Source organism: Acanthopagrus latus, chromosome 4 (assembly GCF_904848185.1).
Source record: "Acanthopagrus latus isolate v.2019 chromosome 4, fAcaLat1.1, whole genome shotgun sequence".
NCBI lineage: Eukaryota > Metazoa > Chordata > Actinopteri > Spariformes > Sparidae > Acanthopagrus > Acanthopagrus latus.
The window spans coordinates 3,549,764-3,621,852 of record NC_051042.1 but is presented as its reverse complement, the minus strand read 5'-3'; the positions used below and the strand labels follow the sequence as shown (position 1 = coordinate 3,621,852).

The 72,089-nt window shown below is 40.8% G+C and overlaps 4 protein-coding genes across 8 annotated transcripts in view; 1 reads left to right on the top strand and 3 right to left on the bottom strand.

Annotated features, from left to right (window-relative positions):
- LOC119018687 (very long-chain acyl-CoA synthetase-like) overlaps positions 1–261 on the bottom strand; it is a 7,272-nt gene extending 7,011 nt beyond the window's left edge. For all 3 annotated transcript variants that reach the window (XM_037096543.1, XM_037096544.1, XM_037096546.1), the window contains exon 1: positions 67–261. The gene's annotated coding sequence lies outside the window, so the exon portion shown is untranslated. The remainder of the gene's footprint in view (positions 1–66) is intronic.
- Positions 262–1,546: 1,285 nt separating this feature from the next.
- zgc:158482 (uncharacterized protein LOC100009650 homolog) lies at positions 1,547–14,449 on the bottom strand. Of its 2 annotated transcripts, none has more exons than XM_037096541.1 (10): positions 13,154–14,449; positions 10,660–10,869; positions 10,414–10,572; positions 8,129–8,253; positions 4,838–5,032; positions 4,157–4,247; positions 3,820–4,018; positions 3,028–3,125; positions 2,752–2,882; positions 1,547–2,632 (listed from the first exon to the last, which is right to left on the bottom strand). In XM_037096541.1, exons 1-10 carry the CDS (start codon positions 13,635–13,637, stop codon positions 2,456–2,458), a joined length of 1,869 nt encoding a protein of 622 aa, XP_036952436.1. In that variant the 5' UTR covers positions 13,638–14,449; the 3' UTR covers positions 1,547–2,455. The 2 variants fall into 2 exon arrangements, with proteins under 2 accessions (XP_036952436.1, XP_036952437.1); XM_037096542.1 differs by lacking the exon at positions 13,154–14,449 and adding an exon at positions 12,968–13,147.
- A 2,980-nt stretch (positions 14,450–17,429) lies between these two features.
- On the top strand, positions 17,430–23,662 carry gatm (glycine amidinotransferase (L-arginine:glycine amidinotransferase)). The gene is made up of 9 exons (XM_037096547.1): positions 17,430–17,588; positions 18,423–18,641; positions 18,791–18,986; positions 19,865–20,055; positions 20,217–20,354; positions 20,544–20,708; positions 20,803–20,866; positions 20,958–21,074; positions 22,537–23,662. The coding sequence occupies exons 1-9, from the start codon at positions 17,520–17,522 to the stop codon at positions 22,647–22,649; spliced, it is 1,272 nt and encodes a 423-aa protein (XP_036952442.1). The 5' UTR covers positions 17,430–17,519; the 3' UTR covers positions 22,650–23,662.
- A 4,151-nt stretch (positions 23,663–27,813) lies between these two features.
- Positions 27,814–64,545, bottom strand: LOC119017519 (collagen and calcium-binding EGF domain-containing protein 1-like). 2 transcript variants are annotated; one of them, XM_037094224.1, is made up of 11 exons: positions 64,433–64,545; positions 61,866–61,946; positions 35,488–35,540; positions 33,511–33,645; positions 32,911–33,048; positions 32,395–32,534; positions 32,008–32,122; positions 31,687–31,826; positions 30,805–30,840; positions 30,513–30,548; positions 27,814–29,822 (listed from the first exon to the last, which is right to left on the bottom strand). In XM_037094224.1, exons 1-11 carry the CDS (start codon positions 64,543–64,545, stop codon positions 29,634–29,636), a joined length of 1,176 nt encoding a protein of 391 aa, XP_036950119.1. In that variant the 3' UTR covers positions 27,814–29,633. The 2 variants fall into 2 exon arrangements, with proteins under 2 accessions (XP_036950119.1, XP_036950120.1); XM_037094225.1 differs by lacking the exons at positions 35,488–35,540; positions 61,866–61,946; positions 64,433–64,545 and adding an exon at positions 33,794–34,038.
- Between the last annotated feature and the right edge of the window lie 7,544 nt (positions 64,546–72,089).

The window sequence follows — 72,089 nt, the reverse complement described above, 5'->3', positions numbered from 1 at the left end:
GACCTGAATAGCACTTTATGCTGCACTGCTGCTTTCTTGTGGACAAATAAACTGCACTGATCTTACCTCTGTTTGTCGTACTGGGCTGTGTGGTACTGACGTAAATGGTCAGTTGTGTTACCTCTCACTGTGGCAACAGATGCAAGGTACTGTCGACACAGAACACGTGTTTGGTCAATATCATCCTTCTTGTAGCCGAAATAATTCCAGATAATTGACGTCGCACCAAGTCTGTTTTCTTTTTTCTCTTCTTGTTGCTAATTTTTCAGTGTTGTTACCAGGGACTCACTCCATGTGCAGGGGCGTGGTCTGTTCGGCACACTGAATGAGAACTACTGTGATTGGTGGATCGCTGTGCATGCAGCGTGTGTGAGTCAGGTACACTTGATTTACACTCACATGTGTATACCATATATATCCTATACTGAATGCTATGGGTCATCTGATCACCTGCCTGGCCGATTATCAGATCTGAACTTCAGCTTTTTTTGTCAGTATTTGATTGCCTGATAAATCTTAAAATGTGCTGTTTTGTCTGCAAGTAACTAGTAGTAACTAAAAATATCAAATAAATGTGGTGGAGTAAACATACAAAATCCTTTTCAGAAATGTATTCACTAACAAGACCACGCCACGGTTTAAGGTTAGGGCAGTTCATTTAAACTGGCAGAAGATTTTGGAAAGGATAGGTGGGGTCAGGTTGGTGGATGAGGGAAAGGGGGTTTGAGTAGGGCTGCAGATTGGCTGGACCATCTGGGAACCAGGGAGGTTGAGACTCAGATGGGGATTAGGTCTTGATGGCACGCGTCTCGGTCGGCATGGCTTCATCATCCCCCCGGTGGTTCCTGTGCTGGAGTGGCCTGGGTCCCTGTTCTGGAAGATCTTCTTGCCATGAGGTGGCGAAGTTGAAGGCTGAGCTGCTGGGGATGGTGTGAGAGAGGAGAGTGGAGAAGGGGAGGGTCGGGGGTTATAGGAACTTTAGACGATCAGGAGAGAAATGGTTAGGCTTGCCTTTTAAGATTTCACAGGTGATTGAATCACTGGACATAGGTGGTGGAGTTAATGAGCCGCAGGATGTTAGGTAGATGAGATGAGGCCTGGGTGGCAGAACAGCCAGGAGGAGTGGCATGACCCAGTTCCTAAACCTTGATTAATCTTTTTTTCATCTTTAACTTACTGCTTCTTTCCTGATATAGATTTGACTCATGGGAGTTTTGCCTCACACAGCGCACTGCTGCACTTCTGCCATGGAGGTTATGATTGAACCTGTGTCAGCTTGTTGGTTGGTTGGTTGGTTGGTTTGCGAACAGAATTACACATAATCCACTGAACAGATTTCCATTAACAGACCCTGTTAGCTTTTGTTTCAGGTTCAGATAAAGAGACATTGCAAGAAAGTTCAAGAGAATTCAATGTTTCTGAGGGAGTGAAGCCTGGAGTCTTAATGAAGGCTATGTTTGTCATTCTAGCATTGTCATGATACTATAATTTCTAGTTTCAGTACGAAAAAAAACAGATATTCAATAGGGAAAAAACTGAACTTAAATTGACAGCATAATATTTTTTTATTAAAAGGTAAATATAACAAGGCTTGTATACTGTGTGTTCAGCAGAACAGCATTTAAGGTTACTCATGGTCATGACCATAGTCAGAGGAGGAGGCAGAGGAAGAGGAGGCAGGTCCATGTTGACACCACAGCCATGTGTTGACTCAGCTGGCCAAAATATCTGATACACCTCTCAATATAATACAGTCCAGTTTAACAGCATTCCAAACTACAACCATAACAACAAAATAAAGGCAGAATGTAAGGCAGAGCTGTTGTATCAGACCACGTCCGATCTGGAAGTAAATCTACTGAAGTGGCCGGTGAGTGTTCCCAGCTCGATGAGGACTCTGGTAACTCTGGTAACATGTGCATTTGTCTCCATCTTGTGGTCTGTCACACTTGAAATTAGTCTTAAAATCTGACATACACATAAAAACTCACTTCAGAATCAGTTCAATTTTTAGAATAGCATTTTATATTTACAGATACTGCCTCATATACCCATATAAAATTGATGTTATGCGCGGCTCTACATATTTTTTTACTTTTCACATGCTACTCATCTTTTCTACAGGCAAAGTATTCTGTAAGATGTTTTCAATGCCAAAATAAGACTGAATAAAGTGAAAGCAGCAGTTCTCTTACTGGAATGATGTCAGTAAATATACTATTTAAATAAAATTACTTGCCATTAAAAGTATCATCTATATGATAAACTCCCCATTCCCTGGCCCCTGATATGAATCCTTAACTTCTGATTCCCATATTTGAAGAAATGCATTTATGTCTGCATATTACTTTACAAAACACAAATGTTATCAGTGTAAGTAAAACATATTTGTTAATTCACTGAGTCACTGGAGGTCCATTATTAAAAGTACCAATGCAGCGTGCACAGAGCCTCCTCAGAGTTTGATGTTTCCTGATGAGATGCCGCTGTAGACCTGAGCTGTCAGTGGGATGTAACTCCTCTCCTTATCATCGAGGATGTAAAGAGGGTCCTGGATACATCCTGGATCAAAACTCTCCTCTACTAACTTCACCTTCATTTGCTTGAAAGTGCCCGTCACCTCCACAGCATTCTGGAAGGAGGAAAAGTAAAGCAAACTATTGATGGACGGGCAGAAACATTGATCCCAATCATTGTCATTTACATGTTTCAGGACAGAACAATGCAGTTAAGTGCGTGAAATAAAATGACCTGTATCCTGATAAAGCGAGGTCGGGCGTATGAGGGCAGGTAGCTGACCACATGCTCATATATTTTACTTCCATCAAACTGGGCACCTTCCATCACAGTGACAGCTGCCATCCCAATCCGGCCCTCATGACCTACAAACAAAACAGACAAAGCACCTGTCTTTATTAACAAATTCATTACCAGATTATTATCTCTTATATGTTCTGGCACTTGACAGTCATGGTATTCTTATTGGTTACACTCTCAGGTCGAATACACAGTGAAAATGACCATCACCTGGCACCTGGACTCCGTAAACATTGGCTTCTTTCAGACAGTCGCTGATCGTCAGGATGTCAGACACCTCAGTTGTGGCCACATTCTCACCTTTCCACCTGAAACAAGTTTGAAGCTTTATAACAGTTTATATATATTTGTTTCCTTGTTATTTTTGTTGTTGTTTTTAGACAAAAGCATAAGTGTCGGTCTGTGCATGTGAGGGAACAAAAACAGAGCCTCTCTTTGCACAGTAAGAGCTCAAGTCTCAACCACAAATGCAATACAATAGTTTCTCTAAAGGACTCTGTTGAACAATGACCTGTTTCAACTGAATTTAATATTTATATTAGATTTTTGAAAAGACAACATTTTACAGTTAACATATTATTAAGTCAAAAGCAACCAATTAAGGCTACTTCTTTGACGCCTGTGGAGAAAGTCACCAGACTCCCTTGACAAAATGTTCAATTTTGTAAATAGTAGAGTTAGGAGAAACTTAAAATACATTCTGAAGCACTGTCTTCAACAAATTCTTAACTATGTGGGCCATCTTGTTAATTCGGCGTATGTTATATTTGAAGATATTTCTTTATGTGTGTAAAAACATTGTATCCGTTTGTTTCACTGAGGTCTATGTTTAACTGCCTATAGGGCAGAAGTGATTGGATTACTCAGGTTTTATGGATCTATCCTTGATCTGTCATAAATTCCCTTGCAACATTTAATTTTCTATTTGTTCAAGTCTTTCATTTGGTATGGCAGTAAAGCTATAAACAATTATTTACTGTTAAATAAAATAAAATAAAATACCTGAATGTGTCACCTACACGATCCTGGAAGTAAATGAAATTGTCTTTATCGATCTTCATCAGGTCCCCGCTGTTGAAGTAAAGATCTCCTTTCTTGAGAACATTGCGAAGTCTTTTCCTCTCGGTTTGTTCTTCATTCTGGGCGTAGCCGACAAAAGGAGCGATGTCTGTGATCTTCGACACCAGCAGTCCTGTCTCACCTTCAAGAAAAAGCCAAGATACATGCCTTTACTGTTATCTAGTATCTATCTATTAAGTCCTTGTATCATGACCGACATGTCCTGATATCAAAGGAGCAGACGCAAGATTTATATTAAGATTTGCAGAAGTGTCTTCACCTGTGGGCGACTCCACACAGAGGCCGCTGGCATCTCGAACAGGTTCATCGCGCTCTGTGTCATACTGAATGAGCGTGTAGGGAAACAGCTTCTGTAGCAGGAAGTGAAGATGTCAGATTATGTGCTAATACATCCTTACATTTCCTACATAATTAACATATTATTTATTTGTGGTAGAATGTAATCAACTACATTTAATCAAGTACTATACTTAAGTAAAATTTGCACCACTTATTAAGTATTTCCATTTTAAACAAATTTTATACTTCACCACATACGCAAATACTGACCTTTTTAACTTGTTACTTTTCACTTTTGTTCATTAATTTTATCCACAGTACAAAAAACAAAAAACAAAACACTGATTCCAATAATCAGAAAAATGTTGAATATCAGATCTGATAATTGAAGTAATATTTCAGTAACTGTATGCATATTTGAATAAAGATTTTAAAGCACTCTTTCCACCACTTACTTGCTTTCAACTACATTTCCCCTTCCAACCTTGCTACCTGGAGATGCGGTTGAAAGCTCTCAAAGTTCCAGTAAGTGAGCCGCACTTAGGCCAGCCGCACTTTTTTTTTATCAACTGGCTTATTGTGTCTCAACAACTCAATAAAGATATTTGCAAAAAAAAAAACAAAAACAGAAACAAAAGTGTTGTTTCGATCAAACTCTCACCCGATGTAAGAAGTTGACTCGTCCGACAGCTCCAATTTTTCCTGCATAGTTGACAAATCCCACATTTCCCTCAGTGGAGGCGTAAAACTCTTTGATCTGAATGTTCCCAAAGCGACTGACGAACTCTCTCCAGATCTCAGCCCTCACACCGTTCCCGATGGCCAGTCGGACTTTATGCTCCTTGTCATTTTCTCTCTGCATTTGCACATAAACATAAAAGCAAACTGATTCAGAATTTTGCAAGAAATAAATGATGCGATACCTCATTGATTTCATTCATTCAGTCATTCAACCCTCAGAGTACATTCAGGGGGAGACCTCCTTAACAATATGACATATAGAGTATAAAACAGGCGAAACATCCTGGACAGCAAGAAACACAAATAGGAAGCTTAGATGAAAGTGAAAAATTATTAAAAGAATAAAGCTAAATCAGTAAACTAAGAATACTGTAGGAAAACATAAAGATGATAAATCAACTGAAACAAGAACAGCTGGCAGAGAAAAAAATCTAATCAACTCACATAAAAAACTGTACAAACTGTAAAAAAATAATGTATTAATAAAGTATGAGACTCAACATTGTTACCACACTTAAGTAGATTTTTCAGGTATCTGTACTTAAGTATTATTTTTCTGACCAATTCTGACTGTTCCTCCCTCCATTTGAACACAGATATCTGTACGTTCTCCTCCTTATATCCTCAAAACAGACCTGTTACTTTAGTTTGATGCATTTGAGGGGAAATATTTTATTTTTACATCATTGCACGCCACCTTCCCAACATCACATGAATGATTTTAACCTATCAGTGCACATCACGCAGAGCAGACCTAGCAAGATGGAATCAGACAGAGAAGAAATGTGGAGAAAAAGCGTGTTAGTGTCTCGTATCTGCAGAGACCCTGCAGCCCTCTGCCTGGATTTTCTTATTTTCTCTCTTTGTTGCTGCTCCGGACGCTTTAACATCCCAACATGTGTCTATTTGAAGTCCTGGGAATGAGACTCAACAATCAATTATCTTTGTGGTGCATTCAGGAACAGTTTGGACAAATCCTAATGATTCTACCTTCAACTTTAATAGTCTCTGAATTATTTTAATGTGATGTGAGCTTCAGTTAGCTTTGACCAGAGATGGCCAGTAGAAATGTCCTTCAGAGGGAAACTTGTTACTGTGAAGTAGCTAAAATATTTCTATGTGACTTAAAAATATAAATCTCTCTAAACCAATACAAATACTGTAAAGGAAATACCATTCACTGACAAATGCAACCCTCAAGTGACATATTATAGTCCCGGGAGATTTGGCTGCCAAGTTACTTGATATGGTCTCCCTCAGTAAAGGCCAGCATCTATTCCTAGAAGTGACCAGATACAGTCAAACCACCTCCTCTTCCCACTGCAGGGGTCACGCAGTAAATCGACACTGCACTTCATGTGATGCAATTAGATACTCTGAATGGCCAAACATGTAAGCAGAATCTTTACTCCTAATAACAGGAGATACATCTTTAGGTGATCTCATAAGTATGCAATCATTCTCGACTTTAAAATGGCTATTGAGTCTATCAGTGATTCAGGTTTGCACGTATCCATAGTGTCTCCTGCTTTTCAAACCCCTACAGATAATGACGCACAGAAACACGATAGTTGAGATTTAATGATTTCTATTTTGGTAAACCAGCTGTGCTCCGCAGTGGGAATGTACAGATTTGGAAAGTTCATATCTGACTAGACTCTGAAGGCAGCTTGCTGCAGCCGGTTCACAGTGCTCCGTGTCTGCAGATGCCTCCAGTGAACTTGAGTTTTACAGAGGTTAAGATGGTCAACAGGAGGCACGGTGCCCACAGCGCTGCCAAAGATACTGTGTGAGCTTGTTCGAGCTGCAGTCCCTCTAGTGACAGAAAATCTCACATTCAGTGAACAGATAAAGGTTAATATATGCGTGGAGCAATATTTCAGCTTATTAGACAGATATTTTTGAATATGAGGCTTCAAATGTGCAAAATACAAATTTAGGTGTTATTTTTGCTCAGATTTCTGTGATGGAAACTTGTGCTATTTAGTTGGTATTTAATAAGAGAGCCTCATTTGCACCTTTCAACATCAGAAAAATCATCTCAACCCAAGTAATCAACTGGTTATTGAATTTTACAATTCATTTTTAACAGCTGTTCTCTCATAATGAGTTTTCTCTCAGACTCTTATGCTGAAATCTCCACTTTAGCAGCACTTACATACTCGTTCATAGCATGATTTATATTACAGCCCCACTGATTTATTGGCTGGCCTATCAGAGATAGATCTGCTATTAAGGAGATCTTCCTTTTTTCCCCCCCTTATTTTATCCTGCACTGGTAAAACAAAAAAGTGTAGCACAGTATTTTCCACATGAGCTCATGCTGCTTTATGCTACAGGACATATGAATATCAGATCTTTGAGTGATCAAATAGCCACTGAATAGTTCCTGGCGATTATCTTGGAATGCTGTCCCTATTGGCCTATATGTTGTCAGATATGCACTAATATCAAAACTGTTATTTTAGAGATTATAATGCAGAAAAAGATGCCTTAGGTAATTTATGATTTATCACATTTCCTGTGAAGTTCACTATTTTATAGCACTGATGACATTTAGAAAATAAAGATTCCTGCCTCTGTTACATATCTTTGTCACCATCTATCTAATCTGTATGGCTGTTGACAGCATTTTCTGATTCACGGAAACTTCCCTCTGTGAAAGCCTTGAATAAAAAAAAAAAGACTTGAATATGTCAACGCAGTAAACCATGAAATTTGATCCTGGATTTATCCAGTGGTCATATTTCTGTCTGGAAATGTATGCAAAGGCTTTTGTCTTGATGTAAGTGGGAGTTTTCAGGGTGATATCTATTATTATCAGTTATAAAATATATATTTTACCCTGAATGTCTCCCCCATCTGTTAATGTTCCTCTGCCCCTGAGTTAAAGGCAGAATCACTTTAACGTCATACAGACCCTTTAAGACTGCCATCGGTTTAAGGTTTCACTCGAGAGTTTCAGCTGTCACATGGTCAAGCGGCTGCTGCAGAGGCTTTTCCACACAAAGAAAACCAAATGAGCTAAACCGGAATAAAGAATACTTAACTCAAGGGCAGAATCAGCAACTTCAAATGGTTGGACTTCAAAATACTTTATCTGCAAAACTCCTACTTAGACAACACTGGAATATTCCAGTACTGCTTAGTTTTAAGTTTTGCAGTAACAACAACTCTGAGTATAGACGTGGAAACAGCTAAATAATTGTACCTTCGGTGTACTACAGAGGTAACGCATCACTTCTCCTATGTACTGGATGACAGTCACACTGTTTTTCCTGCAGTCATCCCAAAACTGAGAGGCAGAGAACTTCCTCTTCAGGATGATAGTTGACCCTTCAAAATAAGATGGCAAAAAGATCATTTGGTTAGAGCTAATCATTAGAAAAACAGATGATGCAAACATTTAGATATTCAGTTATGAAAGAGGGGAAACAGCTGATTTCCATTAAAGCAAAGATATCATCTTTATTCGTGATAAATACTTACCAATAACTTTCTGGTGTTATGTTTTTAATTGATCTGCAAATAGCACTACTCCATTAACAATAGTTTACTCAGATATACCAAGACTACACTTATTGTGACATTTCCAAAACACAAGCCAACAGCACTGTGAGGCTGTATTCCATCTCTAATAATATGAATCTAACTAACAGCTTCCTACCAAGACTACACGTGGTGTGAACTTTGGCCTGTTTAGAAAAAAGCTGTTCAAAAGAGGAGGTAATCTGGTTTGGGTAGACCCGGCTCTGTTCAGATTACTGCCGGTGACAAAAGACTCTTTTATTCAGTTTCACAGCAGCAGGAATACCAGAGGGAGGGCGGGATCACTTTTCAATTCACAGTGGTGCAGCAGTCGCCTCATGTCTCTGTCAAGTGTGAGAAACTTATAAAAGCCTTGTAACAGGGAGCCACTTTTATGAGTCAGCATAATCTTTAAAGACACCTGGTGCAGGAGTAGATTAAAATCATACCTCCAGCATCAAATAATCATCAGTGGGAAACCAGTAAGGCATTGCACACCTGTCACTGCATGTGGCAAGGTCAGTAATTATTTCAAATGATTCAGAGCTGATTTGGATCCAGCCTGACGAATCGCTGCATGTTAAATATCGCCGCTGTATGAAGCATTCATTTGAAAAAAAGTTATTTTATATATTGTTAGTTTATATAATATAAAAGGTTTGTGCTTTTTCAGGCAATGAACTGGTCTTTTCAATTGTTTATTCATCTTAAAGATTAATTCCACCAATTTTACACATTAAAGTGTATTTCCAGGTCACTCTAATGTGGCAAACTGGTGGAGTTACCCTTTAAGTAGCAGGAGGATTTTCTTAAACCATTAAAAAAAAAAACACTTCAGTCCATCAGTTTATGTAAAGATTTAAAGTCAGCAAGCTACGATGTTAAAACTGAACCTGGATCAGCTGCTGTCAGCACTCACAACTTCTTATCAACTCTTTTGTGACTATCTGGCACAAGTCTTTCACTTTAACGCATTATTATGAAGTAAATATTGAATGAATAATGTGATGAATATAGACTAATGAAACCATCTGCGTGTAGACTGGCTCCATAAAACACACTCGCTTTCACTGTGCTGCCACATCTCCCAGAGGACTGACTATCAACCCATTCAGGCTGATAGCCCAGCACCATTTCTCTCTACTTTTGAAAATCTGTGATAAACTAAATGAATGAATAAACTCAGGTTTTGTCCTGCACTCTGAGGAAAACAGTAACCATCCAGTTGTCTTGCAACAGTTGTGCAAAATGTGGCATATCATGTTCCCATTATATGCTTAGTGGTCACTTTTCACATCAGGAGGTGGGAGGATGATGGTGGTGTTATTACAAGAGACAAGGCTGCCAGATGGTTTAGTCTCAGGGTATTTTTTAAGGACCTGTTTGTAAGAAAAGTTGTTTTTAGACCTCATTCCCAACTCGTCAAATACTGACAGCTACCATCATAAAGTGTCAGTATTTAAAGAGTTGAGAATGAGCCTCATAAAACAACTTTTCTTCCAAACTGGTCCTTTAAGGAGACCTCTGGACATGTCGAGACCTGTCTGTGGCAGCTAAAACCAGCTTTTTTTTTGGAGCAGGTCGAACCATCTCTATCTCTGATTGTTGGCGACCAAAACAGGTATTTGAAAACAAACCAACCCTAACCAAGTGATTTTTGTGACAAACGAGGAATAGAAAATTGAACGTAAACAAATGTAAATCTGCAACATAAAGAAACTTGTCTGTGGATCTGCAGAAACGTATTTAGCTAACATTTATTCTGGCAAGTCGGTTTCTTTAGTTTGACATGGTCACCATGAGGTTTTGTTTATGGAGCTCAATGTTACATGTGACCTGTTTGCTTACACACTAGGTTGGACACTCGCTGATGAATGTGTGGCAAACTGTGGCACCACCAGTGACGCAGATTTTACAGCTCACTGCACTGCACTGAGTTTGAAGGTACAGCAGTTTGTGTAGGCCCACCTGTCTCGATGGCGCCAATAAATCCTATAAGAAATCCAGCTGTGTGGTACAGAGGCAGGTTGACGTAGATGACATCACTGGACGTGACGCCGTTCGATGATAAAATAGCCAGTGCTGTTAGGAGGCGGTTCTGATTGACCACAGCTGCCTTTGGGAGACCTGAAAGACAACAAGACACAAACTGCTTGAAAGATGGAGAACACTTATATGACCAATATGTTGCCATGGGAACAGCCACTTTCATACCTGTGGTCCCAGAGGTGTAAATATAAACCGCAGGACTTTTGAATGTGACGTGTGATCTGAGGGATCGAGGGGGCGGGGAGTCTGATGCCTCGTCCACTTTATCAGAGAAGCTCTCCATTCCAGGTGTGTTACAGTGTTTGGTCATCAGGAGGACGGTGACGCCCTGCTCCAGCAGTGAAGGCAGCACGTCCTCCACTGCTTCCTTTAGCTCTGGAAGGGAACATACAGTACAATCATAACATACTAGTTTTACATAAAAATGCAGACCAACCTAAACTCTGGCAGTGACATACAATATGCAGCTCCACAGGTGACCAACACCTCATGAACTCAGCTCTGACACTGAGGTTTTAAAGGTGGAGGAAGAGAGAAACATAGCTGATGGTTGAGTCTCATTCTCAGGGTCGCTTTGGGTTGGTAGTAAACAACCTGAGAATGAAACTCAACAATCAACTATGTGTCTCCAGCTTCCTCCATCTTTAGGTGTGGACAGCACTAAATCTGAGCGCAGATGCCAGAAGATTAACAGTGAACTATGGAGATTAAGAAGGGTGAGGGTTACAAGATGCAGGGTGCAAAAGACTGTTTTTGAATACCTGAGTTGGTTACAAGGTGTTTCATAACATCAAAGAATATTTTGAGACCTCTGAAAATACCTAATTTATGTTCCAAACAAAAAGGAGAAAGGTTCTCATCAGAGTAACCACTGTCTGTAGCTCATTCAGCTTGGTTAGCTGTGCATGTATCGGTCCAGACTGGGAGCTCAGAGCACCAGAGGAGTTTTGGTACATACACTGCTAACACAGGAGCTTTTGACACAACAGGTCAGGGCTTATAAGATGAAAAATGTTGTTTCTGTACTTTTCCCTGTAGCAGAAACTAAACAGTAAACGTGACTCCAAAACAGCTGAAAGTGAACACAATGAAACAGTCAAACACAGCAGATGTCTGAAAGTACAATTGAAACTAAAGAAGCTACAAAATTACTGAGTTCTGAACACACTGACTTCTAAAAAATTCTTTCTCTCTGGTTTCCTGCACAGACATGCATTGAGTATCTATTTTAGGAGGAGGCTGGTGCTTGTTATGGGTTGGCTGCAGTTGTGAGTTGTCACCGCAGGCCGGGCAGACTCGGCTTGGACCTGCTTGCTGGCAAAGTGTGGCTCGGCTCAACTCAGCAGAGCAGAAAGTGATGGTGGAAAAACAGCATCGGTTTTTACACCGATGGCACTGGATCTTTGGACCGGACAGGCTGCAGCTCACTGGTTAGCATGCTAACTTCAGTAACACAGTGTGTAGACATCATGATGCCAACACTGCTATTTTTTCACATTCTGTTGAACATTTACATTTTTTTTTAATGGTTTTCAACTAAAAATCTCACATATTGCGCCTTTAAAAATACAGACTGAAATACCTGAGCACATTTTGAAACAGAAACATTTTCATCTAACGAAAGAAACCAACCTGTATATTTTTCACCAAGTGTATATTATTCAAGTTCAATCGGTTATATAATTATTTCAAATCAATATTTAAAAGAACCTGTGTGTAGGCTTTAGTGGCATCTAGTGGTAAGAGTGCAGATGGCAACACACAAAATACAATAACTCACATCTTGTTATTGTGGTAGCAAACAATGTAAAAACCTGAAATTCCCTCGGAAGACTCAGTGTTTGGTTTGTCCATGCTGGGCTACTGTAGAAACATGGCGGTTTGTGACCACATGTAGATACTGTGTACTCTGAGTCGACAGATTTTTGACCTGGCTGAATACGGTAAAGTAAAAAGTATAAATATTAGGAAAAGGAAATACTTAAGTAAAGCACAAGTACCTTGTAATTACACTGCAGTATACTTAATACTTGAGTAGATTTACTTATGCACTTATCACTTATGCATCATCAGTGATGTAAACATATCTATAAATTAATATTTTATTCTATTTCTGCCAGTAGATTCTCTTAAATCTTCCAAAAGTCTGCACACTGGACTTTTAATTCAACTGAGGTATTTTGCACTTACTGACTGTTTTTTGCAATTGTCCACCTCAGTATGTATGAATGCACAAGCATGTTTACTTATTCATTCTTTTCTGAATCTTTAGTATATCTAAAATGGTTAGAACCTGGTAGAATCATAGTGGAACCAGAATATTAATCTATATATTAATTCTGCTTATGACAAAACCTTTGAATCCTTGAAATATTGAATACTTCAGTCCAAGTATCATCCTACTGTGATGGAAATACTTCCCTAAACTAAACTACACCATCTAAATCTTGTATTTGTTTATTTATTTGCAAACTTGTAATCAGATGAGATTTTGGAGAGAGACTTCCTCTGGAGGCAGCCTGAGCTACACACAGTTTCACAGCTGTTCCCACATCCAGCCTGAGTGTCTGGCTGAAGTCAGCAGCTCCTTGAACAGCTGAAATATCTTCTTTTAAGAACCTCAGCCAACTTTCAGTGGATGTTCTCATTACGCACGAACCTGACGCAGCTATCAACACTTTGGCCTTGCAGCAGTTGAAGCAGTGCAGCAGAGACTTGGAGCGGATGTTGTGATTGAGGAGAGCCACAGGCGAGCCCAACTTAGCCAAGGCCAGCCAGGTGAACATGAAGGCGGGTTCATTCCCCATGAAAAGCGCCACGGTGTCCCCAGCTTGGTACCCAGACTGAGCCTGGAGCGCGTTGGCTGTTTTATCGCTCCGTTTGTCAGTGTAAGAATAAGAGTAAGCTTCATGTTCAAACACAATGAACAGCTTGTCCGGATGCGCTGCGCTCTGCTCCAAGAAACGATCCAAAACAAAGAAGAGGGGTCTCCTTCTTCGCCTCGACACGAACCTCACTAAAATCCGCAGTAGATCCCTGAAATACAGAATATCCATCCAGACATACGGGTAGAAAGTTTTGAGGGTGAATGGTATAACGAGGATAGTCGCTAAAATGACTGAAAGTAAATACACCTCCATCATGTTTTCTTGTTCAAAAGCCTCAGCTCCTGGAGAGAAGAAGGTGCAGCCCCCGCTGCAAAATGGGGAATGTTGCAAAAAAAAGAGAAAAAAAAAGAAGGATTTTGTTGAGTGGGGCGGAGCATTTTCTTAAGAAGCGAGTTAAGTTCATGGAACATGTAAAATATGTGAATCATTTGGAAACACCGCTGAAGCTCAGCTCCATTGTTTTATGGAGAAACACACAGAAAGCAGGACGAGTGGGAAGTAGTCTTCAAACTTTCTCTGACAGAACTAAGTGAGACTTATTTAGAGAACAACAAGCTCAAAGAATGTCGCACACATACGTCTCTGTTAAGGTCAGAGTCAGGGTCAGCTGGGAAAGGTTGTTGAGGTTGGACGATGTAATCACAGCTCTGTGCAACCTGTCAGAGGTCAGTTCATGCAAGAGGTGGCGCTGCAAGTGCCAGACAAGGCAAAGGTTCCCACTGAGCGAAACCACATCAAGAAGAGTCCAGTTTTTATGGTCTTCTCGGTGTCCACTATTAATGTCCAAGTGACCATGTTCAAAATGAGAACGCTTTTGCAATGTAATTTTAGAATTCTCTTCGACTTTAGTCACAGATTCTCTAAAAACTTCTTGTGGTTCAAAGTTTAAGTTTTTATGACGGCCAAGTTTGACTCCATACAGCAAAGCCACAGGGTGGATTCAAACCCCTGGCACCTGGCATCAGGTGAGCGACGCATCCGCTTTGTTACAAACCATGTTTTGGTCATCTATCATTGGAGCTTTAGCCTGCCTGAGGACGGCTGGAAGACCAAAACGAGGCTGTAACAAAGCTGATGAGAAGCTCTCCTGCTACAGGACATGCCTCATGTTGGCTGCTGTGATTGATGCTCAGGGTTTTAATCCACACTGCAGTTTTTCCTGCCTTTAGTAAAATTAGGCTTAAAACATTTTGAACCCTGTAAGGATGTCACATCGACATCAATAATGAATATTCACAAATTTCCCAGTTTGCGGGACTAATAAAGGCATTCTGAAAATACTGTCATTCTGGCTCTCCATACGATGTCTTTTTGGATATGTTAACATCATTTAATGTTTCTCTTCTTCTTATTTATCACATAGTGAAATAGGCCTTTATTAGGCTACTTTAGTTTTGTAGTTAAGTCCCTCCAAGTTTATTGGACTTTTCTTGATAATGTAGCCTTTAGCCTAAAACTTTTATTTAAAGGAGACATAGTTTTCTCATTTTCCTGTTCATAATTTTATTTTGGGTGATCAGTTGTCTCATGCTGTCCAGTATTACAGCTCTGTATTCATCCTCTGTCTGAAACACTGTTTAAGCGCCTGTGTCTTTAAGACCCCCCTCCCAAATACCTAGTCTGCTCTGATTGGTCAGTTCACACATGCCTGCGTCAGCACTACTCTCCATATCTGTGGTCGGCTCTGTTGTGCTTTCAGCCTCCTTTTAGCTTCAAACTTAAAATAATATAGTCATGAATTATACAAAACGTGTGACATGGTAAAATTGTGTGATGACAAAGTCACAAGATTAAAGTCGGGACTATTGAAGAGGCGTTTCAGGAGCAGTGTTTTCTGTGGGAAAGTGTCTATGTAGGCCGGCTTAAGCTGATTGTATGAAAGATTGAAGATTTTTTAAGTTAATTTTCGGGTCATCAAAATACGGACAACCTCCGACCCCCTTAAGAATGGGACATATAATAGACACAGTAACAGAAACTATGTCCATATATCCATTGTCTTACACTTATCTGAGGCTGGGTATCCAGACAACCTTCTCTCCAGCAAGGTTTTCCATCTTCTCAGGCGATTCCGAGGCATTCCTAGGCCAGATTAGATATGCAACCCTTCCAGCAAGTTCTTACTCGACCCCGCAGTCTCCTCTGGAAGAGCTTTGTAGGAAGGCATCCAGAAGGCATCAGAATCAGATGCCCCAGCCAACTCAGTTGGCATCTTTCAGAATCAGAATGCAAAGATGCAGCGGCTCGACTCTGAGCTTCCTGCAGATGTCCAAGCTCCTCAACATTCCTCTAAGACCAGCCACCCTATGGAGGAAAACTATTTCTGCCTCTTGTATCTCTCTTTCTTTCTGTCACTTCCCAGAGCTCATGACCATGGGTGAGGGATGGGATTTTCATCTTGAACTCCATTCTGACCAAAACCTGTGAACAAGATCCCAACATACTTAAACTCTGGCATTAACTGTCTCCCATGCAGGTGGTAGCAACATGTCTGAAGCTTCATGGCCTCAGACATGGTGTTGCTGACTCTCATCCTGGCTGCAAACTGCCGCGGTGCATGCCAGAATCTGAGGTTCCCAAACTGTGCACGCTCCTCACCCTGCTCTTTGAAATTTTCCCCATGAATATCACAAACATGATCAGAGACCTGGTGCAACTTTGGCAGAGACCACCCACTGAAAACTTTGTGCAGAGAATACATTTACAGTTCTCACTTTGGTTACATAGAGACTGTAAGGCGTGTAGTAACAGCCACGGTAAGCCATATTCATGCAGAACCCCCCACAGGACTCCATGAAGCACAACTAGGTTGGATGGTTGACCTCAGCAAGGTTAAAGAGCGGCCAGGCTGGAATCCACATGGCTCCTCCTGAATCTGTGTTTGGCAGCTGGTCAGAGTTTCCTTTCCAGCACCCTGGACATTTTTTTCCTGCTCTAGGCTCCGCAGTATGATACCTGAATAATTAGAGCATGCCCTTTTTTTTCTAGTTTTAGAAGAACTGAGAAACCTGCTCCCCCCAGTTTAGTTTAAATCTATGCATATCTCTGCATTTTGACAGGACCAATAATCACTTAGGAATTACCAGTGTCAGCACACAGATGAAAACTGGACTCAAATTCCGACATTAGACTTATATTTATCAAACTAATTTAAATGTATTTATATGCTAAAAAGAACTAAAATAGACGGCCCTGGTCCTACGTGCATATCCTTTGAAGCCTTGGGTATCAGCCAGAGCCATTTAGAGGTACTATCAGTCACTGAGGTCTTTTGGTTGTGAAACTCTTGTGAGCACAGCCCAGTGAAGCATGTGGCCACAGGCAGCACAAGGCTATCTCTTTGATTAGGTGAACTCCTTTTTAACCCTTTTCACTTTGCTGTGCGGCGTGTGTTCGGCAATGTTCCGGCCAGGTGAAACTGTAAATGTTTTGTGGTTGCACTGGATTCAAAACTAGGAAATAAGCAGGGCAGACTGAGAGAAGACACTCTGTACAGTTGTGTCCAGACACTTATTCAGAAGATTTATCACATTAGCTTCTTTATATACACAATTTAAAAGTTGCTTTTTTTGTCATCAACACATGAATACTAACAAGAGAAGATTGCAAAGATATTTGTTTGAGATTTGTAGACTTCATCTTGATTTTAAATACATTAAATAACATTTTTAAAAAATCTGTTTCCAGTCTTTTTGTGCAGAAGCAAACATAACATGTCCCTGTAATTTAGTTTAATCTGCAATACCAACATGTCTTTTTATGATTATGTCGTTTTATACAGTTCCTCCGTTAATTTGTGTCCAAAAATGTCAGTTCCCACGTCGCTGCCTTGAAAGAGGGCAAACATATTCCGCACAATGAAAACAATTCTTGAGACATTTCCAGAGTCTGTCTCCTTGAGAAGCATTTTAACGCTAGTAGCCCAGTCGATAAGAATTTGCTGGCGTCAGGGGATTGTGTTTCAGAAATGCTTTTTCCTCAAGTCACGTTGCCCCACGACACGAAGGCGACCAATGGTGTCCGAGACACGTCGAGCCGCTCCTATAAAGCTGAGGCGTCTTCATTCATGAGGCAAACTGCGAGGTGGATCCTGCGCTGCCGCTTGCGCTTCACTGACACTCACTATTACTTTGGACAATGCTGCGAGTCAGGTGTCTGAGAGGAGGTAGCAGAGGGGCCGAGGCTGCCCATCTGATCGGAGCCATGGTTGGTATAACGGTGGTTTTTATGTTGTTTCCAGAAATTTTAGAAAAAAGTATCCTTTTGTTTTGTTTTTTGTTTTTTGTTTTAAAAAAGCACATGTCAGTCAAACGAATAAAGCAAATATGTTGGACATTTTCTTCACTGTGCTACATGTGAGCTGCTTCTTTCACTTCGGATCATTTAATTGATTTATCGTTTGTGTGATTAAATTTTGTATTTGTCGGAAATACAAAAAAGAAAAAAGAAAAGAAAAAAAAAGAAAGAAAAGAAAGAAAGTAAGAAAGAAAAAGAAAAGAAAAGGAATCTAGAGAGTCAAATCCAGTCTACTCGACTGTCTGGACAAAAACACAGATTTCATCATCAGGATGGATTTGTCTCTAAATGCTGAGAGAGGTTTTTTTTTTCTCTCGCCTCTGGTGTCGGAGTGACAGTGAACAGCTGTTTGGCGCAGATGCGCTCCCAAACTCAGTGACTCTGCTCCTGAGCCAGCAGAGGCCTCACTATCTGCGGAGATAAGGCTTCTTAATAGCACGTGTACTTTGGCAGCAAACCAACAGGCGGCATTTCTCGCTGATACCTGCGGGCGCTGCGTTTCTCCTGCACTACTCTACTTTACTGTAATTAGCCCTCGTGTACGTGCGCCGCCAGCCAACTCATTCATTGGTCTAATTTCACTTAATGACTGGTGTGGAAAATATGCAAACATGCACACAGCTGATTCGGTTTTGTACACATAGGTTGAATTTGCATATATCTACAAAGTCATTGCCTGCACAAATATGAAATCCGGTTTTCAGCCGCAGAATATTAAAGATACTGTGTTATTTCCGTCCTCAGCTCGGCCGGGCGGTGACTGGATGGGCGCAGAGGGCCTTCCAGAGCACTTCGAGCGCAGCAGCTGCACAGTCCCAGCGTGCATTGGACGAAGAACATGTTACTGAGCCCCTGCAGCAGGAGTGTCCTGTGTGCAGTTACAATGAATGGGACCCTCTGGAGGAGGTGATCGTGGGACGTGCTGAGAACGCCCACGTGCCTCCCTTCACTGTGGAAGTGAAAGTAAGCCACACTGTCCAGATGACATCTGTGACAAACACACGGAGCACCGTCCACACTGCTGTCTGTGCATGTTTCCACCACTGTAACACGATGCCTTACTTTAACTGTGAGACTGACTCCATGTTGTTACACTGTGAACCTCTCAACAGGCTAACACATATGAGAAGCACTGGCCCTTCTACCAGCAGTATGGGGGCCAGTCTTTTCCTGAGGACCACTTGACAAAAGCTGTTGCCGAGATTGAAGAAATGTGCAATATTCTGCGTCACGAGGGCGTCACTGTGAGAAGGCCAGAACCATTGGACTGGTCCATGGAGTACACAACTCCAGACTTCACCTCATCAGGTAAAGATGATACATAAAGCAGAGGTATAAGTCACCTATAACCCCACAACCTCAGTACCTACTCCACTTTATTTATTTATTCTGGTTTATTGCAGAATCATCATTTTCCACATTAAATGTACAATAAGTATATTAAATATGACACATTTTTATAGGTTGTAGTGGATTAACTTGTGGATAACTGTTAAAATGAAGCGCTTACAACTGTTCACCAATAACTGTTCAACAACAAGTGTTGTACTCAGCAGTGGAGTCAAAGCAAAAGTCACCCACACAGTACAACTTTAGAAGAAGTATCTGATATTAAACGTACTTCTGAAGAATTTTCTTGCAACAGATGTACTGCTATAAAAATGTAGTGAAATAAAAAGTGCTTTATGTTGTACAGTGTAATTTCTTTATTTGATTGCTGATAACAAATTAATTTAAAACATTGCTATTCTGGCTCTGATGCAGCATGTAATCTGCAAAGTAACTAGTAACTAAACTTATCACGTGAGTAGAAGTGGAGTAAAAATACAATATTTGCCTCCAAAATGTAGTGGAGTGGAAGTATAAAGTAGCAGAAAATGGAATACTCAAGTAGAGAACAAGTACTCTAAACTGGGTTTAAGTGCAGTAATTGAGAAAATGTATTTAGTCACATTCTATAACTGCATATAATTATGTAATGATAATATCAAGGTCTATTCTGTATAAACATTTACTTTTGATATTTTAGGTTCATTTTGTTGTGTATAAGACTTGTAATAGAGGACTTCAATGGTGTAAGACTTCTGTTTCTTAAGTAAATAATCTGACATTTATCTGTGTATGAAACAGTTGCATATTTGAAATATTCTCTCTAAGCTGACTGTGTGTTGCTGAATCTGTTGCAGGTATGTACGCTGCCATGCCCAGAGACATCCTCATGGTGGTGGGGAATGAAATCATCGAGGCTCCTATGGCCTGGAGGGCTCGCTTCTTTGAGTACCGAGCTTACAGACCTTTGATCAAGGAGTACTTCAGAAAAGGTGCTAAATGGACCACAGCTCCCAAACCCACGATGGCCAACGATCTGTACGATCAGGTGAGGCTTTATCTTGTGAGATTAAAGTAATACGTGCATTCAGACACCTTGTTAGTTCTGTTCTTATCACCCCTGACCTCTTTGACTCATGCTATCTATTGCACTGGCAAGAGGCAAGAGTGCTTAACTGCTGGAGTGTAAATCATTACTGTGTCACTCAGGACTACCCCATACGCACAGTGGAGGACAGACACATTCTGGCCGCCCAGGGGAAGTTCGTGACCACAGAGCACGAGCCCTGCTTTGATGCAGCAGATTTCATCAGAGCTGGGAGGGATCTTTTCGTCCAGAGGAGTCAGGTACAAACACTGTCTGCTACATGATGGGGAGAAACTCCTCATTCTTATCCAACGATCGAGACACATTCTGCTACTGCTTGAACAGTAGATGACATTCAGAAGTCTCAGTGTGCAAGTGGATACTCAAAAACATGCTGTGCTTTCATCTGAGGATATAACCCTCAAACCTCATTTTTTTTTCTTCTGCAGGTTACAAATTTCATGGGAATTGAGTGGATGCGTCGTCATCTGGCCCCAGACTACAAGGTCCACATTATCTCCTTCAAGGATCCGAACCCCATGCACATCGATGCCACGTTTAACATCATCGGGCCGGGACTGGTGCTGTCAAACCCTGATCGCCCTTGCAACCAGGTACTGTCAGACAGGAGAGTCTGCTTATCTTTTATTACTGAGCACTCTGCTGAGTTCTCTGAGTTCACCTCTGCTCTTTGTCCCTTCACCTCAGGTTGACATGTTCAAGAAGGCCGGCTGGACTATTGTGAAACCACCAACACCTTTGATTCCTGATAGTGGGTTTCAATCTAAGACTTATCTTCTCCTGCATCAGCAAAATGCTTTGATTTCCTCACTGTACAAAAAACACTCTCTTTTTCCGTGCAGACCACCCGCTGTGGATGTCCTCCAAGTGGCTGTCCATGAACGTCCTGATGTTGGATGAGAAGCGTGTTATGGTTGATGCCAATGAGAGTACCATTCACAAAATGTTTGAGGGTCTCGGTGAGTTCATACTCAAGTTATTACACACACATACATACATACAGCCCTGTGATAGACTGGCGACCTGTCCAGGGTGTCCCCTGCCTTCGCCCTAAGTCAGCTGGGATAGGCTCCAGCCCCCCCGCGACCCTGCAGAGGATTAAGCAGCGTACATATAATGTGTACAGATAATGGATGGATGGCATACATACATACATACATACATACATACATACATACATACATACATACATACATACATACATACATACATACATACATACATACATTCAGGGCTGCAACTACTGATAATTTTCATTAGTAATTCATCTATCATCGATCATCTTCAATCATTTGGTCTCCAAGATGACTCATGTGTGGGGTTGGAATGAAATTATCTTTGTCATCATTAGTTGAAAAAATTACTATAAAAACAAGTCAGTTAGCAAAATAGTTGCAGATCAGTTTCTGAACTAATCGTTTTATCAATGAAACATTTCATGTCCTCTTGTTCCTGACACCTCCTGTAGCTGACATCTCTCAAAGTCTTTATTACAGGGCTGCAACTAACAGTTGTTTTCACTACTAATTAACCTATCAGTTGTTTTCTCAGTGAATCGTCAGATTGTCGTAGAGGACGACATTTTGGACATTTCTTATTCCTATTTCCTCTTCCTATTACTTTAAATGTAGACTAACTGATTAATCAACCAATTGTTGCAGCTCTAATCATTTTACACTCTTAAGATTGATTTTAACAGAAACTTTGAATTATTCTATGCTCTGACAGATAAAACAAAAGCAGGAAACTCAGAGAGACAATTTATAAGTCACAAGTAAAAACAAGAAGGCAAGTTTATTTATGTAGCACCATTCAGAAACAAGGCAATTCAAAGTGCTTTACAGCAACTTAGAAATGGAATAAAACCAGGAAATAAAGGCATTAAATACTGTCAAACTCAGAAAACAATGGTGGGCAGTATGTCACCAGAGGAGTGAGTTTTAAGAAGTGAAGGAAGTTACTTATTTTGTGAGCCTTATCTCATCAGGTCAATCATTCCAAAGTCAATAAGTCCTGATTGCAAAAGTGCGGTAACCTTTACATTTCAGACCTGACTTTGACACGGCTAGAAGGGCCACACCTGAGGTTCAAAGGCTGTGAACGGACTGTCTGTCTGCTACCAACAAGCTTTGAGTGATCGGTCAAATCTTAAAATCAATTCTGAATCAGACAGAGAGCCGATAGAGAGCAGCCACGAGTGGTGATGGCGACAGAGAGACTGTTGGTGTATGTCAGACAGGAGGGGAAAATGAGTGCAGGAGTTACTTTTCCAGAGTGTGACGGCATTGGTAGGATTGTGGAGACGGTTCTTACTGGTCAATCTTATGAATGAAATACTCTATAATTCAAGGTTCATACTCAGAAAACAAAGCCCTCTAATTTGTGCAGCGCTTCTGACTGTAAATGTGTTTTTTGTGGCAGGTATCAAGACCATAAAGGTGAACATTCGTCATGCCAATTCCCTGGGTGGTGGCTTCCACTGCTGGACAACCGATGTCCGCCGCCGTGGTACCCTGCAGTCCTACTTCCACTAGCCTTGCCAGAAATAGGCAGTTTTTATTGAGCTTTGAAGATTTTAGCCTAAATCCCAAATCTTAATAGCACTCTAATGATCAAATCTTTATTGTCCGTGAATCAAGTTTACGCGTGTGTGTTTGGGTTTCACCTGCTGCAAAGTCAACAAGTCTAACATGAACTAACGATGAGGTGATCTCAGGATGCCCGCTGGCATCTGGATTTGGTCTTTATGAACACGTTTGAATTGTTTTGATTTGACACTGCTGCCTTTTTTGCAAACAGCTTTGTTCAGATATACGCTCAATTAGCAACAAATGAACATCACTTTACGTAAATCAGTAATCTCAATATCAACTGCATTTCTGGCCTGGCTATTGTGAAGCTGCATAGTTTATGACTTATACACCTGAAAGTCAAAACTTCGAGGACAAGGTACAATTTGGTATGTGATATTCATCAGATAAGGGCACAGGAGGAAAGATGCTACCTCCTCTTTAAAAGTCAGTAACCATAATTTTGTCTTTTACCAAAGTATTTTTTTATTTAAAAGAATGTATAAAAGTCGTTACGTAGGTCATTAATCAATACTGATTTCTTTTCACTAGTATATTATTAAAGTATTATTCATATTTTTCATACTCTTTATTGGATTTCCCGTCAAATAGATGTTTTTATATATTTACTTAAAAAGTATGCGGTCCATATCAGATGTTGTATACCTTCTGCCTCTGCTGTTTTCTTCTACTGTAAACTGGGCCAGTTATATGCTGCTAGTCATTCTCAGTACTTGGCTGCTTGTGTGTGTGTGTGCAACGCAAAAATGCCTTAAAACTGTTTTGTTGTGAAGATTTGTGTTTTATAATTCCTTTGCTGCATATACAGTTGGATTCAATGATGGTGACATCTTCAAGGCTGCCTTGATTTTTCTTTTGAAACGAATTCTTGGGAAGTTACAGCTTAACAGAGGAATGCACGCGATGTTTTGTAATATGCAACATTATTAAATGTAATTAAAGAGTGTTGTGTGTGATTTTGTAGTTGTGTATTTCTTTCTGAATGTAGTATTTGTTATTAAATGTGCCTCTTCCCACAGCCTTTTTGATACATACATGAGAAATGCATCAAAACATTAAGAATCATTGGGACAAGTGTGGAATGACTTGTGGCCACCAAACAGTTTTTCACCACAATTGGAAAAAAATGCAAAAAGTTGAATTAAGCTCAAACCTGACCCACTTTGAGGTCTTGTTATCTCGCCATACTTTAATATAGAAAACAGATTCAGACTTTAAATGAGTCACCAGAGTTGGGACTTGAATGGTGTATGCAAACAATGTGCTTGTATTCATGTGTAGAGACCCTGGTGATACTACGAGCAAAGTTTCATGTTGTGTCGAGCCTTCTTAGTGTTTTAAAAACAGCGTGTAGCACTCCCATTGAAAATGATTTTGACCTGAAAACGAAAATACAATAAATCTTAAAAGTGCCTCTTTGTTGTAATTATGCATAATGAAAGTTGGACTCATATGCATTCACAAAAAAAGCCTAGGTTGCATTTTGGCAAGTTTCACTTTGTCACATTGTCACAGGATTGGATTTAATCATGCAGGGAGTCAGAGTGCCAGCACAGCAACTTAAGTCATGGTGCAACTAATGTTTCCAAAACATTAACCAACTATTGTATTGAATGAGCCTTATTGTTCTTAACACAGTGTGTAGATAGAAGAATACATTTATAGCCTGCATGTTTGTTATTGGTTTTACTGCTGCAGCATGAAGGTCTAACCTGTAATGCAGTATCCCTTCAGTATGTACTGTGTGTGTTTTTAAACGGATAAAATGATACACATAATTGAATAGGCCCAGTGGACAACCTGCCTGTAGGCTGGATAGGGATACAGTATCTTGTTTATGTCGTCAAATGGTGTGATATTGATAGTGGTTATGTAAATATCTGAGGGGAATGCTTAGGGCCTGATAGGCCTTCAGAGAAGGCCCAAACACATCAGCTTTTCCAGTGTTGTAGTTCATTTTTTAAATTTTATAATTGGGTTAGGGTTAATTATTAATGGGCCTCGTTTTCTGTTAAACTTGCTTCAGAAATGAAAGAGTCGCTGTCCCTAAAGTAACTTCCAATAGTGCAGCACAGTATAGAGCTTTGTTGCTGGGCAGAAACTTTACTGGAGATAAATGTACATGTGACTGTGTGTTTGATAACCATTCTTGACTGAAACATAAAATAAGGATTAGAAGACACTCAAAATGATTCACTGTAATACAGTTCTCAGTATTAAACGCATCTAATTGCATGACTTCTTCAATGGATGGGGCATGATTATATCAAATTGTGTCAGTCATCTCAGACAGCTCTGGAAACAACTCTGGGGAACACGTGAATTCTATCATTGTGTGGCGCTGCTGCCCTCTACTGGGCCAAACATAGAACTACTACACACCACAGACACCTGCTGCTATCACAAGATACCTGAGCTGCACACTTTCTCTGCTGCTCTTCTCTCTGTACACCAACAGGTGTTCTGCCTACATGATGTTGCACTCCTGCTACCTGGAGACCTGTCACAAATACATTAAAACATATAAAACATATCTGTTTAATAAAATTATACTTACTGTACGAATAAAATCCACTAGAAAAGACCAGTGTTCACGTGGAAGTCTATTTACTGAGTCCTGTTTAATTAATGGCAGGCTGAATTAAGCCCAACAAGTTAAGAAATCTCAAATGTAAAGGTGATCCAGTCAAACCTGATCAAGATTGATGACATTATTGTTGTTAGAGGGGTACTCTGAACATTATCATGTAATCGTTCTCATTATAACAAAGTTTTATTAGTGGAAATATTACACTGATATTACATGTGTGTGTATGTCACTGTGTATATTACGATTAATTTTTTTCCCCTTTTCAATGTTTTGCTTTAGTGACACTTCTGTGTACTTTGTTCTATTCCATTGCTCATCTTATCGTTAATCTTCTATTCCAATTTAAGTAATTGAATATCTTTCCATACATTTCCTGTAAGTGTAGTGTGGAAGAGGCAACAACTGAACAATGTGCTGAATTTTTGTTCCTATTGCACAAGCAGAATGATGTTCTATGTGCAGCATACAGTAATCAAATAATTAAATACTTAAATGAATATATGATTTGACTTTTAAAAGGATATAAACACGTTATGTTAATGGTAGAGACACTGCTGAGGCCTGAAGAATCGACAAATTACAAATGGGCCGTGTAGGACTTGTAGTGAGAGACATGATACTGGGTGTCTTGTTAAATCCACCAGATGGAGCTCTTGAGCTTTGAATGTTTGACTCGTAAACTGTCCAGGTAAGAGAATTGATTGTCCTGACTTCCACTGTGTGTCCTCAATCATTCAGACTTATTGCATTGATGCAAAAATAGATTATTGTTTGTTTGGTACTAATGTTCTCTAAGTTCTCTTGGACAGCTTCTGTCATTTTAAGATGCAGTGACTGTGGAGATCCTGATGAGTGGTTTTATAGAGCACATGTACAGAACAAATGTCATCAGTACATACTACAAATGCAAACGCATGCAGTAACTTGTGCTCTAAATATATTTGTTCATTATTTATTAGAGACATAACAATTTGACTGGGACTGGCATGCAGGCTACAATGTAAAACCAAACATGACAAAGTATCTGTAACACTGATCGTCTGCAGGACAGTAAACTGTCTCTGATGGTCCTGCAGCAGCAGCAGCTGAGGGAGACGTCTGTGGACACTCGTCCTCACTGGAAATGGATAAAGACAGACAAGATGCAATAACAGTTAATGACCTCCTCATCCCAACTAATGAGGAATTTATAGACACATGAGTCTTGATAATATAATGAAATAAATGTGTACTCATGCATTGTAATTTAGAGGGTTCACAGTGCAAGCTGTCCTGTCTCCTCCTCCTGCCTCATCTGGTCTTCTCTTCGTCTCTTCATGTCTTCTTCTTTCCTCTATCTGAAAGACAAATGGCAGAAAATGAAGAAAACAGTTAACAAACACCTTCAGTAGCCAGAAGAAATACAATGAAGAACTCTGTAGGCTATTACAATTTACTGTTACTGTTTTAAACTTTTTCTCATCCAGCAGACATGGACGAGAACAGTCTTATTACTAATTCATGTCATTATTGCTTCATACTGTAGTCTTTAAAGGAGCTACTACACCTTTTACAATGACAGGACTGTTGACCAGTTTGTTCACTCCTGTGAGCATCCCGTCCTTCACGACCACCCTGCTGTTGTCCTCTCTGTCCACCACTCGCTGGTGGAAGAAGCAGCAAGTGAATTTCAGTGTGTGTTCATACTGTAAAAGCAGAATGATGTTGTTTGTGCAGCATAAAGTAATCACGTCTATGTGTATGTCCAAGTTTATTTTATTCTATATCTTACATTTTTAATTATATTGTTTATTTTGAGCTATTGTTATTATTTTTTTGTAATGTTCTGTCCCTTGGCTGCTGTGGCACACACATTTCCCCATTTGTGGGACATTAAAAGAATACAGACTCTGATTCTGAAACAGTTTGATATTGAAATAAATGTATGTTTTGACGTTTAAAAAGGCATAAACAAAGGATATCCAAACGGGAGAATCACTGCTGAGGCCTGAAGAATTGACAAATTACAAATGGGCTGTGTAGGATTTGTAGTGAGAGACATGATACTAAGAGTTGCCTCAGTTCAATGCAGCGTCCTGCTCCACTAGTCTTGGTGCTTCGACAGAGGCCAGTGGAGGAGAACTCAGTAATCACAGAGTGTCTGCGCCATTTCTCCGATGCATTAATGTTAATATACCGCATCAGTTTTACTCTCTTAGTAAAAAGGAAACACACTGACACACAAACACATGAATCAACTGAGAAAAATGTACAGGTGCATGTACCTTCTGCATGACAACACCCCTAAGCAAGTTAGCTGTATAATTTACATGATGTCTTTCTTAACTTCTTTCCTGCATTGTGTTTTACTGTATTATTGTCAGCGTAAGGCAGAAATGAAGATTTAAAATGATAAACTCAGTAAAGAAGGGCTGAGTTCAAGCAGGTGTCAAACTGCAAACTGGCTTTCACAGAAAAAAACAACTTGCCTTGAAGTTAAAAAATGTGATTTATTATAACACTATTGCATGTGAAAGAGTCAGTCAACACACTACATAAACAGAGATTAATTTTCATCTCAAAAGCTTAGAGTAATCCCTGTGAGAATCTGATTTGAATCTGGATGTTTATCCCTCCAGAAGGTCTGGCTCTGAACCAGACTTCATCCTCGAGAGCTCGTTTCCAAAATATCAATATAACTGAAACTCTCTATTCCTCTTAAAGATCAATTCTAGCGTCAGTTGGATCAATATAAAGGGATCAGTTTCAATTTCTGCCCTACATTGTAACCACACATTTTTTTCCTCAATGAGTACATCTGTCTAAAAACGTTCTGTTGTCGTGAGCACATGTAAGCCGACTCTTTATTTCTTTACTGCTGTACTGTTTTCATGCTGTGTGCACAAGTCACACACTGCACCCCTCGTAGATTTCCCCGGTCCGCCTCCTGACCACTTGGTAAATCTGACATGAAGTGATGGCTGAGCAAAAGAGAAGCAACGTCTGGAGCTACCTCACAGCTGTAAGTAAAAACATTGCACACTGTAATGTGTGTTGCATGGCCGTTCACTGCCGTGGCAAAAAGAATCAGTGATCTGTTTCCATGTTTCCAGGCTTTATGCTAAGCTTGGCTAACTGACAGCTGGTGGTAGCTTCACATAATGGACAAACATGAGAGTGGAATCTTCTCAGCTTACATTTAGTAAGACAGCAAATAATCGTATTTCTCAAAATGTGGAATTGTTCCTTTAGTGGGTTTATTTATTGCTCTTGATTATGAAATGGAAAGTTTATTCCTTTTTTGCAATTTGATGATACATTAAAAATAAAATCAACATTAAAGTTTTAGATTTTGACAAACCTTTATTCAGGAATGAGATATGGCAGCTGCTTCACAGTACAAAAAAACACAAAACTTTCAAGCAGCCTTCCATCTTAATGTCTCTTCATGTTTGTGCTCAACTCCCCAGTAAAAGTGTGAGAATATGTGCCCTCCTCAGCTCTGATTAAGAGTCAGTTCGATTGTGATCATCTTCACTTTCCCAATGCATGAATCAATTGAATCCTTTTAATTCAAAGACTCTCTAAAAACGTTTAGTGTAATAGTCAATGCTGCATTTTATTTATAAGCAGCAGATTGTACTTTCTTCAACTGTCTTAAATATTTAAAAAGTCTCTTAGATTATATTTGGATGAACATATTGCAGCAGTTTATGTGTTTTATTAATCATACTTCGATTAACATTATCTAATTGTTCTTTTAAGGCAATAGTGTTTCTGTGTACAGGATTGGTATTGTAACGTAGTTTCTGAAGATGCCTCAGAGTAGACAATAGCTGCAGAGCTAAAACTCGAGGTCAGGATACTGCAGGCAGGTGCAGCGGAGGCTCACAGTGCAGGTCCTGGGTCTTTGTACCAACTCCCTGCAGGCAAACTGTCAGTGGCAGCAGAGGTCCAATGGACAGACACGGGAACAGGAAGAGATGAAGACGATAAAGTTCGTCGTTTGAAGTGGTTCAGCTCCGAGGCACAGCTCAGAAGCTCAGACATAAAGGCACATGCTACATCTCACACCACAGCGTATGAGAGGCAGCCACACAGTACTTGCAGTGGTTAGAGAGTCTGTGGTCCAGTTTCTGTTTTATAATCCTGGCGTCTCTCTGTTTTACTGTCTGTGGCGGTGTTGAGAGTGAAAACAAGGGTCCTCACTCAGTTCATCCCAGCTGTGAGGTTAGATGTTATTTACATGATGGCACTTTGACCACCAGCATCCTTTATCACTAAAGCAACAAAGAGTCAGGGTTGGTGTTTGTTCTGCCGGGCTTGAGTGACTGTTACTGTGGGTGGGATGTCAGAGGTCAGGTATTGAGCATGAGATCTCCGTGTCCAGAGCCCCACTCTACAACTTCTGCTTCCCCGCTGGAATGAGGAGGATTGTCCAGAGAGAGGCCTCGCCGCTCCCCAAACACCTTCTCCTGCAGTTCAATTATGTCGTTGCGGATGTCGGCCATCATTAGCAGGAGGAAGTCGAAGGAGCCGGGAGGTCCCTGGGGACAGAGGAGAAAATGAGGAATTGAAGATGCATGTCATTTTTCACTGGGTTTCCTCATGGAAGCTGAGAGGCCCAATAGACCCTTTTCACAACAGAAAAAAGGTTTATGACACTGATGCAAAGTCACACAAAACACTTAGAGTGCACCACCATCTTGTCTTAATATGGCCAGCTTGTGAAACCTGCGGTCGCTCGCTGATTACACCAACAACTGCAGCAGTCCAATCAAATTACAATGATTAAAACATTGTCTTTACAGACAAATCATGCATGTGCAGAGTTTTTCTTTTGCTGTCTCTATCCAATCAGAGATGTTTGCTGAGTGTTTTGTGGGAAGGGGCCTGGCGGACAGTGACGGGATACCCGAAGGGAACACGACACCAAACAACGACCATTACTGAGGAAAATCTGTCACAACTGGCAGAAATGTCAGTGCGTGAGGTAACGTTTTGTACCTTTCATTAAGTTTACAGTCTTGTTTGCCGACTTCCTTCTTTGCTCTCCGACACAAGTTGTAGCAATTGAAACACACCTTAGCATGACCAAACTTGTGGATTTGTTGTGATAATGTAGGTACAGGTCTAGTTGTTTTTAGACATTTTGATGCAGACTCTTGAATATTATAGCTTGATGACCCAAATTATGAATTTACTACAGTGTGTGCTCAAAGTATAAATCAACTTACAGGTGGACCTCTGGGACCAGGAGCTCCTCTGTCACCCTGCAGATGAGAAACAGCACATTTTCACCAAATTCCAACAGACACAGTTTTCTCTGAGTTTTGACATCTTGAAATTAAAACTATGATGATTATGAAACCATAGTGGAACAGTTAGCTTGTGGCTCATTTTTCCACTGTTTGGCACTGTTAACCCAGTGACCCTAGATAGCAACAGTGTAGCTCCACACATGCCCAGACAATATGAAGATGATAATTCAAAGCACGTTTAAGTAAAATATGTATATGTTATATCAACCTTTAGTCCATCTCTTCCTGGTGCCCCAGGTGGTCCCTGTATGAAAGATAAGACACAGATATGAGGAGGTTTGTCAAGCTAATAACATGAAGAGAAAGGTATTTGTGATGCACATCAATGGACCTGTGTTTTTGATTTGATAAAGACATTCATAAATAGTCTTACAGCTGCAGAGAAGCAGGTTTGTTTTCAATCAAAGCAACATTGTGACCTGCTGGTGGTGGATGATGGCCGTCTGTGCGTCACTGTGGACGGATACTTGGTTGCTCACGTCATATCAGAGTCACCAAACCCATTTTTATATGACATGCAGTCACACTGGATTATTAGACACACTGAAGATGTGACTGCCATCTTATGAAGGGCCATTTAGATCCTCTGATGTCAAGGCTCCAGCGGGAACTACACAGAAAAACGTCTGTGTGCAAAACACATGTGATAACCCCATGGGTGCAGGAAGCATTTAGAATGTGGGTGGGACAATTTTTAACGGCGGTGTGTGGGTTATAAACTTTGAATAGAGTAGATATCTTTGCATGTACTGTGGTACCAGGAGGTTTGATAATTTATCTGGCTAAAAATCAGTAAACCTACATTTATCGATCCAGAGGAAGTGCCCCAGAACACATATTTGAATATATTAAAAAGCTTATTACTTATATATTGCAGTGTGGCACAGGTTCAGGATAAACTGGGCTTCTCTGCCTACAACTACATATTTGCTAACATTCAAAATAGAAAATAACTTCACAGAGAAAATCTAATTAAATATGACATAATTAATCACCAACAGCGACTTTTGTTGTTTTCTATTTCATTCTAGTAAAATAATGTCTTTCATTTTAGTAATTTGGCCCCCTTCATCATGACATTTCTTCTTACCACTGCGCCCCTGCGGCCTCTCTTGATGTGCCTCAGGTCAGGCTCTGGGCCCATGGGTCCCATGTCTCCCCGTGGACCCCTAGGACCAGGCGGGCCTCTCTCCCCTGGGTCCCCTCTCTTTCCTGGTTCTCCTGGGTGACCTGGTGAGGACAGATCGAGGCAGCGATAAGGGGAATTACACTCAGCAAAACAAAAAACATCTTTTGCGATCACTTTTCACAAGTCAAAACAAAAGACGTCAGATTTATGCACGTGAAAGGATGATTTCTTCTGCAGCCACATTTCATTTCTCTAACCTTACAGTTAGTATATCTACTTTACCTGGGACTCCAGGAGCTCCAGGAGAACCAGGTAGACCAGGAAGACAGGGACTATCAGGACTTTTTCCTGCCCTCCCCAGAGATGGCTTGTCACTGCTGTTGGCCAGGTCAGGTACCTGCAAACACGAAGAGGAAACACAAAGTAGAATTCAGCGAGTAGTTCCCCACATTTTAGCTTATGTCAACCTCAGTTCCTTTCAATAGTTAAACCAAATATAATGTCTTTTTTTCTCTTCTCTGTTGTCTGCTTCATGCTAAACATGTTGACACAGAAGGTTTAGTCGTCAATCAGTGAAGTCTATGAAATACTGGGATTGCCATCAGGTAAAATAAATGAGTAATGCATTTGTTTGAGTGTGAAGGTGACTCTCTAAAGTAGACAAGTTACCTGGTTGGGTGATTGTGGGTGTGTGTTGCCCAGCTTTAGTTTTAGCTGCAGCAGGCTGTTTTTCATGTTGATAAAGTCCTGACAGGTGAACGAGCAGGTGCCAGCACTCATCAATGTGTCTGACTTGCCTGATGAACTCACTGCAACACAAAACATACAGTTACATGTTTCAGTATGTGTGACCGCACAGGGAATCAAACCACTACCACTGGCATAACTAATGTCACATGAGCAGTAGAGAGTCAAATCAATCACAATCAGAATGTGGTTTTTAATAGTTAACCAGTTACTCAAGATCATCAGCATCATCACAAATTGTTAAAATGGACAAATAAACATGTAGACACAATATTTCTTGTGACTATGTGACTTGTGCTGCTATCGATTGCCTCATACTGAGGCCTGAAAGAATCAAACACTCTGATGAGCACATGAACTGATGGACACTGATTCAGATTCTGCTGCTGGACTTTCATCCACAACATGTGAAGATCAACCGAAGACATGAAAACTCACAGTTGTGCACAGGGATACAGGAGCGTTGGTCCGGTGCCAGGATGTAGCCGCTGTGACAGCGACACAGGAAGCTGCCCGCTGTGTTCACACACTCATGGTCACACATGCTGCTGCCGGGGTGCTCACACTCATCAACATCTGCATGAGTGTGTGTGAGTGTGTGTGTGCATGAGTGAAGGGGAAAATGGAGAAAAGAATGTAGATGAGTAGAAACAAAGTACTTTTTTGAGTTTTTTCTTCGTCCTCACCCTTCAGCTTATTATTTCGTTATGACCTTTGAGACTAAATAGCTACTATGTGCAGTATAATAACCCTGTTCTGACTTCATTATAATATATCTAATATGTCTTCGTTATATTTTACATCATTTGCCACTAGGGAGGGTAGCTGTTGCTAAACAAAACCATTGGAGGGCGCTGTTTTTCCAGTTAAGAAAAGTCCTCAAACATGTTCAAGTAAGCCAAAAGGGGAGTTATTTGTTTTTAGGAACATCTTTTACTGTAATATGCATGACTGAGGTGTGATGAAATGTGTGAGGAAGATCCCATGTCAGTAACAGACAAACTGTTTAACGCAGAGATGTGAGGGGAGTGCGCTGACCCAGGCAGTATGGAGATTTGTGGTTGCGGTGTCTCTCTCGGTCGAAGCGATATCCGGGGTAACACGTGCAGACGACACGTCCAAAGTTATCAGTGCACTGCTGCTCACAGGGCGACGCTGCACACACATCCACGTCTACAGAGAGAGAGGAGGCAGAGAACACGCAGGCCGAGCATGTTACAGTTATTCAGGATCACTGTCTGAAAACAAACATCACTGTAATCACCCAGGAGTGCTATTAATCTCTATTACCACCTCCTTACACTCATAAAGCTCCACTTACACAACTGGGCGCTGACCAGTACAGATCCTACCATCAGCCCGTGGTTAGCTCAGGGCCATTTCTCACGAAGACGTATTGACATGTTACAGTAGGAAAATCACAGCTGTGAATAATAATAACATGAATGAGGGCTGAATTCCATTTTGCTGCTTCAGTTCCAGAGAACTGGCTCACTGTCACACTGTAACACCTCACTCAGATAATTAATACTCATTAGTCTATGCAACAGTGTATCGTGAATGGAGAATTTGATGCTTCTCAACTACTCTGAGTTTTACATCTCTAAAAATACAAGCCACTGCATTGCAGGACTGTTAGCAGAAAGTTGCATACAATTAACATTTTATTACAGACTCAGTGTCCAGATAAAAAAACACAATATGCCACAGAATAAATACATACCTAATCACAATTTTAAAAAGTTTAAATTTTACTCTTGGACTTCAGACACTGAAATAAATTATCTGTGGGTAAATGGTATATCTGATATCACTGTGTTGGTGAGGTTCCTAGAATGAAGCCGTTTATGATGGTCAAGAACTACCACTGAAACTTGCAAATTGTGCTGATGCTGTTCCACAAACAACATCTTAACTGAGGAAACAGCGATGAAAAACCGCATCTGGAGTGAGCTCTTCTGGTTAAATGGGTAATGTATAGGACTCATAGTCAGCGGGCCAGGGTTCAAAACATTGTGGAACACAAATATTTCCATTCATTATTACTGTTTTTATAATAACAATATTTTTAAACTAACTTCACTTGTCATTTTCTGTGTCTTTTTCAGTTTACTGTCACTGTTTGGTCAGGTTTTGGACACAACACTTGGTTAGTTTGAGGAAAAGAAGGTTTGGGTTTCACCGCTGTAAACACAAGTTTGAAAGGATAACTGCTGCCATGTGCGTAACCTTAATTATGACGATCCAGTAACAACACCAACACAGCAATGTCAGATGGTGTGTGGGTAAATATAATGCACCACACGTTAATTTATAGCCAAAATGTCTGTCGTAGAAAAAGCCTTTGATAATAACCGAACCCACAAGAACCAGTATCAGGACATGGATTGTTCTTTTATGTGATCCCAGGGCAATGCATTTGTGTGCGTGTGTGTGTGTGTGTGTGTGTGTGTGTGTGTGTGTGTGTGTGTGTGTGTGTGTGTGTGTGTGTTTTCAGGCACAGCCACATCAGCTGACTGTTTCTTGGACATCCAGGTTGTTATGTTCATGGAGGAACAGTGTTACTGTAATTCTATGGGGGCATACTACAGTCTGTATTCTAAGTATTGATGCCAAAGACACTTAACATGTTTTTCAACACTGTTCCTGACAATAATGATGTCCGGTAAGTCCAATTTTCACAATTGTCACATGTTTTATATAAATGACCACAACTAAATTTGTCTCTGGCAAAACTGTGGAAACTTTCTTTTCTGGCTCTTGTGTTGTTAGGATCATTGCATTGCAATTATCTGAAATGACTCATTACACATAATTACTCCAAACTGACAAAAGTCAACCATAAAATGTGTGTTTTCTGGATCTCTTTGGAGGTCAGCAAATCTGGTCTCGAGGCTGTTTTGTGCAGCCTGTTTTAATCTTTAAACTTCTGTGATGGATGAAATTTGGATCATGTGAATCAGATGTGAGAGTACATGAGCCAGACTTAGAGGATGGTGTCTATGGTTTACCTACTTTCAGGTATGCACTGGCCCATCACAAACCTGAATCCGTCACAGCATTTCCTCCTGAAACAACACATGAAACTGTTATTAGACGTGTCTGTGCAGTAAACATGAAACTACAGCCAGCAACTACGGTAGTTATCTTAGCTTAGCATAAAGAAAGAGAATAAACACTTTTATCAGTGTAGGTGTTAAGTTTGATGCATTTCTGGAAAAAAGCAGCATTCTGGATTAAACACGTGTCTTCGTGTATATCATGTGGCTGTGGATTCTGGACATCCCACGTCGACATGTATGCAGCTGAAAGTAGCTATCAGCCAACGACAGCAGTTGGTGATTGTAGCCAGTTGACCAGCAGGATAAAACTCTCTTGAATCTGTTTTTTCATGTGAAAGAAAGTCACATTAAAGGTGGAAATGTGTATCATTGAATCTGTGCTCTTTCAAAGATGGTGTAATAAATGTCTGCTATTTATCCTTTTTTGTCTCACTGGCACAAAGGATGAATAATAATAATAATAATAATAATAATAATAATAATAATAATAATAATAATAATAATAATAATAATAATAATAAACATAATAAACAACACTTAAAAAACCCATAGAATTTAATAGTGGCCAGACAATGTTACTTAATTAATATACTGATGTCATATGAATTTGACCTTTGACCTTTAGGATAAAAAATGTCATCACTTCATCATTATACCCTTGTAAAATTGTCAAACTGATCATATGAATTGTTGAGTAATGGCCATCCAAATCCAAGACCAAGTGGACATTTCCTCCAAATTTGTAGAAATTTAAAGTAAAGTAAAGTAAAATACACTGCTCATGAGAATCAGAAACCATGAGGTTACAGTGATCTTGACTGTCAAACTCTGACAGCCAAAATCTGATCAGTTCATCCTTGAATCCAAGTGAACATTAACTCCAAATTTGAAGAAATCCCTACAAGGCGGTCTGAGATACAGTGATTATAAGAGTGGGACGGACATACGTACATGTATGATATACGTATGTATATGCGGGCTATCACTGGCACAGAGGCATAAAAACATTGGTATCATCACCAGCAATTAGCTAAATGGTATTTCAAATTACAAAAGTTTATAAATTGTAAATCCAAAAACTTACAAGCCTCCTGCAAACAGTTCAGCGGATTGTCACAGCTGTGTTTTCACTCCCCAGTAAGAAGTCAGTAAGGTTTCAGTACTTAAACCCTGAGCAAATAAACAACTAAGAAACTGTGATGTAAGCTCGTAACAGCTCGGTGGATGCAGTATTTTTGAAATACAGCATTGTGCAACGAATATTGGGCAACAATTCCTCCGAAAACTGATTTACGGTGTTTGGCATTCACACTCATCCAGCAATCCCACAACAATCCACCACATGTTACAGACATTACAGTTGGAAAAAGGAACAGAGAGGAAATGGCTCAGAAACCGGAGCAGCACAGCCACGCAACAAATATCACACGCACACACGCTTGAAGAAAGAGGAGAGAAATGCACAACTCATGTCCTAAAAACTGCTATTAGGAGGAGATACAGCATGCTGCCTCATTCACTTCCCCCTGAAGACAACAAGTTGCTTTTATTCTCCTCCAGCCTCCATGCAGTGTAACACTAAATCACTCTGAGACGCCGTCCCCTCCTTTTCGTGAATGAAAAATAACCTATAAAATGGCGAGGCCGGACTAAACTGATGAGATCCAGATGAGAGCAGCTTTAATCTGCAGCCTGTAGCTGGGAGTGTTGAGAGGGATGGATACGGCCAGGCAAAGGAACTGAGGTGGAGAAAGGAGAGCGAATGCTGATGAAGATTGTCACTCAGTCAGTCTGCCAGTCGATCCATCAATCAATCAGCCAGCGATCTGAGTCAAGCTAATAGGTTGCAGGTGCAAGTCTGTCCAGGGGGGAATTATATTTTTGGTGAATGGCACCAAAAAGGTTATTTGACTCAAAGAGTCAAGTCGATCTGGTTCTGAAGTGGCAGTTAAAATTCATATCAAAGGTCCAGTTTGTAGGAAATATTGAGTTTTGAGTTTCCTTTCAACTCAACAAATACTGACACTTTGGGATGGAGGCCGAACCGGCATACAATCCTCAAGCATCGGTGTCTGATGAGTCGGGAGACTAAGACCCTCTCAGCTTTTATAACAAATAAGAACCACACAAACAACTGTACATTTGTACTGACCATCTAAACTAACCGACCTTCAGTGATACCAATATGAGCATAACAAAATTCTTACTTCCACCTTGAACAGACTTTATAAAGAAATTGTTCAGTGAACTAAGGATGGACGACGGATGATATCAATGCCAGCACTAATCTTGTCAATTATCAGACAAGACAGATCCACATTAAACCGTTTCTGTCATTATGAGTATTTGAGCATCAGTCTTGAACTCATGTTACCCTGCATGAAAATGATTCTGATCTCATTATGCTGTGGATGGTTTAAGTGTTTTACGCAACAGAATTTAATTTATTGCAGATGAGTATTTGCAGTAAAACAGTTAAATGTTGCTAAATTCAGTATTTCTCAGTCATGGGATTGGGATATATCTAGATTGTGAAATGCACTCGTTTCTTACAGTTTAGCAGTACTTGAGTGCATGTCTTTGACTCCTAGTACACATCTCATGTTCAAAATGTTCACTTCACCTGTGCAGCGTTTTTGATGATTCAACAACCAACCCGATCACCAGAATAAATGTTAACTAAGTAAGTTTCGGCAAAACCACAGATAAGTTCAAACTGCATGTTTCTGTATGATGTTTAGGTTGAATTTGCTCACCATGTTTGGTAGAAATATCGACCCTGGTCATGTCTATGTTTGCAGAAACGTTTACTGCCAACATTATATCCTGGTGACTAACCCTAACCCAACAACACAGGTTCATTTAGTTTGATTAATTTCTATTACTGAGCTGTTTGTGAAGGTAAATAAGAAACCACTTAGTCCAACCATTACTGAAAGATTACACTCAATTTACAGGAAGAGATGCATTTAATAATCAGTACAGTCGAGTTAACAGGACTAAGACACACTCGCAGCTCTGTGAGACTTCACATCAGCATGCCTGTATGGCGCCTAGAGGAGGCCTATCAGATGTGTGTGAGTGTATGTGAACTTTGAACTGTGACACATTCATTGCAGAACTTAAAGATAAAGTCCTGTTATCTCTGCATCTTAAGCTCCCTCTCATCTCCTTTACTTCCTTCTGGATTCACAGCATGACTTGGCTTTTATCTCAGCTGTGGACCCTGCATGGTCTACACACACTTTCAAAGCTATAATCTTCTCACTCACACACATCCTTACATACTCAGTGAAGCTGTAATGTGAGTGATAAACAATCACAAAGTCAAAACAAATCAACCCAACACAAGAAATGAACAGAGTACACCGGACAGATAAAGACATGGAAGCCAGAGACGAGATGAAGAGTCTCCAGCCACGCTAGCAGCTCTGTGAGGCTGTACTTCAGCATAGCACTGCTTTAGCTAAACGCTAATGTCAGACCTGACATGCTCACAGTGACGATGTTTACCCTGTGATGTTTAGCAGGCATAATGTCTACCATGTTCAACATTTCCCAACATTTCTCAACAAAAGAACCATGAATGTCTGTACATCAGAATAATTCAGTAGTTTTTGAGCATTGCCATCCGTTAAGCCTCATACTGGCCGAACTTAAAGCACTTAATAACTGAACAGAACGAAGACAGAGCCAAATAGTGAACAAAAAAAAACAAAAAAAACTTATATCAAAGCTCCCCCAGAGCAACCAAACACAACTGATGTCACTGCAACACACTACTATCACACCAGCGTCTATCAGTCAGAAACGCAGCAGCCCCGGCAGCTCTCCCCTGGGTGTTTGTGATGGACAGGGGAGGGAGGCCTGGGGCATCTGGACAAGCAAACGAGGGCGAAGTGGGAGGTGACCCGTGTGTTTTTGTTTTGGAAAGTGGAAGTATGTTGGTCAGACTGGCAACAGGCCCGGTCAACATGACACGGCCTCTAAAACATGGACCATTACACTCTGTGGAATCTGACCTGTGTGTGTAGAGGTTTGTCTGTCATTAGCACATATTTGGCATACAAATTAACTTCAATTAAAGTATCAGTAACACAAAGTGTGTGTGTGTGTGCGTGCGTGCATGTGTGTGCGTGCGTGTGTGTGTGTGTGCGTGTGTGTGTGCGTGTGTGTGTGTGTGTGTGTGTGTGTGTGTGTGTGCGTGCGTGTGTGTGTGAGGGCTGGGATACCATCCAGTAGTTGGGTACAGCCATTTTAATGTCAGTCAGGGAACATTAGTGAAAGTGATGCATGACGCTAGCAAGCCTCCTCTCCTCATCTCTCCTCTGTCGTGTCCTCTCTGTGCACTTCGCTTCACTCGCCCTACAACCAGCATCTGATTTGAAGCATGTCGATTTATATTCAGGCATTTCTCTCGGCCCCTTGTGCTCTCCACTGGTTCACTAGTTGTTGACTGTTCTGTGTGTCTCTCTCTCGTCTTCAGACTGACATGTTGTTGGACTCGTGCTGCCCTCTGATCATGAAACCTGATGAGGTGTCCGCCTTTTCCATCTTTATTTCATTCACAGGAAAAGTTCTCTGTCCTCTCTGGACTTGCTGAGGACAGGAGGATTTATCGGAGCCTTTAACAGACACTTTTAAACTTCAGTGCCAAACAGACTGAGATCTGTTTACAGTCTTTTTTTTATCTTCTTCTTACAATTGCTTACAGGCATTTCTCAACACCGAGTTCTGTTTCACAAAACTCTTCACACAAATTTGAATTACTTATCAGCTCAGGACCCGACCAAAACATGTCACCTTCACCCTATTCCTCAATTACTTTACAATTAAAGTGCTTCCAGACAGCGAGCAGCAGTAGTGAGGAGAGCGAGGGCTGCTGCCTCCGCTGCAGTCAGACTTAATGATGGTTAAACTTCAACACAGCCTGCTGTGACCATGGCAACCACAGAAACCAAAGCCCGGCGTTTGAGTTCCCTCTGGGTTTTACGTCTTTACCATCAGAAGACAGACAGATCAGAAGAGAAACAGTATTAAGTTCATAACATCACTTCTGTCCTGAAACAAGTCTTTCATGACAACAAAACACTTGTTTGATATGTCTGGTATCAGACATTTTTACATGTGCTACATGAATTGTTAATATGCAGAGTTTTGGTGGCGGGTGAGTTCAAGTGAAATTTCAAGGATTTCCTTCACATTTCGTGCCAAAGCAATAAAATGAATCCATACGCACTGAGTGTGTGGGAAGAGGACGACTGTTAGCTAATAAACATGGATGTAAACATGTTGGATTCAAACTTTTATGAGATATTTGCTTTGCAAATGTTTTATGAAGCTTGAGGATACAAACACATTTCTTTTACTTAATTTGGTTGTGCTCATGTGAACTCTGATTTGTGATTTTGTGCATGATTTGTAAGTGTCCGTAATTAGTGTACACAGATTATTTTTTTCTCACTGGTGTATATTACGCAACAGCCAGATATTTTGACTTAAACAAGACATCAAATCCATTAAAACGTAACAACCACAACACCACATTTCCTGTGGATTTTGACTGAGATGGGCGATGAATTGCTTATTTATTCAAACTCATTTTGAATTGAAGGTCATGTTCTAAGTTGCACTCAAGGAAACAGGATATTGTCACTGAGAATGTGCTGTTGGCACTCTCATTATCGAGTGGTTTTCTCTTTTAAGTTGTGCCTCAGTGGTCTGTAGCAGGTTGCCTGTACTGCCTGGTATAGGTTAACCTGCACTATTGATTCTTCCACATACATGTCACCAGGAATGTTGTAGCAATTTGCATATGTTTCACAGCAGCTTTGCATCAAGACAACACGAGAATGACAGAACTGTTTGGGAAGGATCTGGACAGCCCCTCCTGGCTTTCACTGACACACACTGTCAGTGTGGATATCATTAACTCTGACTGCTGGCTGCTGTTTTTGACAGCTCGTGTACCCGGAGCGCGATAAATTACAATAAGCAAAGAACTGGAAATGGAATGGATATTACGTAGCTCATACACATCCATCAAAAACGTCTTGATTGGCTCTGATACAGACCCAGCAGAGAGACAAGATCGAGCAAGAAGCAAATGGTTTTTGCTGATTTTTGGAGGGAAAAAGTGAGCAGGATATAAAAGCTAATATTGTTGTTGACAGGCCCCTGACATGGCCAAGTGATGTGTCTTCAGGGTGGCTGATGGTGCCTCCATATTGACTCTGCATGTCACGCTGACCTAAACCCAGTCAAACCATCTTTAAATGGTAATTCCAGTATTATAAATCTCGGACTTTATATTAACATGTTTAGGTGTCTAAATGATTCATACTAACCAAACATTTTGCAATTGGTCCAGTAGATCACTTTATTTGGCAGTCACGGCATGGCTGCAATGTAATTCTTCTACTTCAACCATGAGAGTTATGGCCAGTAAAGTGCTTGTTTTTACCACTGACTGGATGAGGTTGCTAAGTGTAACATCAAGGAAATGATTCCTGAGGACAAACACTGTTTTGTTCGATACATAACACTGTTCGACCCCTCCTCATTCATCCACAAGTCCTTGTTATATAATCTTGCGAGAGGTGAGTTGCTGCAGATAAACTTGTGTGGAAACGTGACAAAAAGGTCTTACGTCACAGGAACTGCTTCAATAACGCTGTCAGACTCACTGAATAACAACCTCAGTCAGTGGGAAAACTGAGAACTTTTACTGGACGTATCTCTGATGGTCATAGCCAGGTCTTGGCTGCCAACTGAGATGATCTACGGGACTGATCCTGGAACTCTTGGTAAATATGAATTGTTTAACCACCCAAACATGTAAGTACAGGGCCCAGGTTTAAATATACCGGATTCTCTTTTAACTTCACCTCTAGCCATCCTCATCTTTAGTCTTTTGGGGTATTAACAATCTCCCCCCAGTCTATCCCATTTGTGGTGGCTGACCTAGCAGCTACCTGCCCAGCTTGGGGTGCAAGCAGGTCCATGCAGGACCTCATTCCGCTGTGGCAGCTGCTGCCAAAATCAGCACGGCGGCACTGGAAGAAACATCGAGACAGGATCCAGAGGCAGGCCTGGGCCTGGATCACTTTACGCTGAAGATAGCGAGGGGTCTCCTTCCAGGAGGTGAATGCTTGCTGTTATGGGTTCCCATCCAACTTTACTGTGATTTATTTGTGCATTTTCAGACAGGAATGTGCTACAAAGACAGGATATTCATTACAGCACCCCAAGAAAAGTGCAATACCTCCTTAAGTCCCCAGCCCAGACAGTCTAGGGGTCCTGAGAGCAGGACACTGTATGAACGATGCTGTCACTATGCATTACAAGTCCCACTCACATTACAGTGTTGTACGTAAAGCTTCTACATGTGAGGAAAATCATAAGAGACTTCCCTCTCTTCTGATGAGTGGAAAGATGTGGGCTGCTCTGAGGGGGAGGCTAAGGTGACGGGGGGGGGAATGCTGTAAGGAAGAAATGAGGGAGGAGGACATTGACAGGAGGAGGAGGATGGTTAAAAGACAGGGATGAAGGCTGTTGTCAGCTTAGAGTTTCCCTCTTGGGACTCTGGTAGGAGGAACACAGGAAGTGGAGCTCAGTGGAGGTCAATGGCCTCTTGACACACCAGGACAGGAGACCAGCCGTGTGTGTGTATATATGTGTGTGTGCGTCCTGTCAATTTGATGGATGCCTCTTACTGATGTGGCTTATACATGTTACAATTACAGCATGCTGTATTCATCAGCCACGCTGTAATTGATTTATTTGCTCAGCAGACGAGAACAGTTCAAAAACTTGGCCAGCGGTGTTGTGTTCGATGGTGTGATGATGGATTTTTCTGAAACACATGATGATAACATGATGAGATCAACAATAAAACATGTTGTTGGAGGGCTGCCATTTTTTATTACGTATTGTTTTGGAAGTCAGTATTGTTCATTTTTGATGTTGAGTATTTTTATGGTTTGAGTTTTTGTCTCCTCAATGTGTTGCTGATTTTCTGCTGTTGCGCTGACTGATGGGATTTAAGAGAGAAACAAGATTATTTTGTGAGGAATTCTGTCCATAAACTCATTGTGTGTGTTTTTTTAATCCCCTGTGAAAGCACATTTATACCACTTTATAAGAAGGTGCAACTAATTTCTACTTTTACAGCCATTTGTCTCACAATACAGCAAAGAAACGCCAAGAAAGATCCCATCTCACGGCAACTTGTTAGAAGATTAAAAACCTTTACATCCAACATCCTCACCTCCGAAACTGCTTTCATGTTCTTGGTATTTTCAACTTCACAGGTTAAACATAAGCCGGCCCTACGTCATCTTCCTCCTCAAGGTGTGAAGGTGTTGCGCCCAGCCGCATGTACAGCTCTTTAAGTGTTGGCGTATAATTGCGTGTGTGTGTATTCTTTTGAAACCTGTGTGAGTATACATATGTGAAGGTGTTAGTGTGGCGAGCGTGAGCAGCTCCTCTGTTTATTTGCTCTGCCAGCCAACTTCCAGGGCCGAGGCCTCAGGGGAAACATCAGAGCTCTGGCCTAACAGAGGAAGCTTTGACTGGGCGCACAGGAGGTCTGCAACGCTTCCACCAGCATACCGGCTGACCTGCACTCCTCCTTCCCCTTCTCTGTTATGCCTCACCTCTCCCCACTCGCTTCATCTTCCCATCGTTTCAGCCTCCACTTTCCCATCCTGACCCCCTCTCTAAAAACACCCTTTAACCCTTTGTCTTGCTCTTGTTTCCCTGCTGTCATCATTGAAAGAGCACTGGAATATTTTGGTACAAACGCATATCTAAACAGATGCTATTGCGAATACCAAGCACATCCACTGGCACCCTGCTGCCTTTGTTCTCACTGAGTTTCATTTTGAATATTCCACATGAGCTGAAGGAGACGCTGACACCACTCAGAACCGCAACAGAAAGCAACATTTTCCTTCTTTACCATCTCTTTGTCTCTTACTACAGCTCAATATTTTGATACCACTTTAATGTCTGTATGTTAAGTATGGACCTAGAGTCAGGAGGTTATTAGCTTAGCTTAGCATAGAGGCTGGAAGCAGCCTGAAACACCAAGGCAGTCTCTGACCAAACACAGAATCTGTCTGGCAACACCCCAAAACCTCACTAATTACCATGCTACATCTGTACACAAACAGAAATGTTACTATGCTAAGCTAAGCTAACCATGTCCCAATTAACCGACAATAAGGAACGATTGCTTTAAAAGCCAATCACACATTTAGCACAGCAACATTTATAAGTGAATTCACTATCATCAGACTTATTAAAGTTGTTTGTGTGCGTCAAGACCACGTTCCTGCCTCTTTCTTTCCATTATACACGAAACTGCAGAGACCACAGACCAGATTTCCAACCAAACCTGATGATCGAGCATTACGAGCAACTTGCCACCTCATTGAGACTTTTTGTAAATTACCCCACATTGTTACTTCATGCCTGATTTCTCGGGAACCGCTGACCAGACTTTAATGACACATAGGTTAACGATTCATTTTCACACTTCATGCCAAACATCTAAATTGGCTCATAAGTGCTATGGTTTTAGGTCAGGACAAGATGGGTTTGTAAGTGCTCTGCCAATAAGGAGACGGGAACATTTATGGGGCAACATGTTTACAAGCGGCTGACTTTTTGTCTCAGAAAGAGTATAGGAAGGATCTCTGGGTTGTGGTGAGCATGTCTTGATGAATGTCTCAGAGCTGCTGTCCGTGACAGGCACATGTGATTGGCTCTGTCTAAGTTTGCGGTGAAATAGAGATTTGGTTTACTGCTGTATCTGACAGCAAAAGCAAAAGTCGGAGTCAGGAGATTCACAGGCGAGCTATGTTTCCAGCTTTATTTCCATTCAGAGAAAATGGGAGTGAATGCTAAACTTTTTTCAAAAACAAAATGTAAATTAGGGTCGTGTTCATCCACATGACTGAAGAGAATCAATGTATTTCTGACTAACTAGAAATTTTGTTACAATTTCTCAATTCTGCAGATGAAATCTAAGGTCTGTAATAATTTTAATGTTTTAAGCCAAAAAGAATTTGACTTACTGACCCACTCATACCAGATGCTCATGCCTCATGCACACATTGTGAAAGTATCTGGGAAGCTGTGGTAAACATTCCAATATCACTATTTACCAGAGCAATGTGTTTCCATCATTAGTCACTGGAGGAATTTTTGGCATAAAATATTGGCATGAAAATACGTGCTGTGGCAGGACAGAGTGTATCACGTCACTATGTGTGAGTGACAGAGAGAAGCTGTCAAAAGTAACACTTATTAGTGCTTGGCTGCTTGAATAATGCTTTCTAATTTATGTAAATAGCAATAAAACACTCTTTAGCTGAAGGAACTGTGCAGGAGATAGTGACTGATGGTCCGATACAGAGATGAGGTAACAGGGAGGAGGGTAAACAGTGACCCACGGGAGATGGGCAAGTGCAAGATAAGGGTGAGTGAAAGCAGCTATAAGCAGTGAGGTCAAGCTAACGACAGATCCCTCATAACGATGTGTCTGGTTGAGTTTTCATGCCAGACAGGAAAGCTGTTTTAAAGGAGGACTTTTTACTAAAAATCCCACCAGAGACTGTAACTGAGGCTCAACATAATGGCCTGATAAGACCAAGAAGGTCTTCCAAAGTCCTCTAAATGGCTTTGTGACTGCCTGATGTTGAAAACCCCTGGAGGTATTGAGAGATTTATAACCAACCTTAGCTGTGACTCCCCAGCTATTACACTCCACACCTCCATTCTAAACTACTCTCCCTTTTCAATTTTGCTACACAAGACAAAGCTTCATGTATATAAGAAGGTGCACCTGCTGGGCTTGTCGACTTCAAACAATACTGTAACAATCATGTCGTTCCAGTCTGTTATCAATTGGCCAGTGATTTGTTTTGTTGAGGTATTGACAGTGACAGCGCAGCTTTTAAAGCACTGCAAAGAGCTAATCCAGAGCAGACTCTACACAAAAACAGAGAAAAAAAATAACAGTCATCATGCTTTACCAGAGGGCCGTTCAGGTGCACACTAATCAGTAAAAGATGGAAGATGAAGTTTTTTGGGGGGTCCGACTCTGGTCTGCCGCTCTACGAAGACAATTATATCCCCATTAAACACAGGAAGCGTAACTCAAAGGCCTCGTAAAGGTTTTCTCTGAGAAAATGAAGACGGAGGACAGCGTTAAGTGCTTCTCAGTGTAATGAAACAGCCACGTTTAGAGCGGTACAGCTTCGCTGAAAGAATCTTGTGTCAACTCCAAGTGTGAGAAAAATGAACAGGTTACTGTTCCCACAGCTTGGGGTTTGTTGATCACCGTCCAAAGAACACATAGAGAAAACGCCAAAGGGAGAAAAGAGAGTGATAGTTTGAATAGGATGCCCCTGTGGACTTCTGGATGCAGTGCAAACAATCTGTGAGCGGATCGTGTTCGGTCCGGATGTGTTGCCCTCGTAAAAGAGTATACTATTTGTTTCCTTTGGGCTATAGCAGAGATTCAAGCATTTTAATGTTTTCAACTGATGAGCTTATGGCAAAAAAATACTCTAACAACCCATTCTTATTCTAAGGTCATAAAATAAGGTTCGGTCACGCCCCTCTGCATCTCATACAGATGCACAAGATACGCTTTAGTGTCTGTATGAGACTGACAGAAACATTTCTACCATTTGTTAAAGGGATATTACGGTGTTTAATCCATGTTCCATGTAAATTTAATCCATGGTCTAAATTTACACCAGAATATCCCTTTAATATAGTGGCAGTGTGTCACAAAGAGACAGGAACAGAGAGGCGGAAAACAGTGCTGCACTCCTGGACAGTGTGAGAAAACTGACCAGCACATAAACCTGTTCTAGTAATAACCCAAAATAAAACTATGAACCTGAGTTGAGCAGAATATGTCTCCTATAACTAAGCCTAGGTATGCAGTGTTTCCCATACATAGGCTCTACCTAGACGGCCTGGCCCGGTAAACTCAGACCCACCCAGGAAGATAAAATCCGAATTCCACTTTTTTTCCAAGCAACCATGTCACATAACTCAACACCCACGCAGGCATTACGCAGCATGATCAGCTCTGACATCAGCCATTTACTTCAGTGTTTCCCACACATTCATTTACCTGTGGTGGTCTGCAACGATATCAACATTGGCCACCACATATTGATTTACTATTTTGGAGCTGCACGTCCCGTCCTTATTCACTCACTCAAGACATCACACCCATAGCAGGATGTTACTCTGATACAGTGGATTGCAGTGTGGTCTTTAGTCCGCTGGTAAAACCAACAGAGATGCGGAGGAGAAGTGCTTGGCGCAGTTGGCTCGACAGGAATTTCCTCTGCAAAGAAGACAGCTGGCCTCATATTAAAGATCAAGCCCTCATGAAGAGCACCAGGCCTAGAACAGTTTTCATAGTGGCCTGTGTAAGTGGCCTGTGTAATTACATCGTCATACGATGAACTGGGACCCAAACAATTTTTTGGACTTGCGTTGTGTTATGATTATCAGGTGACACTGTCCAGAACGCAAAGATGGCTTGAATTGATCTTTTGTGTCTTCTGAAGAGTCTGCATTTCATCCACATATTTGCGTGGACGCTGTTTCTGCCCTTCATCAACACTGACTTCACACGCAGAAGACATAAACTGTGGTCTCCTAGGCAAAAGTCCAAGCTGTACCCATCCATCCACTCAGGCTGCCCTCATACTACTACATTATCACTCTGTATATCACGTCTACAACTTCTCTGAGTGTTGAATATTGCCATAGATGGGTTTATATTAAATCAATTTGAAAGAACATCGTGTCACTTATAGACTCTTAAGGGTACCTTGTGTGTCTGTATAAGTCATGGAGCCTGACATAATGTGTGTAACTGATGACCTGGGAATGAGAGCCTGGTGTTAATGATGATGACTGAGCTGCAGACAGAGCTGTCAGTACCTCAAGCAAATCCTCTGGATGATAAACAGTAGACTACTGGTAGAGGGAATGTAATTGCCAGAACACACACACACACACACACACACACACACACACACAAACGCAATATGAGTATACCATATACGCACCCACATATGTTTACAGTTTGTCAAATATTTTCTGACTCAGTGCCACCAGACATCTACAAAGTAAGAGCCCAATCCAAACCCTGCATACACACCCACCCTTCTGCACACATTTACAAGCAAAGGATGATCTCATTTATGTGCACCTGTGCAAACACACGCATACAGACACACAAAGTATCAAATGTAGTGATATTCCATCCAGACATCTACTGCATATAAAAAGATGCACACACACACACACACACACACACACACACACTGATGTAGGCATCTGGTCCTTGTTACCTGCACCAAAATCAAGTCACATCATTTGATACTTTAGTCAGAGGTTTCCTGCTGATATAATACAGGTATATTGAAGAGGCTTTAGCAACTTATTTCACTGTTTATTGTTAGTCCATTTTTGTATTGAACTGATCACTACAAGACAAGCATCTGGTGATGAAATGTACAGAGAGCATATTTTCTAAATGGGGAAAAGAGAAAGAAATGTAAAGTGAGAAAGCCGTCCCACATGCAGTAGGATGTTTTTTCAGCTACAGCAGCCATATAAGAGCTTGTTTTATGGCTTGTAAGAGGGGGACCTCTGACTGCAGATCCCAGCTGGCCCTGAACGTTTCGCCCTGCAGCGTGTAGTACGAGCCACACACCTACATATGCACAGAACAGGGAACATGTGGACATGCGCACACACCTGCTTCTCATCTCCTGCTAGAAAGCAGCCCTCTGTCTTTAGCAGCAGATACAGATGAATAGCACTTCAATGATGTGATACATTCTGCCTGTTTGTCTCTGCATCTGTCTCTCGCTCACAGTTCTCAGGACATTTCACTGACATAAATAGGTAACCAGTATGGATGCACTTAAATTCAACTGAACCAAATAAAGCTTGCACCAAAGCTTTTTGTTTTGAGGGCAAGACAGGCAGAAATGTACTCTATTGACAACTATTCAGAGGTTCGTTCAATGTTGCTAACGTTGCTAAGCTGTAATAGCTCCCTCTCCATCTGCACTCACATCTTATTTGGATGGATTTATCTTCTGACACTGATTGTGTTGTCTTTGTGTTGTAATGTAAATGTTATAATGGTGCTAACATAACACTGTGTTTGGATCGGCAAAAACAGGACACAGACAAGAGTGAAAACAGACAGAAAACACGCCTTGTTCATTAAAATCTTCTGACATGGTAGGAATAGCTGCAGTAATAAAATGAGGGTGGCTGAATTTCTTCTATCTGCGTCAGTTTCAGGATCCTGTTATTGTGCATGCTACCTGACTGTCACTCACTCACGGCTGTTTCTGGACTCTGGGGATGTGTTCCTGCTCACTCTGCATTTACTATGTAAGTGTGAGTTTTAGTACTTAATGAGTGAACATGGGAGCAATTTTGAAAATAACCTTGACAGAAAATCAATAATGTTCTTAGTAACACCTGTGGGTGTCCCTTCTATTACAAATAAAAATGTCTGCTGTAAAAACAAGACAGATGATGAAGAGTAAAATTAGTTGTTATTTACAGCATTGTACTGGTTTATGTGGTACTGTTACTGTTAGCTCTCTGAAATTAGCTCTCTGAATCCGTCGCCCTCGACCACACTGACTGGCAGCATATTGGTCCCATTCAGCACAACTGGGCGATGGCCTCGGTCCAAAGCACATTACACATTTTAATCTTTTTTTCTACACTAGCAGGAACATGATCTTTGCCTGTTCTTTAAAGGGGACAGCATAGTGCTAGCATTACTATTAAAGTGAACAGTAGCATGACACAAGTAACATCTGACTTTGTTGTCTTTCTGGAGGAAATGTTCCCACCCTGAGCCTCCTTTAGCCCACTCTTCTTTTGTACCTCAAACTGCTATCTAGCAAAGCTGTGAGCCAAATGTCTGTTTCACACAAATGAACAAAGACCGACATTCATAACCGGTCAAAAATATCCTCATTGGTGGTGAACCAGTTTATGATTAACCATTTGCATCCACACTAGTGATACTAACTCAAATAGACATTTTGCACGGCAGACATTTTATTATCTCGTAGCAGGAAACGCATACTGTAGGTGTAACTAATGCAGCCTGTTTATTGAAAAGCTCTATTCATTCATAACACCAGGTCACTTGAACTGAACACAAATTGAATGCAGCCATCGTTAATGTTATTAGCAACACCTGTGCTTCTCCTGCTGTGACTGTAGTCGACGGCTGTGAATAAAGTCAGTTGTTGTGAAGTTCTCTCTCTGATGTCTCAGTCTGAATGTTGCTCTATGATCTGATCCCCCGTGGTGAGTTCAGGCGCTGTGGGCGAGGAGAAGTCCCTGTTCCTGTTGTATCAGACTGTAAACGAGGCAGCTAGTTAGACTAAACAACACTGTTACACATGAGGAAAACAGGTGCTCTGTATGCTTCACAATATCTGGGACCAATTGACCAGGAAACGTTCCTGCTACATGCAAATATACTAATGTATTTATAAAAAAAATCCTGATGTTTCTGATTCAAGATGGAAACTAAAGATGAGGATGGAGGATATGAAAGGAATAGAAGACCCTAACACACACCGGGCGAGGCTGAGTGGAAAAAGATAATACAGGAAGAAATGGAACAGAGTAAAACTGAGAAACACTGAAGAGACTGAATGGAAGGAATGAATCTGAAAGGGAATACAAGCAGTGAAAGACAGTGAATGTAACGCTGATGTCTGCTGAGCAGAGCTGATGAAGGTCTGATTCACTGACAGTGAGCCTCCGTCAGCATCGCACCACATGTCCTCAGCTAGGTGGGAAGCCAATTACAGGAAAGAGAGGAAAACTCTCAGTGGCCTTCCTCCCTGCACTGATTTCCCCCATTTGCACTCTTTTAAGACCTTTACGTGGTTTTCCAGGCAAATCTCCCACCGAGGAGAGTGCTCGGCCTGCCAGGCTACAGCTTTATTTCGTTTGGATCAAAAAATACCTCCTCCTCCTCCAGGGTCCCCCTCTCTGTTACTATACTTTCTTTCCTTTTGCCACCTCCCTGTGGTTTTTCCCTGCTGTGCACATTTTGGGGGATTTTTTTTTTTTTGATTTTGCATTATTGTCTTCACTATGCTGTCTCTTTGTGGCCCCAGGAGCTGAGAGATTGAACTGAAAATAATTCAGGTTTGTTCTGTACTCCGGATTAAAATATATTTATTTCTAGAGCACTTCTCCAGACAGAATTATAAAGTGCTATAACAATTCTAATGCAGAATAAAACAATAAAACAGAGAGGAGAAAAAAACAACCAAAAAAACAAATACAGGATTAAAAAATACATATCAAAAGACAGTCTGGTCAACCAGAGAAAGAAAAGATATTTCTCAAATCTTGGTTTGCACATCGAACAACCACCCATGAGAACCCAACAGAAACTGAACAGATGGTGGCTTTACTTTAAAAAAGAAAAAAGACAAATAATTTTAAGCTTTTGTTATTTATCAGTCTACTTTACTTGGCAATTCTGAGGGAATTGGTTTCCTGACTTTTTAAAGAAATTTCAACTTTTAAAATTATTTGTGTGTTTGTTTTGTTTTGTTTAGTATTTCACCGCTGGCATAAAACCCCTCACATAAAACTGGGCTGTAAAAGGACAGTGAGATTCCCTTTCACTCAAAAGATAGAAAACCTACAACAGCTACAATGCACTGAACCAATAATCACTCTCGGGACTTAGGCAGTGCTTGGTTTTGGCTCGGAGTCAGTTTTGGAATTGGGATACAGTAAGACGGCCAGCTGGTAACAAACAGAACGCTATTTCAGCTAAACTGTACACTAAATTATGATCCTAAAATCATTTTAGGTGAGACAGACATTGAACAGGATCGTGGTTCATATTTCATCAGCACTGCCTCGTGTACTCTACAGTTGTTTTTCAGCTTTCACAATATGAGAAACAATATGGCAGCCACTCTCGCTTCATAGAACACACAACATGCACAGTGTTTTCATTTATGAGCATTGTGTAACTGTTGACTGACAGAGTGAAGAATCCCTTACAGCATCATCCTACATCATGTTTCTCCTCCTTTACTGGACAGTGTGTTTCATGCAGCTTCATAACTTTATCTGCCTCGTTTACTCTGTTATGTGTCTTGTTAGTCTCAGTGACTGTCATGTCGCTGTTTGCTCAGCTGGATAGCTCATTACCGCAGTTTATTTCATATCTAATCTGCTGTGCTGTTGCTCTTTTCTGAACTGCTGGTGGCTCTGTTGTTTACGCTGTGACGGCCCTGCTCTTAGATACCGAGTGATGCATCATTGCTACGAAAACGGAGGTTTCACAAGGGTGTGTGTGTGTTAGTAGCCTTGGAGGTATGTGCAAAGGCCATGTAGGAGTTCAGGTGAGAGTGCAATATAATGTCCTACTACAAATGAAACAAAGGAGATGAGAGGTCATATGACGTAACGCTACTTTATCTTAAGTCCTGCATTGAAGATGTTAAGAAGCAAAGTTCACAGCCAGCTTCACACACACTTCACTACACAAGCTAAGATCTCAGCCAACAGCTGTCAGTATGTTAATCAATCATCCCAGACAGTCAATCAGTCCATGTGCACACTGGTCAGTCAGACGCTTACTCATCAGAATATCATTCACTGTGTAACAGACTCTGTGTCTCCCATCTCAGTGTTATCCCAAAGGTAGAACAGATGGCCGTGACACCAGAGATGCTCTCCAAGGCCCCATCCTAACCCGTCCAAGAACATCATGGTCCCAAAAGGTGCTTTGGGTCAGACTTTCAGGTCGAATACTGACCCAGAACATAGGAAGGAGACACAACAATCATCTATCTTTTCCCAGAGTTGCCGTCCCTACCTTTATCAGGACCCGAGGCTGCTTTCAGATCAAGAGCAACTCGAGGCAGAATAAAGAGTTTCCTGTCACACTAATTTCCTTTGCCCTAAAACGATCAGACATGACAAACTTGACAAACTCAAGGACAGGGTCAGTTTCTTAACACTAACCTTGCCGACCTTCTCTGGCTATCGTGAAACTGTCGCAGTTGTGCAAGTTCTGTAATTATTACACCCTCATCAAAATAACACTTAGCATGTGCCAAGCTTGTTGTTTGTTTCATTTGATCTGACCTCAACCTTAACTTTAAAACTCAGGCTACCAGACAGTGGCCTGGCTTCTGTCTCTCCAGAGCTAGACAGAGGATCAGAGTCCAGAAAGTAAGACAGCAGCTGTAGAGACGGAGTCCAGGCCAAAAGTCAGGTCTCATTAATGCCCACTTTAAATATTTCAAGGTGACACACAGGGCAACTTTAGGAGGGTTGTGCACAGACTAAGGTGCTTATAAAGCACTTTCAGAGTTTTTGAACATGTCAACAAGGTCTTCAGAATTTCCACCTCATCCCGTCCCTGACCAAAACATAAAGAAAACAAAAGAAACATGATGTACTTTTGTTTGGCAAGAAGTACATTTCATCCTTTAAACATACACTGCGGCACGACCTTCAAAACCACAGGTATCCACTTTGTAACAGGCCTTCGTGTCTGAAACCAAATGTGATTACATGAGCTGGAATGGCTGGCTGTATAAGAAGCAAACACTTTTGGCTCTTTGGTGAAGGGAGGGAACAAGTGAGGTGTACAGATCAGCACGCAAATAACTAACCTTCAATAAGCCTGTTTAGGGAGTCACAGCGATGAGATAAAACACAAAGCAAAGTCCTGAGCTGTGGGCACACGCTGTGGTTCATTTGGTAGAACAAGCAAATCACGACCGTGCAGTTCAGCAACTAAAACCAGCAGATATATGGAGTCACTGAGGTCAGCCGGCAACTGACGAACGCTCACTGACGAAAAGTAAACAAAAATAAATTTGAAGCTCATGTGTTCTTTGTCAAGCTTCCTGTTTCTGTTATGTTAATGTACTGAGTCAGACTTTCGTTGGTTATAGAACTCTAAATAACAAAACAAGACTAAAAGTCTACAGCAATGCTAAGAGCTGTGTGAGGCACAAAGACATGCTGGTAGAGCCCAAGGCCCCTGGAAGAGTAATAACATCACCATGTGACGCACTGTGGCCCAAAAAGACTTTTTCCCATTAGCTTCCATTATGAAGAAGCGTCTGTTGTTTAGAAACCAGAATTTGATCCATTCAATCCAATAAAATTTGGAAAGATTAGAATTTAATTTAATTCATCCCTATGAGTGAGCTAAACTGGAAGTTAGCATACACGCTCTGTGAGCAACACAAAATGGAGATATGTGGGTATTTTCACATGCAGAGGTCGAGGTTTTTGGGCTTCAAGCTCCACTGAGCAGTTTAGGATGAACAGGGCTCTGTCTCTCACACTGTTTTCAGTTGTCATTATACATCCATGGTACAAAGTAGCTAAAAGTAGCTAACATGGGCAGACAAACAATGGCAGTGCTAACAAACAACCACGTACCACGTTCACCATTTAAGTTTAGCATGTTGGCATGGTAGAATTGGCTGGTTGGCACTCAATACAAAGTAATGCTGATGAGAATAGTTGTGGAGACAATTCACTCGAACCACACATTTCAATCTCATGGTGGTGCAACAGAAAAAGTCAGAGGGTCAGTAAAGTCAGAAGGATTTATAGATTTACAGTATATAGACCAGACCAGATATCAAATATGCCGTCCATTCAACCCAATGAGAACTGCTCGCCTGGCACGTGCGCCAAAAACTTTTCTAGCGTCCCAGTTTGGCCCTTCCAGTGGACCTCATGGAGCCTTAGAATAAACTTGTATAATAGTCAACAGGGAAAGATAAATACTGATTCAATTTGAATGGTGCCAAGAATTACAGATATATGAATTAAAAAGACATGTTTTTAAGTCAATAGTCAACCATTTTACACTGGACAAAACTGGAGCCAGGCTGAGCTTCACCCTCATGTTCAGGTCTATAATACGTTCAGGATTTTGTCATCTGAAAGGTTTTGGACAGACTGACTGATATTGCCCTTACTGGACAATACCCTCTCCCATAATGAAGGTTATGTCAAAAAATGAGGATCCAAATTATAGAATTTCTTTGTTCCTCTATTTGTTTTTATAATTCAAAATAAAATCAGGCACATCTACATTAAAATCAGGTACATTTAAAATGCTGTAAAGCTGACACATACATAACTATAGGAACTCTTGTCTGGTGGAGCTTGTCGGCGGCTACACACAGTCAGGGAGTAGAGGTTTGCCTGAGAAAACCACTTTATATGCAGAGAAAGTTGGATTAATCTGGTTGTATTGTGGTTTGGCTTGTAACAATGGTGCTAAACTGGATTGCTTAATGTGGAAACAATTGCAAACATTCTTCCAATTTGCCCGTTTATTGCAAAAACACTCAAAGGAGTTAGGGAAAATTAAAAATCTTGAGAATGAAGACGCAGCGATTACTTAATTTTGTGTAAATTCCTGGAGGGAATGAAAGAGTTTTTAAACCACACAGCCACATGGATGGAAAGAAACCTTTATCCATTCAACCAGGGAACACAGGGGGAAGAAACTTGGATAGAACAATAGTTTATATAATGGATTTTCAGCTTACATGTGAATCGTTTTAAAGGGTGGAAATGAAAAGAGTACACATGTCAAACGGTATTTTGGCAACACAAAGAAGAAAAGGAAGGCAGCTACAGTATATCTGATATGGACATAATCCACATCTGAGATATATGTCGGCTTTAAAGAAATGTTCCTGCCGTCTGACCAACAGTCAGCACGCGATCACATGCTCACAGAAGTAAACCCTGCATGAGTCACGGCAGGAAGAGGTTGTGGTTGAAATCTAAGGTTGACTTAAACTAAACCTCACATTATTAAAATTTGCATTGTGTCTTTGGCCGGTGGAGTTCTTTTGTCCAGTGTGTTCTTACATACAGTGGACTGAAAAGATCAAACTGTTAGCAGTGAAGAGCCGTGATGCACAGCTGTATTTGTTTACCCGTAAAAGTGAGTGAGTGAATACCTCATCTGTAACAGATGAATAGTGAATTTAAAAGCAAAAATGTATGGAGGCGGCCAACAGCTTAATGATATCAGAAACCCCCACGAAGAAGCTTCAGAGGTGAGAATACAGCCAAAATGACAGAATCCTGTGTGAGTCAGCCTTGAGATATTTCTGGAAGCAAAGTCGAGAAACACTGATTGTAAGAATTCCTTTTTTCTTCTAACCTTTTTTTTTCTCTTTTATTTGTTGAAAACAGCCCCAGTTGGACGTATTTCATCCGACCACATGCTCTACAATTTTTTTGTGCTATGTGTTTTGTGGAAAAGCAAGAAAAGGAAAGTCCAATGGGGGAAGAGGGAATAATATGGACACATGATCCTGATTCATTCTGTCTGCACGTGGAAGACAAGTCGTTAATGGTCACATACAATCATACTGAGAGCTACCTCGTGAGGGGCAGTGACAGAGGAACTGTACATGTGTACATGTTTCATATGGTGGGAAACCAGAGCACCCAGAGGAAACCCACGGGGAGACCATGCAAACTCCCTCACTCCACCTGGACACTCCTCTGATGCGTGATTGGCATGTCATTAGTCTGTTAGATGAGACAGGACGTGCAGGACCATTACTGCGTTGGAGGATTTTTCCCCACAGAACCTCCACGGAGATTATTCCTATCAACAAGGAACGCTTTTTTAAATCTTATTTTATTTGCTTGTAACTGAATTATGCACACCAGCCTGCTGTCTGGATTTCCGTGAATAAACTAACCCAGCAATGTAAAAAGTAGGATTCGCTGCAAAACTCAAGTTCAAGTATGGATGAATACAGAGTACAAACTTGGAACCTGTAAGTTTTTTCATTTTCTGCCTATTGTAGCAAACTGGAGCCACGTTGGAGTATGTAGTATAAGGGGCCGTCGAGAAACAGTCGAGAAACTGTGTTAACATCAAGCCTCATTTACAGTCGAGAGTTTGGGAAACGGTTTTGTTTCTTTTTGTGGAAGTTAACACTTCGACACAGCTCAGCCGGCTCCGTTGTTAATTTTACACATACGCTCCTGCTGCTCTGTGATCCTCACCAGCGTGAGTCTGTTGCTGCTGTATTTAAATGTACTGATAAACAAGTTTACTGATTACACTGATTATTGCACTTACTTACATGAATGCATCTAGAATTTTTCTGCTGAGATTAGCTGTTAAAATGCTTAATCCTACCCCCTGTCTAACTCTGAGAATGAACAACTGTACATTTACTGACATTATCAGGCAGGATACGCCTCACAAAACACATGTATGTCTATAGACCTTGTTCCTGACTGAAGCTAATGAACACACATGTTTACCAATAGAGCGCTAATAGAGTGAAAAGAGATAGAATCATGTCACTCATCAGCCAATACAAGTTGACCTCAAACCAACATTTAAGTCTTTATGACATCCCACATGAAATTTGGAATCAATGTATAACACACACTTAGAATTCAAACTTGACAAAGTTTGGCACTTGAGATTCGGCTGATGTTTGACTGAGCCGTTCAGGTGCTGGAGACCATAACTTCTGTTCTGATGTAAATGACACTTAGCTTCTGTCGTTTCTCATTTTTGTCTTTCCAACAGTATAACACACGAGTATGTTCCCTGGAGAGGAATCACCAGGAGTCATAGAAATTATGAATATACTCTGCCCTCTGTGGGATGATACAACAAAAGATAATCAGTGCTTATGAACTTATAGGATATGGAATACAAAACTATAATGATCCCACAGGGAGAGATGGATCATTGTAGCAACTAAAGTAGCATGAAGTATGGAAGCAATAAAACCAATCATGACTCCATGACATCTATCATCGTCTCTTACTCAATCTGTGTAGGAGCCTGAGCTCACTACTGCAGGATGATGTTATGGGTGTTATCTACTGCAGTAATGAGCCTCGCTCATTTAAACCAGAACAACATGCCAATCAAGTGAAGGGATGGTTTATAGTCCAGTGGAGCCCATCAGTGCTGTCAGAGTCCACAGCTGAGAGTGTTTAGACTGAGCGGGCTCAGAAAGAAGCAGAAAATTAACTCTCTAGATCATAAACCTGCTGTAACAGCCAGCACAGACAACACAGAGACAATTCATACAGACTCAAACATAAACATGCAAGCTCACACACTGATTCTGGGTACGAACCGTGTATATTTGGCTTGGCAGGGCTGAAATCAGACCTCCAGCGACGGTAATATAAGAAGACGTAACGGCCAGGACAATAGAAATGTAGGAATTGAACTGACTCACCATCATCGCTGTGAAAACCACAGTGGAGGAGGAGGAGACCTGCTGCCCACAAGGCCTTTGTTTAGATGGTTCAAGCAGCAAGGGTTTACTTCTACACAACACCGCAAAACCCTCCGAGATGGAGACATTTCTTTACATTTTACACATTTAGCAAACAACCACACAGACTGAGAGCAGAAGAAGAAGATGACGGAGAAGCTGAAATGATCAGCAGCCAAGTGCCAGAAGTGGAAAGAGTCCTGACAACAGGCTGGACAACTTTCCACAAATACACCATCAAAGAAACTGTTCAATATTTCTTAAATATCACTGTTCGACTTTTCTTCAACATCAAATGATCCTTTACATAAAACCTGCTACCTTGTGTTGAGTGCTTCTATAATTTAAGTATCATAAGTACCATAATTTGCTTCACTGTTATGATAGCAACTAAGACCACTTTCTTTGGGAAGGTGTGAATTTTTCCAAATTCTTAACATGTCATCTCCAATCAAAACTCCACAAATATAACTTTTTCCCAGATTATTTGAATATGAGAGTAGAGCCAGATGAAGAAATAAGAGAAGAAAACCATAATTTACTGGAAGAGGTCCAGCCTGTCTGGACACGACAGAGCTGTGTGGGTGCAGATTAGACTGTTGGACTGACCAGGTCCGGGTCAAACACAGTTTAAAAACCTCAATTGTTCAATCAGAGTTTGGCAAACGTAACTGGGCACGGCAGGCCTGTCAAGCTTGTGATTTCTCCACATGTAGTAAAAACAAAAGGCCTCTCCAACACCAAACCGATTTTACAAAAGCTACTAAACAGTGACAAAACTTGGATGGTCCTCAGGGCAGAATAGACACCATTAACTTTTGATGCTGATCCAGATAAAAGGACAAATCCAGAAATAGTTCTCTCCATCTTTAACAGTCAGGGATAATGCAGTGATCTTGGTTAAAAAATATAGATATATTTAAAAATATACTTGGCATATTTCAATGGCTCATTTACATGAGTGAGTACAATTTGATGTGGATCCAAATAAAAATCAAGAGGATTTAATTAGATTTTAATTGATATTAGATGCGGCTGAAGTGAATAAGAGGTGGTTGTTTGGCCTTGGAGGAGGCATGCACTCTACTGAATTCCAATGAAGTTATCATTGTAGGGACTGAGGTATACAGACAGTCTCAGTATTACTTTGTCAGGCAGCTGCTTTGCAAGATTACACAAGAATCCATCTAAGCAACCTTTAAGTTCAGGTCTTGGGACAGAACCAGTGTTATTTTTAGGACCTTATGGGAAACTTCTGGCAGCTTCAGGTGTGATTTAGGTGTGATGACAGTGAGAAGCAACTGCTTGTTCCAAAAAAGCAATGGCTGCTCCTTAAGTGCCTGGTGTATCTGCTATAACATCAATTAGCACCTGCCACATACTTTTTAAAGGTGCTTGGCCTTTTTCAAACTGTTTCCAAGGTCGACTTCTCTGATGGTTCCTTGTAACAAAAAACATCTGGTTAGTATCAGTAAACCTCTTTAGTGAAACTGGCCTCAGATCTGCAGCAAGAGCTACAATTCAAACGTCAGTCCTTCTAAAAAGATGGAAATATGTGGTAGCTGCTTCAACAGCCCCGTCTGGAGCACATACCGCTCTCATTCAGTCTGGATTGAAAGCAATATTTATGCATAGACACAATGGATCAATCTGGTTGCCCTTGAAGTTTAGTGCAAAATCGATTTGATCCAGGTCTGTGCCGAGCCGCCCTGAGAACCATGGCTAGGAAAATACAACCTCATCTAATCCACCTCCTCCAGCTACACACATCACATGTAGAGCCAGAAATCAAACATGACGCAGAGCCTGTTACAGTCTAACCTTGACAGTAAACAGATCAGATGGTCTGGCCTCACACCAGACCTGGTGCCTCATTTATTAAAGGATCTTCTTACGCCAGCAACCAAATCCGAGCCCAAGTTTGGCTTCGGAAGAAAGTTATCTAAACGTCAAAATGAGGGATTCACATTGACTTTCTCCCATTGTGTATGATGTATCACGAGCTGAAAGTCTTACAACCTGCCGTATTGTCTGCAGCGCATTCATTTGTTTCCTTCAACCTATGGTTCAAGATGTTCATACGATATGATATCAAAGAATATTTTTTAGGACTTAGAATGCTGGAGACTGTATGTAATAGAGAAAGAAGAGCAAAAGGAGCCAATTTCATCAAGAAATATTTCATACCTTTCAAAACTGACCCATATCGCCCTCTTGTATGATCGTTGTTACATTTGTCCTCGTTTAAATGACAAAAAATCCTTCACTTTTCACTGAAGTTTCAATAGTTCAACTACATTTGGTGTTTGTAACCATTATAAGGAATCTGTTGTCCCTGGCTTCCTCCAAATGGATGTAGTGCAATAAAAATAACTAATCCCATCCTCTCCTGTCAGGCTGCTTCTACATTTTAGGTTATGATGTGGGCCTCCCTGAGGGGGATGCCTTCCCTATTTTTTTAGCTCTGGAAGAGAGAGAGAGAAAGTTAAAGTTCAAATTCTGTTCTGCTGTCAACGAGCCAGGCTGGAGGAGTCCAGCTCAGTGCAGAAGGTAAGTATAAATGTCTCATCTTGACTCCTTAAAGGGTAGCTGCTGTCGCTTGACAAATGGCGACACTTACAGACTGCATCCTCAGTGGAGATCATCATTCAGTCTCTGAGTGATGATCTTCAGGAAATGATTATTTTTCTGTCCCAAGTGGATATAAAGTTTCCAAAAAAGGGGGATGTACTGTGTGGAGTTCTGGAAATGACACGGCAGGGTGGTTTAGTGGTTACAGAAACCGCTCCGCAGCCACAGTTAGATTCTCTCCTCCCAAACCGCATCAGCAGCCGCTTGTTCTGTCAGAGTGGCCTTGAGTAAAACACTGTTCTGGGAAGGACTGAACACCAGGATCTAAATGTATGATGTAGAGTAACCCAGTGGACATGTCTGGGACACTTACCTGAAGCAAGTGCTGTTCTTCCCCCCAGCTCTGACACAGGGATACTCCACAGTCAAGATCTTATTATCTGGACACTCGGCTCTGAGAAAAGAAAGTCACACAGAAACAGTGACTGACTGAAACTTCTCACACTGTTGTCCAGCTGTTATGTACACAATGATGAAACAGACGGAGAGAGACATATAAGGACATATTATCATGCCTGCTACACTGGCACGCTGACAGATGCAGAAATACAATGCTGTTGATGAAAGCAAAAACAAAAAAAAAGAAAACTAAATTACATAGTTAAGCTTCATGTGAGCATAATAAAAGTGTCATCAGCCTGTAATATAGGAAATAAAGTTCATGTCAGACTGATGCACATATTTCATTTTAAAGCCTTTCATGGTCTGTTCAGATGACGTACCATTATTATCGTCGATGGTTATACATGGAATCATACTAAAATCTGAGCAATGCTGGAGTTCTGAGTACGATATTCATATTTGAGAGATTACAAAAGTCAGATAAATACATAAATGGCAGAAATTCCCTGCATTTTTTTTAAAAAGAAGCACATCAGTGACCAAAATTTAGTGACCAGGACCAATAGCAGTTGACAAATTTCATAAAATATGATCTCTGTCCGCCTTTGTTTGTTCACGCTGAACCAAGCAGCTCTGGCGCACTGTGTCAATGCATAGAGCATGCCAGCACTGCGGATCCTAAAGAGGCTGTTAATATAAAAATGTACCTGCTGACTGTTAACAATCATATGGATGCTGTTATAATGTGTTGTGATTGAGATCCTGACCCACCAATCATCCTAGAAGCTGACAAAGTTAAGTTTTTCGCAGTTACAGAATAACGGAATCGCCATCAGTCAAAGGGACACTTTCTGACTCTGTCACTCACAGGGACGGAGGCTGTTTTCAAAGGTTCACTGAGGTCTCGGTCAGGAGGGCTGACATAACTACAACAACACAATGGTGGAAGAAGAAGTGGGTGAGTTCAAGTTTTTTGCCAGGGACAAACGCTGTTGTTCACGCAGAAATGTGACGAAGAGTTGGGAGGACAGACAGGAGGACAGACAGGAGGACAGACAGGAGGACAGACGCTTCTCCATGTATAACTGCAGCATTTTTCTCCTCATATAAGTTGCCAAAGACAGTTACAGTTACTACTAATATTATTTGGTCCTGTAACGTTGCTTTGTGGGACATTTCTATTTTATTTGATGAGTGAAGGACCCGTCAGACAGGTTCAGTTCTCCAATGCTGCCCCTCTGATACTACCTATGGAGGTGCATCAGGCACAGGATCCCTACACTCAAAGAGCAGTATGAATAGGGATAGTGTTACTGAATGATGTATAACATTCCTTCGTCATTTCTTGACTGTGTTATTTATCTGCTGACATATGCAGATCAGGCTGGATGGATTATGTCCGATGAGCAGCATACAGACATTTAATGATTGTTTTTTACCTTGTGTTTTAAAACTAGTCCCCCTCTGATTCTGTTGTTTTGGAGAATGTTGTGACACGGTTTTGCTGTGAGGCTCAAGAAATGTTTTGTGGACTAATAAAACCAAATCAGCATGTGGGGGAGCAGATGATCACTGAGTTTACAATATTGAACTTTGAACTTCTCCTTTAAAATATGCATTTGGAATGTCAACATAAAACCCTAAATCACAGGATATATACTGTAAAAGGTTTCTGATTTCATTAATATGTTTTTACTGCCAGTGACAGTGTTGGTACTACAGTATAGTCACTACAGGAGGTCCAGTAAATCTGAGTATAGACATTTATATCCCATTTCAACAGAGTCTGGTGAGTTAACATTAAAGAGTAAATCTGAGGGATATGTTTGCTTCTGATTTGAGTGTAGATAATGCACATCAAAACAACGTTATTGGGTTTATTGTGTGGGGTTAAACCTACATGTGCTCTGTTCACATCCCCTCCTCACCTTCTGACCTACTGTCTCCAGTCACCTTAATAGCATCTGTCATGTTATGTCTGAGCACTAGTAACATTTGGCTCCCAGCACCGCGACCGATCTTAACCATTTGGAGTTTCCCTTCGCCTTTTGCATTTCCTTGAAAATCACATTAGATTAGACGCGCTGCGGCGGTTCATCCAGGGGTCTCCTGTTTGACAGCCTGCTCACACGTAAAGAGTAGAAACCAATAAAACTTAGACTAAACTGCATTACGGCTTTTGGCACTGCGCGCTCATCTGACAGGGAAGTTTTGTTTTGAGTTTAAACGCCGAAACTAGAAACTAGTTTTGTGGGGTGAGTGGATGTTGCCAAGATGTTCACAGAGCTCAGAGTCGCATTAACCTTTAATGATCACCAGTAAGCTGTTATTCACGGGATGTGGTTCAGGTTGGAAAACTTATAAATGAATGTGTTGTTTAAGTTTTACACGGAGTCCTACGTCATGGTGAAAAACGGCATTTGGGATCGCTTCATCCCTCATTAAACTCATTATGGATGCGGCTGGCGTCGCGTCAGCAGCACACTGCGGTTCATTCACAAAAGATCAGGATCCTCTGATCAAGACCATGAGACTCACCTCGAGGTGTCCACGGCGAGCGTCGCCCTGATTGAGCTGGCACCAGATTCCCACAGCAAGACAACACAGATTGCGCCAAATGGTAAAAGAGTCGCACCATAAAGTTGACCCATGTCCCCTCTGCGCTCCGGGACAGATGATCCGTTCAAGTGAAAACGCCTTCACATCAGCAAGACGCCGATGGTTTCATCTGTCAGTTAGCCGCGCGGGCAGTCGTATCAAAATATCAGAAATCCTTGTCAAGTATCCCGCAGAGGTGCCGCACATGGAGCCTGTGGGATGAAAAGTGGTGCGCTGTGCGTCCGGAGCCCCGTCCCAACTTTACGCACTGAGGCAGAGACCCCTCGGAGAGCTACTGAAGGGTTTACAGCCCAGCGTGTTCCCACTAATCCCTCTGGATTTACATTCCTGCCTTAAGAGACGAGTAGCTAGGTTCACACCCACAGCGCAGGGCGGTGATGACATGACAACAACAACAACAACAACAACAACAACAACAACAACAACAGCATCTACTGCTACTTCAAAAACAACCACAGCAACGATAATAATAATAATAACAATAATAATAATAATAATAATAATAATAATAATAATAATTCAATAGTACCTAATAATCGAAACAATAACACGTTTCATAATTAGGTCTCACAACGTCCCTGTCAGCTGGGTGAAACTTCAGGCATTAGGGGGCGCTACTGGACGCTGTGACGTGAAAATATAAAATGATAAAATGAATGATCTCATAAAAAATAGACCGGACTTTATAATGATAGAAGCACAGAAGAACTCCATAACAGTTTTACCTCTAAATAAAGGTTTAGCACATTTAATACAAAGTGCCTCACTCACTAAATGACATAAGATAACTAAACCACACACAGGTTGTATTATTGTTTTATTTATTTATTTATTTTCTAGCAGCATGTCCCCAATATGGTCCAAATATGTCCCACCGACAAGAGATTTCACCATGTTTGGATTTTCTGGGACAACCAAACCCAGCTGTATTTTGGTCACAAACCACTTAGTGACTTTTAAAGGGGCAGACATTTGACATCAGTTCTATGACAGAAATTAGGTCAAAGATTTGACAATAGTTGTGATGCAGTTTTAGTTTGGAATCAAGTCTGTCAGTCAGGCTTGACTCAAGACTATATATGTTTTGTTTTGTTTTTTTTTCAAGTTAGACATTTGTAGGAGTTTGCTTGTAAATTATAATGGAACACTTCAAATTCTTACTTGACCATGAATTTTGGCAGGTGTTTAAAGTTAGCATTGAATCCATTACAGATCAGTGACAGAGAGTTAAAGGTGTTATTGATAACATTCAGCAGCTAATCGTGTCATTCCATCCCCACCTTCATATACAACACTGCTGCAGTGTGAATCATCTGCCCCACTACAGCTTCCCAGTTTATTGTAGATAAAGTGACTAACACCAATGTCGCTAACGCTAGCTAATGCTAACATCACTAATTCTAGCAAACAATAACGTCACACTAACTAACAGTAACACTGATCACACTTGTTAACATTTTGTCTTTTTCCACAAACTGGCAACTACCAAGAAGATCACTGACAAAACACAGATACCCCATAATACCAACGGCATCATGCTGTTGGCTGACGAAACTTGTTAGAAGCTGGAACCAACTGTCAGAATTCTAACACAGAGATAGACACAATAATTTGAGACAATACCTAGTGTAAGATACATACATGTAAATGTGAGTGTCATCAGTGTTATCGTAACACAAAAGTCTCTGTATTTGTTGTGTTTTGTTCAAGTCACTAGGAAGAGCTGAAAGAAGTGCTCATGTGTTTTCAAAGTCTTAGCTGATGCAGTGGCAGAGGATTCATTGTGTGTTAGTGTCCCATGATCTTTTCTGTTTCATTCACATTAGATTAAATGAAAACATGACAATTTATATACAGGGTATGTCACTAAGTAAACACATACAAGTATACATTTTCTCTGTGATTACAAAGTGTTTCTCACTGAACTGTTGACAGTTGTATTCAGTATGTGAGATGTTTCCATGATTGTATTTTCTGTTTCGCCAGTTTTGATTGAATCAAAACGCAAACACTTGCAAAAATCCAACAACAAGATACAACTTCTCAACACAGAAATCTGTCAACTTAGTTTTGAAAAACAAGCTGAAGTTCGAGGGAGGAGGACTTCAAAACAGAGGAAAGAAGAAAGGGATTAAATTAATAGCCTCCATGCAGAGGTCAGGTTTCTGTGCATAATATTTTTCCACTCATTATTTGTGTTTTCTTACTCAAACTAGCAATCACTGCCTGATTAGTTGAGCTGTAAATTGCTGAAAGGCTTTTAAAGTTGGACTGCACACACTGCTATCTGATTAACTCAGCACTGTAGGCAGAGTTGGTGTTTTCACATTATTATGATGAATTGCAAAACACAATTTATGACATCTAGAATCAAGGACATTAACGAGCTCATGCGAGTCCTGTTCACTGTAAACTTTCATTTTCTTTATCCTGAAAGAATATTCTTCATTTCCTTCACAGGTCTTTTTCAGTACTGCTGAATACAAATGTCTGTATCTTTATTCATCTACCCTGAAGCACTGTCACGAAATATTAAATTACATTAAAAGAGTCCTATTATAGGTTCCTTCGCCTGTAAAAGGTCTTTAAAGTTAACTGGTTTGATGTGGGCATCAACAGAAATCCCCCATTAGTCCCTCCTTTAATTCTGTGACTTTGTGACATCACACTACATCACCGCATCACAAAATTTCCATAATTTCTGTCCAGCGGCTAGTTTGGCACACAAGAATTGATTTAGCACAGCTGCTCTGTTGTTAGCAGTGCTGGCTCAGGCATGTGTGAGCTGACCAATCAGAGGGGGCCTTAAAGAGACAGCAGCTTAAACAGTGTAAACTGTGTCAGGCAGAGGTGGAATCCAGCACTGCAGCACTGGACAGTATGAGGAAACTTAGGGGTTCTTGGACATTGAAGTATTTAAACCTATTCTATTAGTAAGCCAAAATAAATTGATGGGCCTTAAAATTAGCATGATATGTTTTCTTTATTATGAATGACAGCCTCGTCTACAGGAGCAATTGAATGAAATCAACATTCTCAGCTTACAGAACCTGATAGCAAAAAAGGAAAAAAATATTCTGATACTGTAAATGATTTTCACGGCATGTGGCAAATACATTTAAATGATATGAAGTACTAAGTACATACTAACAATGTCATATAAAGTTTTTTTATAAAGGCAAAAAGTCGGATAAGTCACACTGAGTATCATGCAAAGAACTGAAATTTCTTTGAGGGATTTCTTGTCCCTGGATGTCATATTAATGCTGTGGAGAGTTTTTGTTCCGGGTGACTCTGTTGACAGTTGCAATACACAAGCTTCTGTGGGCACTTTAAAGACAAAATAATTATTATTATTCCATTGTTAAGCATTATTGTGCGAGCAGATTTGACCAATAGTCACCTCAGCGGAAAGCAAGGCGCAGTGGTCAGTGGACGGTCAGGCGATGTTAGGTAACTCTGTACTCAGTGGTCTCATACACCGTCTATTCCCCCTGGTGCATGGGGTTCTTGGCCACCTTTCAATAGAAACAGCTGGTTTTATTCACCACAAATGAATCATGTTAGAAATACACATGCACTCACTTACACACATACTGTATACATGCATGCACAAAGTAACTGGGTCTAGCACATCAAATTAAATTGCACAGTCTCCTTTGGCTCCGTTCCCTCTAGAATCAAATAAATTCATAAAATATATAAAGCAACATTATTAAAGAACCGCAGCAAAGGGCAGCTGTTGAAATGGCAGTCTCTGCTTCGTTATTACGACCACACAGGCCATGGTTTCTCCTGTTCCCACGAAGGAGAGTCTCCTTTCTCGGTTTACTTTGGTTGTGGTTTTTATTTGGTGTTTGTCTATCTGCATATAATCAGGCTTGAAGAAATGTGTTTTTCATTGGGGGCCGGGGCCACATTCTGCTGCGTTACCAACTTTTTGTCATTCATGGATATAACTGCCAGTTGTGAAACACATAAAAGCAAATACTTTTATTCTTAACTTCCCAAAGGAGTTAGAGGGGAGTTAGCTTGGCATAAAATGGTCACAGCTTTGTTGCTCATCGTGTTCAGCTGCTGTGAATGTAGAGCAATCATCACTGCTTGAAATCTATCATTGAATGATTATGTTTATATACAAGCCAATCAACTCATTACAACCAATCAGACAATGTAACAGCTAAATTCTAAGTTTTTGTTAAGACATGCACTGTTTATACTAAAGACACTTTCAATATCTTTGTGTCGGACTGATGCTTTGTAAAACAAACTGTCCTTGCCTGATCTGAGGGGGACACAAGCCAGTTACTGAAACACTGAACTGAAATGTTTCCAAACAAGCTTGTTCTGATTTGGACTTGGATTCAGATGTGACAGTTGAAATGAAGCCATTTTCTAGAGCATTTGTAAAAATCTATAACCGACTTTCTTTATACAATCTTACCATGATAACTTACTCAGATGTGTGGTGGAAACTTCAGCCTTATTCATTTTCTTTGGGATGTGAATGAATTGCTTGGACATGGATTGTAGGATTCCAGGTTACATGGCATGATAATTGATTTCACACTGAATTTGTACAGTAGGGTACGAAGTTGGTCCATATATTTATGTACATTGTGGTGAAGTCACAGATTTTTTAAATACATTTTTCTCAGCTCGAGAAAATTTATTTTCCTTGAATGCAATATGACTATAACGAATGTGACATGAACTTCACCTAAACAAGTGATCATTCACTATCATACATGCAGGTATGACGGTAACCTAAAGACAAACTCATGATTAGAAAATGTGCTAATGTGTCGTCGATACCTAAAGACAAATACAATTCAGACCAGTCAGATCTGTATCACAGGAAAAAACCTTTGAGGAAGATAAGATCACATCTTTTTAGCTGTTAAACATTAACGTGTCCACCACAGACTAACTCAAGCACAACTGTCCCAATCAGAGCCTTGTACAAAAATAACAAGCATTTGAGAGGGCACATAACATCAATATTGCATTTTTTAGATACAATCTCTGACTTTCAAGTACCTTCATTGGAGGACCCAGTTAGTTAAAAGCAACAACACACCATCACTGGACTCACATGACATCAGGAGGGATGTGTGTTGTCTCCATTATTGTTATTGCCCTACATTAACTCAAAGAGTGCAGTCGTTTATGATACTATCTTCATTAGGTATGGTCAAGACATTAGCTTTGACTCTTAAGTCTCCTCTTTCAGACAAGTCAGTGCAAGCTCGGCATCTGAACATGTGCAGCGGTGTGACCCTGAATGGCAGGAGGAGGAAGGAGTAACAAATTCCTCGCATGAGAAACACGTTGCTGTATCTGGGTGGAGAGGCCCAGTTTATGGATCCAATTGCTAGATATCCGTGCTGGCACTCAGACTCCTCTCTTTCTTATTAGAAACAAGCCACATGCTGGAGAGGCATCAAAGCTCCTTCATCAGTTTAGAGTACTGACCCACACAAGTATGTCAGAGGATGACCTATTGCTGGTTTTGGAGCGAGTTTAGATCATCAAACACGTCCTGCCCCGAAGGAATGAAGCTGCAATCTCTCAGCATGACCATCTCTCGACACAGAGGACGCGCTCTCAACACCAGCAGTCCTTATCACACACTGCGGTCTTTACCCTTTGACGCTGATAAGCTTGAAGTAGTTGGTGACTTGCTAATTTTCAATAAATGTATGGTTTTATTCTTAATTTATCTATGAATACAGAATTGTAGGGAACTAGCAATACTTTTTCTTAAATAAACTCTCAAACCCCCTGGGTCGGTTTTCCCTTTCGTAAAGTAAGAAAAAAAAAGTCTTATTCATTGCAGATATTACACAATGTTGAGAGATAAAACACTGCACACACTTTTTGGCATCTAGTGAAATTGAATCCGGTGAAACACCTGCATTAAGGATTGAAAGTTAGCATCAGAGACATCTTTGTGATTTCGTGGTAAAACAAACAAAAAAAAACTGTGACTAATTCTATTTCCTCAAAGTGCTTTTTGTCCTCAGAGTCCATCATGATACGCACACCGGAAAAATAACATTTTCCAGTCTCTGTGTTGGCAAAATGTTCACACAAGCATCATGACCTCGTGTCACAGAGCTGCACAGAGATAACTTATTTTTACAAGTGTGCTCAGAAGACAAATGATCTCTGTAAGTTCTCCTCATCTGGGTGATTTATTCAAAATTGTAGTCGGTCTGCCATTAGCACCATTCCCAACGAATGCTGCTTGTCAATAAAACACTGACAAGGAGATTTATGAAGCAAACCTCGCCAAAGTATTCAAGTCCTCCAGTTGGATGTGATGCTGCAATTCTGTTTTTATTGTGTTGCCTGGAAACTGAGCAAGTTTCAGAAATATGAGTGTTGCATGGCTCTCTTATCACGGGGAACACCTGACTGTTCAAGTCGAAATGACGCAGATGCGATCCATCAATGTCTCTTGTAACAAGACCCACATTGCACATCTCCCATGTGTTTGTGTTGCTTTATTTGCACAGACAGACGTTAATATTGACATCTGTCTGACCCTTGAACGAATGCCCTGGGCTGCTTTACTTCCTTTATAATTTCTGACAATTGTTGGTTTTACTACATCAGACACCAATGGATTTAGCAGAACTTGTCCTGTAGCAACCAGACCCCCTTTAAATCTCCTAATCAGGTCTCACTGTTGCATTTCAGCAGGAGTTGAGGTAAAGGTGACATGTTGTACATGCTACATTCTCACTCTGACATGAACCTGGGGCCTTTGCCCCACTGGGACCAGATATGAACTTATCAAAACACTGCAGCATCACCTCTTATTGTTTCATGAAATTCAACCTGGAGAAAGTACACTTCTTTTCTTCTCTGGAGATGTGGCGCAGCCAATGGAAAATCATTTTTTTTGGTTTTCTTTACAAGGTTTTGTCCTCCCACCTTCCAACTGCTGTTCAACATCTGACTTTGAGCTTATGAGTCAGGCCTCTTTTGGAAACTGTTATTTTTAAAACTTCCACCGCAGGTTAGCAGTTTTGAACAAAAGTGAAATAGACATATTGTAAATTTCCAAGATCTGTCAAACTATCCATTATCTCAGTTTTCCAGTTTCTGCAGTATATCAAGGACTGTGAATCAAAAATTCCTGCCTCACGTCTTTCATCCACATCACCCTTGTGGATTAAAGTTGGGGTTATCAAAAGATGTGTTTCCAAGCAATGCTAAAGTTAGACATGCATGCCCAGAGGGGTAGAAGACAAACCAGAAAGAGTTCATGGGGAGATTATGAATAGTTGTTTTTGTGCCTAGAAAGTGCTCAAACAGAGTGGAAAATGCTCAGCATTCCAAGAAAGAAACCTCTGTTAGCTGCGAGTGCACAGAAACAGTAATGTAGCTACTAGCATCTTTTAATCTAAAAAGAATCATGAATTTTACTGACACCATGTGTGTTTCAGTGTGCATGAAGTCTCAAAGTCAGTGAATCTTTTTTTATGGGTTTTTTTTTCGGTTACATGCCTGAAATAAGGTCTGTGGTTAATACAAGCAAGATGTTTTGTTCTCAGACATAAAATAC

Coding starts and splice junctions, on each gene's coding strand:
- zgc:158482 (XM_037096541.1), bottom strand. CDS start 13,637: ATGATGGAGGTGTATTTACTTTCAGTCATTTTAGCGACTATCCTCGTT. Junction 5,033..8,128: donor ACCTCTGTAGTACACCGAAG/GTACAATTATTT, acceptor GTGCAAATGCAG/AGAGAAAATGACAAGGAGCA. Junction 2,883..3,027: donor TTACGGAGTCCAGGTGCCAG/GTGATGGTCATT, acceptor TTTTGTTTGTAG/GTCATGAGGGCCGGATTGGG.
- gatm (XM_037096547.1), top strand. CDS start 17,520: ATGCTGCGAGTCAGGTGTCTGAGAGGAGGTAGCAGAGGGGCCGAGGCT. Junction 18,987..19,864: donor TCCAGACTTCACCTCATCAG/GTAAAGATGATA, acceptor AATCTGTTGCAG/GTATGTACGCTGCCATGCCC. Junction 20,056..20,216: donor CCAACGATCTGTACGATCAG/GTGAGGCTTTAT, acceptor TGTGTCACTCAG/GACTACCCCATACGCACAGT.
- LOC119017519 (XM_037094224.1), bottom strand. CDS start 64,545: ATGGGTCAACTTTATGGTGCGACTCTTTTACCATTTGGCGCAATCTGT. Junction 32,535..32,910: donor CTGTATCCCTGTGCACAACT/GTGAGTTTTCAT, acceptor TTTGTGTTGCAG/TGAGTTCATCAGGCAAGTCA. Junction 30,841..31,686: donor GAGGCCGCAGGGGCGCAGTG/GTAAGAAGAAAT, acceptor TCTTTCATACAG/GGACCACCTGGGGCACCAGG.